This window comes from Lolium perenne, chromosome 2, assembly GCF_019359855.2.
Source record: "Lolium perenne isolate Kyuss_39 chromosome 2, Kyuss_2.0, whole genome shotgun sequence".
NCBI classification, from domain to species: Eukaryota; Viridiplantae; Streptophyta; class Magnoliopsida; order Poales; family Poaceae; genus Lolium; species Lolium perenne.
The window spans coordinates 241698204-241770292 of record NC_067245.2 but is presented as its reverse complement, the minus strand read 5'-3'; the positions used below and the strand labels follow the sequence as shown (position 1 = coordinate 241770292).

The 72089-nt window shown below is 45.0% G+C and overlaps 2 protein-coding genes and 3 long non-coding RNA genes across 5 annotated transcripts; 1 reads left to right on the top strand and 4 right to left on the bottom strand.

The window, feature by feature from the left end:
- Nucleotides 1-5588: 5588 nt before the first annotated feature.
- Nucleotides 5589-7036, bottom strand: LOC127335412 (zinc finger protein CONSTANS-LIKE 5). The gene is made up of 2 exons (XM_051362070.2): nt 6245-7036; nt 5589-6150 (listed from the first exon to the last, which is right to left on the bottom strand). Exons 1-2 carry the CDS (start codon nt 6890-6892, stop codon nt 5815-5817), a joined length of 984 nt encoding a protein of 327 aa, XP_051218030.1. The 5' UTR covers nt 6893-7036; the 3' UTR covers nt 5589-5814.
- Nucleotides 7037-12989: 5953 nt separating this feature from the next.
- Nucleotides 12990-16947, bottom strand: LOC127335411 (uncharacterized). Its single transcript, XR_007872735.1, has 2 exons — nt 16292-16947; nt 12990-16216 (listed from the first exon to the last, which is right to left on the bottom strand). It is a non-coding gene; the product is annotated as an uncharacterized lncRNA (long non-coding RNA).
- A 443-nt stretch (nt 16948-17390) lies between these two features.
- LOC127335410 (uncharacterized) lies at nt 17391-23666 on the bottom strand. The gene is made up of 2 exons (XR_007872734.1): nt 23633-23666; nt 17391-17766 (listed from the first exon to the last, which is right to left on the bottom strand). It is a non-coding gene; the product is annotated as an uncharacterized lncRNA (long non-coding RNA).
- On the bottom strand, nt 21664-22907 carry LOC139835086 (uncharacterized). Its single transcript, XM_071825068.1, has 2 exons — nt 22451-22907; nt 21664-22379 (listed from the first exon to the last, which is right to left on the bottom strand). The coding sequence occupies exon 2, from the start codon at nt 22375-22377 to the stop codon at nt 21664-21666; it is 714 nt and encodes a 237-aa protein (XP_071681169.1). The 5' UTR covers nt 22378-22379; nt 22451-22907.
- A 34303-nt stretch (nt 23667-57969) lies between the features above and the next one.
- Nucleotides 57970-61369, top strand: LOC139836139 (uncharacterized). The gene is made up of 3 exons (XR_011752490.1): nt 57970-58338; nt 59707-59791; nt 61118-61369. It is a non-coding gene; the product is annotated as an uncharacterized lncRNA (long non-coding RNA).
- Nucleotides 61370-72089: the final 10720 nt, after the last annotated feature.

The following is a 72089-nucleotide window of genomic DNA, read 5'->3' as shown; positions in this document are numbered from 1 at the left end:
TCTTTAATGAACTTTGTACGGTTGCATGTCTTTAAAGCAATAGTTCATGAAAACTTCTAGCTTGTCTAACTCTTGCATTATCATCTCTTATGTCAATATAGATACTTGCTTTGAATGATTTGATCTCAGCTCATATGCTTTACAATAGTATGATCAAGGTTATGATGGCATGTCACTCCAGAAATTATCTTTGTTTATCGTTTACACTCGGGACGAGCAGAACTAAGCTTGGGGATGCTGATACGTCTCCGACGTATCGATAATTTCTTATGTTCCATGCCACATTATTGATGTTATCTACATGTTTTATGCACACTTTATGTCATATTCGTGCATTTTCTGGAACTAACCTATTAACAAGATGCCGAAGTGCCGATTCTTTTTTCTGCTGTTTTTGGTTTCAGAAATCCTAGTAAGGAAATATTCTCGGAATTGGACGAAATCAACGCCCAGGGTCCTATTTTGCCACGAAGCTTCCAGAAGACCGAAGAGTCAACGAAGTGGGGCCACGAGGTGGCCAAACCATAGGGCGGCGCGGCCCAAGCCCTGGCCGCGCCGACCTAGGGTGTGGGCCCCTCGTGACGCCCCTTGACCTGCCCTTCCGCCTACAAATAGCCTTCGTCGCGAAACCCCCGCATCTGAGAGCCACGATACGGAAAACCTTCCGGAGACGCCGCCGCCGCCAATCCCATCTCGGGGATTCAGAGATCGCCTCCGGCACCCTGCCGGAGAGGGGAATCATCTCCCGGAGGACTCTACGCCGCCATGGTCGCCTCCGGAGTGATGTGTGAGTAGTCTACCCCTGGACTATGGGTCCATAGCAGTAGCTAGATGGTTGTCTTCTCCCCATTGTGCTTAATTGTCGGGTCTTGTGAGCTGCCGAACATGATCAAGATCATCTATCTGTAATTCTATATGTTGTGTTTGTTGGGATTCGATGAATAGAGATTACTTGTTATGTTGATTATCAATTTATATCTATGTGTTGTTTATGATCTTGCATACTCTCCGTTACTAGTAGATGCTCTGGCCAAGTAGATGCTTGTAACTCCAAGAGGGAGTATTTATGCTCGATAGTGGGTTCATGTCTCCGTGAATCTGGGGAAATGACAGAAATCTCTAAGATTATGGATGTGCTGTTGCCACTAGGGATAAAACATTGGTGCTATGTTCGAGGATGTAGTTACTGATTACATTACGCGCAATATTTAATGCAATTGTCTGTTGTTAGCAACTTAATACTGGAGGGGGTTCGGATGATAACCTGAAGGTGAACTTTTTAGGCATAGATGCATGCTGGATAGCGGTCTATGTACTTTGTCGTAATGCCCAATTAAATCTCACTATACTCATCATAATATGTATGTGCATGGTCATGCCCTCTTTATTTGTCAATTGCCCAACTGTAATTTGTTCACCCAACATGCTGTTTATCTTATGAGAGAGACACCTCTAGTGAACTGTGGACCCCGGTCCAATTCTCTATACTGAAATATAATCTACTGCAATACTATTCTACTGTTTTCTGCAAACAATCATCATCCACACTATACATCTAATCCTTTGTTACAGCAAGCCGGTGAGATTGACAACCTCGCTGTTTCGTTGGGGCAAAGTACTTGGTTTGTGTTGTGCAGGTTCCACGTTGGCGCCGGAATCCCTGGTGTTGCGCCGCACTACATCTCGCCGCCATCAACCTTCAACGTGCTTCTTGGCTCCTACTGGTTCGATAAACCTTGGTTTCATACTGAGGGAAAACTTACCGCTGTACGCATCACACCTTCCTCTTGGGGTTCCCAACGGACGCGTGCTGTACGCGTATCAGCGGCCTCTCCTCGTTGTCGCGCTGGGACGGTGACCGGGATCCCTCGACGCTCGTTGCGGCCGGTCGGGCTTGGTGATGGGCGGCGGCCAGACCTTTGCGTGGTGGCCCCCCACCTTCCGTCGGATCTTCACCGCAGCACGCCGGAGGGGCTGGTGGCGGGCAGCGACCATGCCATGATCTGCGCCTCTTTCCCCCCGCCTCTCGTCGGTGCGTGGAGGCGTTCTCGGGCTTCCCCCGCGACACAAGGTCGCCCGGAGCAGCAGCCTTGGGTTCGACGGTGGAGGTGGCCCTCTTCTTTGCCGGAGAGGGTCGGCATGCGGTTGCTGGTGGTGGATCTTTCGATCTACCACCGAGTTCCGGTGGCGAGATGGAGAGGCGTGGAAGCTGGCGACGGCTGATGTCGCCGGTGGAGGGCTGGCGTTTGGCTGTGGCGGTGCCTAGGGTGTGTGTGATGTCTCCGGACAATGCGATCTGCACTTGGTGTCTCCGGCGGCAGTTGTGGCCAGCCTGGGATGGTCGCCGGCGTGGGGGCCCGGCCTGAATAAAGACGGCGGTCCTAGGGTCTCTCTTCGGCGAAGATGAAGACTTTCCTGAGGTTTGCTCTTCTCGATCTGGCAGGAGTGTTGAGTTCCGGAAGGGCCGGCGGCGAATGTAACCGTGCTTTTTTTTGCCTGGAGTTTGCTGGATCGGTGGTATTTGGTCGTGCGCACCCATGCTTTTATTCCGGCCGACTGGTTCTGGAGGGAGCGGCGCGAAGCTCTGGTCTGTGTTAGCATCAAGAGACATTTGGTCCACGTTGCTGTCAGATAAAGGGCATAACATGAAGGCCGGTGTGGAGGACTAGCTAAGGGAGGTTCAAGTCTCCGCGTTGTTGAGGGACTTGCTTGATGACCCAGGCTCTGCAACAGTCATACGGAAGTGGGGGGCAGCACAGGTGAAGTTCAGAGTCCTACTTTTCAGGGTAAAAACCCAAGGTCTAGCCTTAACTGGTTGTGTCTGGCAATGACCTTGTTGGAGGCATTGTTTTGAGAGCGGGGACTATCTCCAGGGTGAAAACCTAAAATCTTTGGTCGAACGACGACGACGCTGGTGCACCGTTTCCTTCTTGGATGCGTCATTTTTGGAGAACTGTCTTGGTGGTGATTGTATTGCTGTTGCTAAGCCTAAGATGTTGTAGCGGGACTTTTGTTTCTTAGCTTTTTTTTTTTTTGTGTGTGTGTATCAGTACTGCCATTAGGGCATTGCGTTGTTGCAGAGACTGGATGTAATTGGTATCTTTTAATATTATAATATATTCCCTTTATCGAAATTTTTTGTAGAAATGGCAAAGAGAAAGATACTAGCAAAAAATGTATTGGAATGCCACTAGGAGAACACAACCCCAATAGAGATCGGTTATGTCTGACGCCCCAATAGAGCTCCCCAAAAGTTAAATGCTGATATGAGTTGGGGAATCCGATCGGAGATGCCCGAGAGAGAAAGATATAGGGCAAGCACGCACTGGGAAAAGAGGCATATCAGCTGTCGGGCATTTCTCATTCGAGATCCCAGTACCTCTCCAATATCCATCCAGTGGCAGAATGGAGAAAGATATACAGCATTAAACAAAGACCACTTGATCTCACCTTCTTGGTCCAATCACCTCAGATCGCTGCCCCGTCACATCCACAACAAAGTGAGATCATCTCCAGACGCATCCCAAAAGCGTTCTCCAAAGTTATTTGGGGTGTGCCGAACATAAAAACCATTTCAGCCGCGTCCCCTAAACCCGTTTTCTGTCCGACACGTTTCGATACGATGTTCGGCGCCCCGAGTCCATCCCCGCCCCACAGGGGACGCATCGGGGACGCTGGATACAACAAAAAGCAAGGCGAACCAATGCGGGCCCGATGAGTCAGCGGGACAATAAATTTTAACCTAACCGTCGTCTACCTCGCGACGCAAGTTATTGGCGCGCAACGACGGTGCAGTTCCCGCAGAGGCGCAGCGACGCATCTCGTCACGCCTAGCTCTGCGTGCCGGCATTAATGAGCATCACCGCTTCCCCGCCTCCCTCCGGCCTATAAAAAGGACTGCCTCTCACCGTCCCTCTCACACACAAACCTACACAAACCCTAGCGCCTCTCTCCCCAACTCTAGACGCCACCATCTCAACTAGGGATGGCACCCGCAGGGTATGGGTACGGATAGAGCCATCCCCTACCCATACCCATCGCCTTCAATCTTACCCGTCACCCGTACCCATACCCGCGAATGGGTACAAGTTTTTCCCATACCCATCACCCGGCAGGGTAAATGGGTACCCGCGGGTAAAAAATACCCGCGCTTACAACGTATCAAGTTGTTCAAAAAAATATGAAATGACGTAAAGCGATCTTAAATAGTGGTATAATCCTTACTAACCTACTATCGATTGTCAGATCATAAAGCGTGAGGTTCAAAAGCAATGTGAAGGCGTGGTTGGGGGAAAAGTATGTAGTTCAAACATTACGGCTGCCCACTTGTCCAATTTATATGGGTAAATGGGTATGCGGGTATGGGTTGTACAATCCCATACCCGTACCCGTTCTACGCGATGGGTATGATATTTCCCCGTTTACAAACCCATGGGTAATATTTTGTCCCATACCCGTATTCCTATTGGGTTTTTACCCGGCGGGTACGTGGGTCATGGGTACCCATTGCCATCCCTAATCTCAACAAGAGGCGACGCCATGGCTGGGAGAGATGGAGGCTGAGCTCGCGGTCATGGTCGTGGTCGTGGCCACGACAGAGCTGCACGCTCGCTGTCGCCTGCCACGCCGTCGTCTTCATCGTCGGAGATGGACGTGGAGCCGGGCGTGCTGTTCGAGTTCATCCTCGTCCTCAAGGGCGACCCACGCGGCATCCAGAGGCTGCCGGACTCCTTCGCCGAGTACGTCGCCGGCGACGACCGCCCGGGCACGATGCATCTGCGGGAGGCTTCGTGCGGCTACTACCGGTGGATCGTCGACGTGATCTACGACGCGCGCGACAAGATGTACCTCCACATCGGCTGGGAGAAGTTCGCGCGCCACCACAGCCTCGAAGCCGGTTTCATCCTCCTGTTCTCCTACTTTGGCGACAGGGACATGAGCATCAAGGTCTTCGACGAGACGCGCTGCCGCCGGGACTACCACGGTGACAACACCGAGGAGGAGGACGACTGATGAAGAGTGTTGTTTCTTCGCAGCGAATACGTGCACGGAGGTTTCTGGATGTTCGTCATCGATAGAACCAACAAGGGCACCATCTCCCGCTGGATTTTCCAGTTTGGGTGACTGGGTGTGCCCTCGAGTGTTCTTTCTTAGCAGCGAACACAGGAAACCTTCGATGCACGGCCTAGTTAGGTTTAGTTTTTTTGCAAAATTTTATATTTGTGTCCACCATGGTTCAAACTATGTATTAGTTTGTGGAAAACCATGTTCTAAATTGTATCTTCGTGTAAACCACGTTCCCAATTATGTATTAGTTTGTGGAATATTACTTCTCTTTATTGAAATAAAAATGCAAATAAATAAATAAAAGGTTTTTTAATGTTTGGGGGTGACGTTTGGGGGACGCGGCTGGGGAGCGACGTTCCCCAAATACGGCACAAACAAAACACGTCTCTCAAACGTTCAATCCGGCGCGATTTGGAAGACGCGACTGGAGATGCTCTGACGGGCCAGTTAATCGGAATATTACTCCTTACTACTGAAGCAGTAAAGTAGCTGTCAAGGAAGTGGTTAGTACTACAGTATCATAGTTGCAGATCAGCATCTCCCAGTGATAATTTACATGTGAAAAATTACAGGGATCAGACAAAATTAAGAGGAGGCTTTGGATTGGAAGTCCGGATCGCTTCCAAGCAATCATCATACATTACAATTGATTTAAAATGCTACAGGGAAGCTTTGCATGCATGCATGCATCAAAATTACAGCCCAATCAAGGGAAGTACGCGCCCGCGCGCCGGCGATCAGCTCGGATCAGACCAAGGTCGGCACGACGCCGTCGACGCCGTAGTGGTCGTGGTCGTGGCCTCCGGGCGCCATGAGCGCGGCGACGGCGGCCGCGGCCGAGGAGTACATCTCCTCGTGCTCCTCCATCGCGTCGCCGCCGGTGCGCTTGGCGAAGCGGCCCTTGACGCGGGGGCGCGTCTCCGCGTACGCCTTGCGGGACGCGTACCGGATGGTCTTCTCGAACCGCCGGCTCTTGCGCTTCTCCCTGTACCGCATCAGTCGCGCCTCCCGCTCCTGGCCCCTGCACACCACCGGCACGGCCGCCGCCGCGTCCGGAACCACCGCCGCCTCCGACGACGATACCTGCGTTGCGTCACCACGATATCCATCAGAACACTGTCTGAACTGCTAGCAGCTAGCTCCCTAGGAGGAGGATGGAATAGAGTGTCATCTTTACGCTGTGGTTCATGGAGTGGTCGGGGTAGAAAACCTTCTGGCCGCCGGTTAGGTCGGGCTCGGGATCGGGATGGCCGTTGAGCTGTAGGCTGATGGCCTTGATGTCGTCCATTGAACGCGCGAAGTCGAGGTCGAGGTAATGGTCGGAGTCGGCGTAGAACGCGTCGGCGCCGGCAGCACCGACGATGGCGCCATCTTTCTGGTCGGGCTCGGGGAGGAGCCACGACGCCGCCTCGGCGTCGTTGCTCCCGTCGTCGTCTGACACCGCCGCGCCGCCCTGCTGGGCTCCGGACGCCGCCAAGTGCTTGGGCGCGTCGGTGAGCGCGCCGAAGAAGGGCGCGACGGGGAGGCGCTCGTGGCGGCGCGCGAGCGGGTTGGCGGCGTGGATGTCGGTGTCGCAGGAGGTGCACAGCGCGGCGGCGTCCGCCTTGCAGGTGACGGCGGCGGGCGCGTGCTCGCAGACCTCGCAGAGCCAGACCCGGGCGTGGCGGGACCCGGGCCCGTGCGCGCGCGCGTCGCAGCCGGCGCAGAGGAACGCGGCGTCGGCGCGGCAGAAGAGCCTGGCCGCCTCGGAGGCGCACGCGTCGCACGCCCTCGCGCCCACGCCCCAGTACGCCCCGCCCACCGCCGACTTCTCCTCCACCTCCATGGCACGCGCTCACTGCTCACTCACAGTCTCACTCCCACCGGTGCACCACCACCGTGATTGGCTACAGTGAAGAGACGATCCTCAGCCAAGCTTTCTTTCTCGGCGCCCGGCTGCAGCTTTGAGCTCCGGATGAGGGTCGTGGGGTGGAGGGGACTGAGGGCCGGGGTGCGCGGGCATTTGAGGCGAGCGCGCGACGTGGACACGCTCCCGGCCGCGGAAGTTGCTGTCCCGGCGGGCCACCGCGCGCACAGTCAGTCTACTCTTATCGGCGGAGGCCCTGTCGTCTCCGTCGACACGGACGTGCAAGCGGTGAAAGCTCCGGGGAAGAAAAAGGAGACTGTAAACGTGCTCGTCCTTGTCGTCGGAAATATTAGGCCGGCGTCGTTACGCTGGAAGTTGGAGGATGCGACGGCGACGGGGCGGGCGCAGTTGGCGCGCGCTGGTTGGCCGACGTGATCGCGCCCTTATCTCTTGGAGATGCTTGGCTCTCTCGATCCTGGCCAAGTGGCCATGTCGACGATCCCATGGTGGAAACAGTGACTTGATTCTCCCGGCGGGAATAACGATCCAGGTCATAGAAGCACTCCTCGAGAAATACCCTCCAGGAAAGCAAGTTGGATGATGTACATGTTTGTTTTCTTGAAATCTACATAAATACATCTGCAAATCCAAATAGGGAAACAAGTCATCATCAGGGCCCCTTTGAATGGCAAAATTCTCAAAACACATGAATAGACAGGGGCACGGCTAATTCCCAGTCGACTGGAAATTAGCTTAATTCCCGATTAACCTGATTTCATGTGTAATTCACGCTAGTATGCAATTACACATCCATGTGTAATTCTTGTATGCACGAATCACGATGCAAATCTAATGATCGTCGAGTTGATCGGGCTCTAACTTAGTTCCCGGTTAACTCTGAGTTAGCAATCCTCGAATAGAAAAGCGGGGTTAGATTGTCATGTCATGTTGAATTTTACATAATTAAAAAACCGTACATGAATTCACATTAAAAGGTGTTTAACTAGGTCGAAAGTTTTCTCCAAAACATGGTAAAAAAATCCTAGGGATAGAAATCCACGGAAGTTCCGATGAAATCACTATGGATAAGTGTGGCTCTGATTCTAGGCATTAGATACAAACAACCTAGCTGGAAGGTCATTCTTTTATCTACTATACTCAATTTTCAAGGTTTTTGTTGACTCTTGGCTAGCTAAATTCTTAAGTACATTAGTATTGATTAGTATTGTATGAATTGTTGTACGTAAAACTGAAGATGTTGGATACATTAACGTCTTTTTTTGTCTGGTGATGAGTTGTTACTATCACCAAGATATTGTACAAGAAGTTTACTCCCATACTTGGACAATCAAAATACGCATTTCAATCCGAAATGGGAATATTAATTTGCTTTGGTGGATTGAAACTCAAAATTAATTCTTCAAGTAAAACAACTAATCAAATAGATAATTGAAAGTCACTCATGACCACAAACCGTTGAGTCAATCATTATCCAAATGTGAGGTCGAATGAGTGTCCAAAATAGTTCTAGTCAAGGTTCATCAACATTATCTGTATTTCTATTTGCACAATATGTGGTGCAACATCATGTTCATATCTAGAAGATAATTGGGATAAGTCCCATGTTTTTATGTTACTTATCGGTGATGCGACTTATTCGTGTTTCTCTTTTGACTGTATCATTCTTTTCCGACTATGACATAGAAATTATGCGTTATAGCTTTCCATTGGAGAATACATGTGCGCTCAAAGGGTATGCAACAACATGAGCCAACCATTTTTCTGGCCATTTAATCATTGTCCTCGTAAATATATTATATTTTGAACATATCCACAAGCACATGCATTTTTGTTTTGTTACATTTCACATGATTTTAAATGTCAGATTTATGACTTTGATAAGTTTAATGCTCGTTGCATGTGTGCGGATTCTTCAAAATCCACTTACGTAGGAAATTTCTACAGGAAATAATATACAAAAAATATGACAACATGTGAGTTGTACTCCTAGCACACTAAAGACAATTTAGAACCGCATATGCACAACACAATCCATCTTGTAAATTTCACGAATGATCATATATTTTAAGGTTTCTCTGTGTGCCCACATAATATTCATCTTTTGCATCAATCCTACGGATCAAACAATGTAGGTAGGAAAAGTTTCAATGATACAAATCCTCTAAAGTTTATACATAATTCCTTTAGATCAGTGGGGCTCCGATTCTAGGTATAAAAAAGAATAACCTAGTTGGGAGGACATTCTTTTTGCCACTACTCAATAAGCTTTGTGTTGACTCAAAACTAGATTAGTAAGTATGAATTGTTCTACAAAAAAACCAAAGATGTTGGATACATCAAGCTTTTGTTTGTACTATTTTGATTTGTAACTAGCACAAAAAAAATTGCATAAGAAGATTACTCCCATACCTGGACAATCAAAACATGATTTGCGATCTGAAATGAGAATATTGCGTTTGCTTTGACGAAAGAAACTTAAACCTATTCTTCAAGTAAAACAAAGTAAATAAAAAAGAAAGTGCTAGTCATCCATGACCACATGTCTTTAAGTCAATCATTATCCAAATGTGAGGCCGAATGAGTGTCCAAAATAGTTATGGGCGAGGTTCAGAAATGTTTTATGCATTTGTATTTGCACAATTTGCATTGCCACGACGATGTTCTTATCTACAAAAAGGGATAAGTCCCATCCTTTTGAGTTCTTTATTCTTGGTCATGCGACATATTCATGTTCCTCTTTATACTATACTAGGAAGCAAGGCGCGGCGACACGCCGCGCCCGTAAGTGGTTGTGCCTGTATTTTTAGTGTGGGTCTTATTGATAAGTATGCCCTGATTTCAAAAATATAAGCATAGTCTACATGAGTAACACATGAATACGAATCCACAGTGAGCTGATGGGATGATGGGGGATAGTAGTAAGTAGAAATAGATTCCCTCTCCTTTTTTATGTGTTGAACTTAATAATTCATAGCATGGTCGGCATCAACGATGGGCCGCTGGCGACGCTAGTGTTGACGCGACATTCTAAGTTGAATACACATGTTACTTATGATTTAAATTCTGATGAGTGTGGCACATAAAGTTTTCTTTAACTTGCGGACAGCGCCTAATATATATGTACATGGGTTTGAAGTGACTGTAAGAACTATATGCAAAAAACTGAAAGTATATGAACTTTAATATCTGCATGATTCCTGAGAAAAAATGTTGTACTTAACCCTTTCATCAAAATTTGGCAGAACTGCAAGTCACATTTTTTGCGTGATGTTTCCTTCAATGAAAATTCAAGAAAAAATATGTGCGGCTAATATAGTGGATTTCGTGAGAAATAAATTTGTATGCATCTGCAAACCCATGTCTCACCTAGTTGTGGTGGCAGACAAAATGTACTGATTTTTTTTACAAAATTAAAACTTTATAACTTCAACGGCTGGTCTATGCAAATTTTTGGCTATCTAAAATATCGTTTTTTTAATCCAATTTTGTTTTCAATGGATTTTCTTTGTCTCTCTGTAACTTAGCCTTAAGCATGTACCTACCAAATACCATATTGGCATCCTTATCCTCTTGTCTTTCACCTCATACGACCCACTCTGGAGGGCTTATTTTCATTCTTCTCCCAGTCCAGAGCAAACACTATTGCCTTTTCCCTCCAAATCCAATCCAAGAACAAATCATCAAGATTTGCATGTTATACCACCGACTTCACCGTCTCCTGCTCATCCCTTCCATCCAAGAAATTTTAACATGCACAACCTTTTGGTTGTTCTGCTGCTTATGAGATCAACATCATTTTCTTCCTCACCGGCATCCATCTAGTGTGAGTTCATCCTTTCCGGATCATAGTGTACCATTTCAAGTTATGTTCCTAACCTCTCGCATGCGATCGATTTGATTTTCACGCAGCTCTTTAGGGAGATCGGGGTTCTTCTTTCCAGTCTCTGCTAAGGCTGCTTATTGATCATGTAGAACAGCCGCTAGCGATGCAACGTGACCTGGCCACTGTTCTTGTTGCCTTCAGATCAAGCTCAAGATCCAGCATCCCAGCATGCCAAGCCTTGCTCCCCGAGGAACTGCTGCTTGTTTTCTTACTCTCTGGTGATCTCAATGTATCCCAACTTCCTTCACCCATGTTTTTGGTGAGTGCCTCAAATTGAAGATGGAGCCATGAATGCACTTACACGTAGTCAAATTTAACCTCCAGGCGGGATAACTGAAAACACTAAGGCAAACATCAGTTCAAATTTTCTCTCCTCGGAATGCCCCTCCATAGTTGACAGCTACTAAAAATTCAGTGGTCAAAATCTGTTTTGGAGCTTTAGTTTCTGAGTTTTAGTCCCACATCGTTCCAGGATTGTTAGATTTTAAACTAAAAAAGTTGAAGGTAAATGACTTTCGTACCATCAGGTCCCAACTAATAAAAGTGCACAATCTGTTAAACAGCCTTGCAATCTCTACTATATTATTTAACTCATCAAGAATCCTTACTTGGAGGAAGTTGAGGTTTCTAGATAAGAGGGACACACGATAATTATGGCACAACGTTTGTACAAACAAAGTGTGTCATTACAAAAGACTCCAGCACAGAGTACTGCTTGCGCGCAAGGTGAAATATTAATATGAGCGACATGGAAGCCTGTAGTCTTAGCATCGCCATAACAAAAATAAACCTCAGTATGGCACCGCTTTACTGCATCAAAAAGAAAAACTCTTATGAGTCATAAATAACACATGGTAATGGTATTTTCAGCTTTAATCAATCTCCTTCTCATATGAGATAACCGGTCAGGCCCCATAAAGTTTGTTGTGATTTGTAATTTCTCCTTCCCAGCAGCTTGTTTGGATTCTTCGGAACCCCGAATGAATTTGGCGAAGCTCATTTGTGAAGGCAGATATGTCAATATTATCATCTGAAGTGAACTTATGAAAAGGTGAGACAAAAACTAAGGTATATAGTGCAACAATACAAATCAGAATCTCCTTTTCAAGGTAAACTACACGCTTACTTTGGGCAGAACAACTATAAACCCATTCAATAATGTTTTCCAAAAGAGAAGAGGTCCATATTAGTATTTAAGGTAAATTACATACTCACATAAGCAGAAAAAATTAAGGTTAAACAAAAGTTATGGTAAATAGTGCAACAGTACAAATCAGAATGTGCTTTTTAAGGTAAATTACATATCAACATAATCAGTAGGAAATTAAGCAATCATGAGATGGTAGCAATGCTTACTTTGGGCAGGACAACTACAAAACCATTCAATAATATTTTCTCAGAAAGAAGGGGTGCACATCGTGGTGTAAGCCAATGGTGGAGTTATCTCAAAAGCTATCTATTTCAGTATTGAGATCATGTGTCATCCTATTGACATTGTTATGAAAAAATTAACCTATATTTCCTCGTACATGGACTCAAGCACAACTTCTGAAGCTGAAGCCAGGAAGATGTGGCTTAGTTAAGAACAACATGTTATTCCTTAAAAGAAAAATGCGCAAAAAAGTAGCCCAGTAAAAAACTAACAGGTAGATGGTGCAACTAAGGGGTAGTTATCTTAAAACTCTCATCGACCTGACAGTTCCAGTACAACGGTTCCAGCACAATGGTATGCAATCACAAAATAAACCGCCAAAGATCCAACGATAATTGCAAGCAAGGGCTAGCTGTCTCATACTTTTAGGGAAAGTGTTAAATGGTTCACTGACGCAGATAAATATCTTCGTGTATAAGAAACATGTTCAGAGAATTGGCGAAATTTATAGGTGGTCAAGAACAAAAGAACAGTCCGACGGTACAGGAGTCCAAGAACCCCGCCGTTGGAGATACATCGGAATATCCACGCCCATGAGAGGCAAGCCAGGTGAAGAACCATGCTCATCAACAAAAGAGGAAAATTTAAACACGGGAAGGATCTCCATACAAAACTGAGGAAAATACACAAAACCGGATGGGAAAATAAAAAAGAAACATGGAATGACCAAAATAAGAAACCAAATAAACCAAGAAAGAGGTGTAAAACCACTGCCCTGCACAAACAGATAACCTTAGCAGTAAACCGTCCAATGCAGCATCACCTGCACAATAAACAGATGAAGCATGGAAACAAATTACTGTAAGAAAAGACTGAAGACATAAGGCATTAGCAGGACAACATATGGATAAATAACAATGCAGCGGAGAACATCGAACAATAGAAAAATCACCAGTGCTACGATCGACTGCCATCGCAGATCATCCGCCTCAGACAGAACAACTGAAAGCAAAGGAGAACTCGAAACGACAGTGTTTAATTCTTTCTCGGTCTCTTTTGCTCTTGACCTTCAATTGTTTAAACCGAAGGTCCGTAGACCCAGCTTTATAAATAAAGCAAGCGACCAAAGTCAGAGTTTACAACCAACCACACGACTCACGCCACACACGCGCAGCAAAGAACGGGTAAAACCATAACTAACACGTCCTGTGCTAAGCCCAGCACCACAAGAACAAAGCGGTAAGATACAAAGCCCTGAAGCGGGTCGAATGTGCTAAGTCGCCCTAGTCCGCGCATGTAGCCTCCTGACCTCGTCCACCGCCAAGTCCAGCAACGCACGATCCCTCGGTCTGACCAGAACCCTCCAAGACTGCATATAAAGCAACATGTGGAAGAATGCGTCAGCTGCATTGCCGATCAGTTTCCCTTCAATAGTTAGTTTGTTCCTAATATGCCAGAGGGCCCAGCATTGGGCCGCAAAGGTAAACCATACTAATCTACGAAGGGGTCCTAGCAAACCCTGTGCTAAGGCAAGGAAGTCCCCGACCCCCGCCGGGTTCCAAGTACAGTGTAGGAGTTCCCTAACCCCGGCCCACATGTATCCCGCCATGGGGCAGGTGAAGAAAATGTGGTTGCAATCCTCCACCTCACCACAAAGAGCGCAAAGGCCATTGGACGGCCCTCGCCTCTTGGCCACCTGTTCGCAGGAGGGTAGCTTTCCCCGTATCAACTGCCAAAGGAAGACTTTGATCTTGGGTGGGACACGTGTCCGCCACACCTCCTTGAAGTGTGTAACTGCTGCACCCTGCAGGAGTCCACAATACACCGACCGCGTCGAGTATACCCCTGAGGGCTCCAGGGACCAAGAAATCTAATCATTCCCTACTTCGTCCGGGAGCCCTTGTATTTCACGGCATAGATCATCCCATTCGACCTTTTCCGCCAAGCCAAGGTGCCGTCGGAACCGGATGCGCCACTCCCCGGGGCTACCCTCGACCACCCTAGTCGAATGGACCGTGGCGAAGGGGTCGGAGCAGCACCCAAAGAGGAGAGGGTAACGAGTTCTAAGGGCTCCCAGTTTTGGAACTCCATACAGAAACTTAAATGGTATTTCAAACTGGGAGCTCGACATAAGGTTCACAATGGGAAGTGGACCTGACCTTCAATTGTAGGGGAGAAGGCCTTCTGCAGCTCCAACAACAGATGCTAATGGGTGTTCATACGTACAACTACCGATCGGATATTCTCAAATACAACAACTATTCAGCCTCGCCATGCTCTACACCGATGTCCTTCTCCCCTAGCGTTGCAGCAGCCTAGCCGACCAAACTGCGTAATGTCGTCAAGTTGCTCCCCAATTCTGTAGTAGCAGAGAATATAGAGACCAAAAATAAAGTTTAAGAGAATAAAACTAATTGCTAAGAAAAAAGTTTTGAAAGGTGGTTTGAATAAAAGAGGAAAAAAGTATTGGACCATGTCTACTGAAAATGTTCAGCACCTAAGCTGGGTTGCATTTCTATGACCGAGCAGAGGTGATTAGCACTCAAGTACTCACTTTAATGTCTAAATAACATTCTATATAACTTTCCCGTTTCCTGAGCTAGCTAAATTACAATTAAGCATGTTTGCCTGTAGTTGAAAGTTGCAGCTGCACTTGGTACTACATCCGGGGCAAGTCAAAGCTGCTTCCAACCTACATTCAAAATTGGTTACCTCCTCAGGTTAATACCATAGATCCATGTAGTACGGTACTGTTACCTCTGGTCAAGTAGCAAGCTCCCATCTCTGAATCTACAAAGCATGGACCATCAACATTAGCCGTAGCACAATTCCCTAGCAGTGGAACAACCCTGTTTACTGGTGCTCTAGATTCATATAAAGTAATATAAGTAAACATTTTAGAGAAACCAAAAGCAAGGCACACATGTACCAAATAACATGAAAAAAAAAACTATAACTCCATATTTAATTCAATGGGCAAGCTTGGCGTTTTAGTTGTTCAAATTGTGCCCTTTCAAAAGTTAGTTGAAACTTCATTGGTTAAATTCCAGCAATTCACATGAACCGAGATAAGATCTATGCAAAATACTGTGAACAGTGTTAAACTGAACCTTCTCTCCATCTTATCTTTTTAATTTGAGGCAACAACTTTACTCTATCACCCTCTTGTTAAAATGGAGAGCCAAACATTTATCCAGCAAGGTCAAAGAGACCTTAGGCTTCCATTTGCAACTGTGGAGCGAATTTGTAACCGGCTCCAATTGCATCTCTCCTTCTCCTATCTATTATTCTCTGAAAGTTTGTAAAACATGGTGCACTTATTCGGACCAATTGCAAGAGCAACGCTCCATCCATAGTACTAAATTGCAAACAAACTTATTAGAAATTTAGAACCATGAAAACATATCTTCTACTACTAATTATTGCTTGTCTTTTCTACTTCCATGTTGACCATAAGTACAGTAGTAAAAAATGAGTATCAGAAACCATCAGCCCTGAAACGGTCAAGAAATTGCTAAGAATTCAAAAAGGTGCTTGACATGATTGGACGGCTGAAATAAAACAATCATGTTGCATCCCTTTTGTGTCTCCCTTGTGTATCTTGTCAAACCCACATTGAAAATTACTACAGTACTACTGTATGTTGGAAATTAGAATTCAGGCAAGTACCTTAGGTTGCCTCGTATAGTCTGTATAGTCGTACTATATCTCTTCGGCTGCCCTCGTTCCCCAATCTTCACAGGATCTACAGACCCTGCTTGTGGGACTCCTAGCTCCTGCTGAACCTCAACGCCCCCAACAAATCAAAGTGTGTTTCAGTTTTGGGGCTACAGTGCAGCCGTGGCGGCCGTGGGGCTCCCGTGGTGGTCGCTTCCCTGCCCTGCTCCGCCTCGCCTTAGCTGCGGCGCGAGGGATGGCTCCCTCCTGAGGCAACGGCCTCGGGCAGCTCCTCACCATCGGGGCGCTACCCCTACACGCACCCCTTCCACAGATGGCACTGTTTACGGATTGACCATGAGATTGCTGCCTAGACCGCAAGCAACAACAGTAAATCAATCCAGGAGAAAAAAAGCAAACATGAGAAAAAGCACAGGACACGCACGTCCGCCGAGCAGCCGGAAGATTGGAGATTCCGATGCCGCGTTCGTCCATGAGGCTGTCGAGAATACCACGCTGAGGAGGCGTCCCTCGTCGTCCACCATCGTGCAGCTCGACCGGTCCCGCGAAGAACGGCATCCTCTTGCCAAGTTGCCGGTGCACGCGATGCTGAGAACCTCCACTAGTTTGTGGTGTGGTGGCCGGCGACGGCGCGCAGCTGAGCAACGCACGGTCGAGACCCTTTTTGACAACCTTCATGGGCGGTGTTCGACTGGGCCGTCGAGGAGCGGGACGACCTGCTGCCTGGAGGAGGGGGGAAACTGGATGTTGACCGGCGTCTCTGCTTTGGGGCGGCGGATTGTGAGAAAAGAATGTAGTAGAAGGGTAAGCGGTGGAGGGTGGAGCCCACATGCACCGGAAAACCGGATGACATCGGGAGTTACCGGATAAATTGTGAACAAAATAAATTGAACTGAAAAGCAAGATTTCACAGGACACTAACCGACCGACCGTTAAAGGGACAGAGAGACCAATCAGCGATCAGAAAAATAGAGTATCTACAGTGCCCCGATCAACTCAAAAGCGTTAAACCTTCCAACTTTTACTAGGAAGCATTGGCGCGGCGTGCCGCGCCCGTACCGCTGATCTATTGGCATATATATGGCTAACACTATCTTCTCTTCAGTGTTTTTCTAAATGTCGATGTGCGTTCTTTGGCACATATATGGCTAACACTATCTACTCTTCAGTGTTTTCTAATGTCGATGTGAGTTCTTTTTCGATAATAAAAAACGACGATGTAAATTGGTCACTTGAGCTATTGAGAAACAAAATGTCTCTCATTTTTAAGGATGTGGAATCTAATTTTTGTGATCAGAACATTGTATATAAATCAATATTGCCACGGATTTGCCTTTTCATGTTGATAACCTTGTGAATTAACCTTGATGACCTTAGTGCAATCTAGTTCATAATCTGTTCACCTTAGTGCAATCTACTTCATAATCTGTTGGTATTTGTTCTGATGTCTGCTGCATGTCAGCAGCCTTATAAAATAGAAGAAGCAACAGTTTAGTTCATCACATAGGAAAATTACAGTGGTGTATTGCAATAAACAGAGTAGGACAACTAATATTATAGAAGTAGGTAATATTACAGTACCATGATAACAGATTATGTCGGCAAGTCCGGACAGGTGGAGTAGAATAACTGAGATAGCAATATATATGGATAGCCAGGCACTTAGTTTTACAATACTCTGGTAGGACATATAGTTTGCGGTACTACATATATTACTAATTTTACAACACACCGGTAGCAGAATATATTGGTAGTGGTGCCATATATGTTCCTTGTGGTGGCTGAACTCAGTGGATTAAAGTTTCGTGCAAGATGTCTGGTCCGTCTGCCTAGCTTCTCTCGTGTCTTCTTTTCTTAAGCTAGACCGGCCAGGTGATTCAGATAGAAACTTGCCATTTCCTGGGTGGAAAGAAAATAGACTGAAGTTAGCATGCTGCAATAGCAATCCATGAGCTACTTAAGCTCTTTTTTTTGGGTTGGGAATAGTTCCTTGGATTCCTGGCCTTTTTCTCTTGAGTTGCATTGTGTAGAATTTCAGCAAATGGGTGGGTTAGGTCACTCAGACCACCACACTCTGTATTTATATCATCTGATCTAGGGTTACAATACTACTGGACCTGGGCCTCTATGGGCCTCACACTGGACACTTTGCTACTTGCTACTACAGTGCTACTACTACTAGACTCATGGTCCAACACTCCCCCTCAAGATGATCATGGGTAAACAACCATGGTCATCTTGCAACAACTACGTGACCCAAAATACAACTACCACTAATGAACATTAAGCATAACTCCTAGGATACATGACAGTATTGCACTTTCCATCATCTTGTCATCTCGATTCATCTCTTTATCAGCAGCGAAGATATTCAGCTTCAACCATCTGGGATACGCACAACTCCTAACCATACACGTCCTCAACAACCCCGGCTGCCTCACCACACAAGTTCCGCAGAACCATCCACACTCGCTTCAATGTCCTCAGCCTCTCTTCTCCACTCTACCCGGCCACTGACCTCTTCCGTCTCTCCCTCAAACCCGCGGCCAACTCCGGCCTCAACCATCTACTCCTCAGGCACGCATGCCTCTCCCCTCAACCATCTACTCCTCAGGCACGCATGCCTCTCCCCTCTCCTCAGGCACGCATGCCTTTTCCCTGGACATATCCACAACCATCACCATCACCACTCAACCACAGCCTCATCAACTCCATCACCACATATCCTCACAGCCTCCCAACTCCGTTTTCTCCCCCTTTTTGAGGGTCTCCTCCTACTGCCTGCCTCCACCATAGCTCCACACCCCCTTCTCTCTCTCTCCCCCTAAAAGAAAATCAATCATAGATAGCAACAATAGTTCTTCTCCCCCTGAAGCAATGCCCACATAGCTGCAGCAGATTTCCGTCACTTCCTTCCATATCTTCTCCTTGGTCTGCAGCGAACCAATACAAACTAGCTTCTCTCTCCCCCTCTGCTCCTTGCAGCAAGCAGGGAGCAGCAACACCGACTTCCTTCTTCTCCCATCTGCATATCCACATCCTCCTCGCGACTCTCTTCAGTGAGGTCACTTTCACTCTCATCGTCTATTGGATCAACCTGTGGTAACTCATCAGCAGCGACTTTCTTCTCTGTCACATCAGCTAGGATAATCTTGCTATCTGCATCAGCAGACTCAAAGGTGGGACTGGTAGCATCTTCCTTATCTTCACTGGCACTGTTGATCTCATCATCTATCTCCCGCACAGGTGACCAACTTGGAAAGAAGCCGCGGCTTGAACGCCGCCGGGACGCACTTGGGCGTCGCGGGCAGCACCTCCTGGACCAGCTCCAGCAGCGTCCGACCCTTCCCATCAGGGACCTCCGCATCGGGGCCCAGCTCTAGCAGTGCGCGCACACGCGCCCCGGTAACAAACACCAAAGAAGCACCACATCCCTCGTACGGTCGATGCTGCCGGCTGAAGCTCCTTCGACAACGCCGACCGCGTTCGCCCGAGCACCTGCAACAGCGAGACCGTCCGGCTCACCGCCGGCTGCCGCGAGCCGTCTTCCGCCCACGGCGCTCCGTCCCGCGCAGCGCCTTGACGAACCTCCACGGCCTCGTCCGCGCCTCTCCGGCTTCCGCCTGCTGTGGCCATCTCCGGCTCGCCCGCATCCCCCTCCGCGGGTTCTACCTGCCGGCCGCGGTCCGTCGCCACCATCTCCACCCTCCGCCGGCTGCAACCGCCCGCCCACGGCCTCCGCCAGCTGCGCCCCGCCACGGCCGCCTTCGACGGCGCGCGCGCCCAACTCCGGCGGCTGAGCGCCCACGGCTCTACGCTTTCCGCGGCCAGCTGCCCCCTGCGCGACCTCCGCTCGGGCTCGCGCCCACTTGGCCGCTCTCGTACTCCTGCACCACTGCGCGCGCTCGGCGATGCGCTTGGCGAGCTCCGCTGGCTCCACCCTTTGGCCACGCGCGCCCTACGGATCACCGCGCGCACCTCGCCGGCCACGCGGCGGCGGCCGCGGGCTCCGTCGTCTCGACCAGCTTCGCGCGAGCGCCGCCTCCACCGCGGCCTTCCTGTTCGTGCCCGCCTCGCGCCGTCTGCGCGCGGCTGGGCCGCGCGGCCGCGCACAGCGCCCGCGGCCGTGGCTCGTCGGCTCCCGCACCGACCGCTCCGGCCAGGGCGCCGCCATGTCCTCCTTCTGGCTCTCCCAGGCCAGCAGCCTCGTCCCGTTCGCCGCCGCCGCCGTGCCGTCTCCACGGGCGTGCCCGACCGCAGCGCCTGGTTCACCGCCTTGGCCGATTTGAGATCCGCCGCCTTCGGCTTCGCCCGCCGCAGCACCACTGGCTCCCAGTCCTGCGTGATGTTGCCGCTCATCCTGCCCGTCGGCATCTCGTTCTCCTCTCTTCTCGTACCTTTTCTAAACTAAATCGATCCTCGCCTTCTTCTTTCTTCCCGCGCGAGCAGCCGCCGATCTCACACAACTCACATCGCTGTGTGAGATAGCCGCAACCCACGCAGAGCACCTGATGCGGCCTCCCGCCGCCTGGATTTCTACATCTCAATGGTGGTTTTTATGGTCAAAGGAAGAACTTGTTTGGTACTGTTTGTGGCGGCTAGCACTAGCAGGAAGGAAACCTAGGCTCTGATACCATGTAGAATTTCAGCAAATGGGTGGGTTAGGTCACTCGGACCACCACACTCTGTATTTATATCATCTGATCTAGGGTTACAATACTACTGGACCTGGGCCTCCATGGGCCTCACACTGGACACTTTGCTACTTGCTACTACAGTGCTACTACTACTAGACTCATGGTCCAACACATTGTAAAAAGTTGGTAGCTGGTAGATTGAGAGTATAAGTGTGATTAGCTATTTTCATGTGGAATTGCTGTGAGTAGGTAGCTTTTCTTTGTTGGTGTAGTGCCTGAGAGCATCTCCAGCCGCGTCCCCCAAACCGTCCCCCAAACCGCGCCGGATTGAGCGTTTGGGGGACGTGTTTTGTTCGTGCCGCGTTTGGGGGACGTCGCTCCCCAGCCGCGTCCCCCAAACGCCGCCCCCAAACATTTAAAATAATTTTTTTAGCACATAAACCATTTATATCAAATGTAGCATATGAAAAAAAATGTTTTCGAGGATTGTTTTCAAATTAAATTACAACAAACAATAAAACAAGTAATCAAATATAATAAAAAGTGCTAGATGATACATCAAGGTGCCACGGTATTTCCTTTGATCCTCCACAAATGCTCAACGAGATCAGCTTGAAGTTGCTCATGCACATTGCTGTCACGGATCTCTGCGTGCATGGCGAGAAAATCAGCAAAATCTGCAGGCAACTCATGATCAACCTCCGCGAGAGGGCCTTGACACTCATAGGGACCAACATGTGACCTAACATGATTCTTGCGGTCATCCTCGATGATCATGTTGTGCATGATCACACAAGCCTGCATCACCTCCCACATTTGGTCGTGAGACCAGCTTAGAGCAGGGTACCGGACAATGGCAAATTGTGCTTGAAGCACACCAAATGCCCGCTCGACATCCTTCCTGCAAGCCTCCTGTCGTGTAGCAAAGTGAGAATTCTTCAGACCTGATGGATTCGAGATTGTTTTGACAAAAGTGGCCCATTTTGGATATATACCATCGGCTAGATAATAGCCTTTGGTATATTGGTGGCCATTGATCTCATAGTTGCATGATGGAGCATGCCCTTCCACTAGTCTGCTGAACACCGGAGACCGCTGCAACACGTTGATGTCATTGTGTGATCCCGCCATGCCAAAGAAAGAATGCCAAATCCACAGGTCATAATCGCCACATGACTTCAAGCACCACACTGCAATATCCATGATGCCCTTTGTATATACCTTGCCAAGCAAACGGGCAGTTCTTCCATGCCCAGTGCATGCAATCGATGCTTCCAAGCATTCCAGGAAATCCTCTGGCAGCATTTTGTGCCATGATCCTTGCAGTCTCTTCCTCAGTTGGCCCTCTCAAGTAGTATTTGCCAAACTTTCCCACCACAGCTCGGCAATACTTGTACATGCACTCAATGGCAGTAGACTCACTCATGCGAAGGTAGTCGTCCTGTGTATCGGCAGGTGCTCCATATGCAAGCATCCTCATGGCGGCGGTGCACTTCTGAATGGATGAGAACCCGAGAACGCCTACAGCGTCGACCTTGAGCTTGAAGTAGGGGTCGAACTCTCGAACGCCGTGGAGGATATTCATGAACAGGCCCTTGCTCATCCTGTACCGGCGCCGAAAATTGTCGGCATGTGTTGCCCCGTCGGCGAAGTAGTCGTTCTGCAGCATGGCATGCCCCTCCATCCTCTGCCGGGGCTTCGACTTCCTTCTTCCCGGCCTTGATCCTCCGCGGCGCGGCCTCTTCCTCTTCTCCGCCTCAGCGTCAAGCATGCCCTGGAGGGACGCGATGATCAGCAAATGCTCCCGCAGGTCGTCGTCGAACGCTTGCTCGTCCTCCAGCAGCAGGGCAACCATCTCATCGTCGCTGTCCATGGCTAAAGCAAAATCAATGGTTAAAATTGCGCCGAGGCAGACGACGCAACAAACAGCGACCAATCATGCCTACCTGGCAAGTCGTCGAGCACCTTCTGTGCGCGGAGGTGGGGCGGATTTGACGGCGCGTTCTGGGAGGCGCTGGCGACGCGGCGGCGGCACGACCGGCGGGAGCCCCAGCCGCGACAACGGTGCTGACTCGCAGCACAGATCAGACGGCCAAACGGCCGGGAAATCCAGCGGCGGCGGTGGGGTGGGAGGCGCGGGAAGGAAGGAGCGACGAGAAAAGAGGCGCGAACCAACGGTTTATGCAAATAGTCGCCGACATGTGGGAGCCCGCCTCGCTTTTCGTTGTGTCCGGCGTCCCCGGAGCGTCCCCTGTGGGACGGGGACGGGCTCGGGGCGCCGGACACCGTATAGGGGCGCGCCGGACAAAAATGGGCTTTGGGGGACGCGGCTGGAACGCTTTTTTTGTCCGGCGCGCCCCAAATCCCTTTGGGGGACGCTTTGGGGGACGCGACTGGAGATGCTCTGAGTCCTAGTATTTCCTCTTTTTGACCTCTGTTGTGGATCTCGTGTCCTGATGTAGAGAAATTCAGAATGTGTTAGGTCCGGACATTGCTAAGAATACAAAGCCTTTACTGCTCGCTATGCTTGTCCACCTCTTTAAGTCTGAATCAGTTGTTTCAGTGATGTCTATCGTGCATAGCTGTTGTCTGATAATGGATTTTTCACATCTAAGCTTTCCCTTAGGACATTACGTATGGCCAAGTGTTGACATCTAGTTACATCCATATGAACTGCTAGAGAGCAAAATTCCCTAATTAGTACATCAATACATAGTAGGAGCTTACCTAGGATGAATATGAGATCAAGGTAAGAAATTGATGTGAATGTGAATAGGTGCGATGCTACAAACGTGTCTTCCAACCTTGTAAATTAAAGCATGCCCAGCTAAAACGCTTAAACGATGCAAATATGAAATTCTAAAAAACAAACTGCAGTCTATCACCGAAGATGTCGACAAAACAATCTGGCAAGAAAACATATATCCTATCAATACAAATAGACATCGCCAGTTCATGTGACTGTATAGGTCACCTAACGTTGAGGTCAACCAAGGTTTACTGTACGGCTGTACCAACCTAAAAATTAGTGCAGTTAAATATTTCAAACTCCATACTCTGACTCAACTTTGGACATCAACCATACAGACATCGAAAGAAAGATGCAGGGTCAGGGAGGGCATGCTTACCTTACTCGCAGACGTGGATGATCAGGCTTGGGGCTGTTATAAAAGCGACAAGCAAATAACGAAGAACGAAACAAGAACACACGCAGGGGACACAAGATTTAACGTGAAAACCCCTTCCAACACAGAAGGGGGAAAAACCACGGGCGCCAGCCAGCAAAACTTCACTATATCGGGAGGTGTTTACAAACGCCGTGGGTTATCTTATAATCTGATCAACCCTAGCCGGCGGCTTACAAGATGTATATATAGGCGGTGCCAACGATCCGTACCGTAACGCTTCGGCCCAAGCCTCCGGCGATGGGCCTCGCTCCGCTCGTCAGAAGTTAGCCTCCCTTTAGTATATGAATTTGGATCACAATACAACAGGGGCGGCCTATATCGGAGACAGAGAATGCCGTCTGGGAGGATGTTTGAAGCTGAGCGGAGGAACCTGCGGCCAAGGAGAAGACGCTAAGGGCGGACTGGGCAGCTGGACTTGACGATGGCGACCACGGCTTGCAGATTGAACAGAGAGGATTAGCACATAGATATTTCAGCAAACAGGCTGTGTGCACAAACCGCAATGAAGTTAAATCAGAACAAATACATACTTGACGTAGATCAGCCAGGAGAAGAGCTCTAGACTGAGCACCCACCTCGCCGTAGCAGAGTCTTTCGCGCCGTTCCGGAGACAGACATCAAGCGGGTAGTGGCACCAGGCCTACTATCCCAAGCGGCATCCTCACTACACCTTGGCGGGCAACATGTACTTGAGCTCTGCCTGCGCCGCTTGGGGCAACACCTACGGAGCTTTTCCCTGGCCACGGCCAACTCGGCGGGCGGGGTATACCATCCAGCAGGCTCACCTCCGAGAGGATCCGGCTAGGCGCACCAGCTGGGAAGCACGCGCCGAACGTGCCTTGGAACACGAGCATCAGCTCACCTAGCAAGCCGTGCAGCGGCCAGGAAGACTTTGTGGAAAGGGGCTTCGACATGAAAGAACTCATCGGCGGTCGTGGAAAAAGAAGAGAGCACCGATGTTGAGAACAATGAGAAGGGGAGGAAGCTGCAGATGCATCGGTTGGTTGCAGGAGCCGCGGCCTCCGCCCCGCTGGTGGCCGACTACATCCCTGTTGGTGGGCGCCATGGTCTCCATCCCCTCCGGTCCTTCTGCCATTGTCGGACAACTCGAGCTCCATTGAGTCTCCAGACCTGAGAAAAGGAAGGGGAGGATCAGCGGCGTGGGCAAAATCTCTAAACCAAGCCTATAGAAAGCCCAGGAAAAAAGACACGTATGCAAAGAAGGTAAGAACGTGTCATTCGTGGAACTTAACCCACCGCTGTAAATTGTAACACCACAATCATCGGAAGAGATCGAGGGAGAAGGCCTAGAACCGGTAACCGGTAGTCCTACCCGTAAAAAAAATGAAACAAAGAAGAACTGGTAGAGTGAATCGATGGGAGGAAAGAATAAAAAATCTACGTGTCGCACCACAATTGGAGTAATGAGAGGATAAATAGACCATCAACAGTACACCAATAAATATGAGGTGAGGTAAATTGGTTAGCTTTTATATAGGTTATAATATAGTGTATAATTATTCTTTTCTGACTATATCATATATAAAACTACGCGGAGTAGCTTTCTGTGGGATAGGACATGTGTGCTCAACGACATGTGATGTATGTCAAACGGCTTTCTGGCCATTTAACCCTTGTATTCATAAATATATTATATTCTAAACAAAGCCACAAGCATTGTAATTTCTATTCAAATGGAGGTTTCTTTAAAGGCAAACATTAGAGGAGGTGCATACACCGATTTGGATTCTTCAATGAGAGTCAAATTTACTTCAGCGAGGGCTTAAACCAAAGTGGTGGGACTGTATATTCACTCCTCACACAAGTATGGTGTATGCATCGTTCTCAATTGGAAAATCAGCTCCAGATCTAGTTCCATTTATTACGAGAGCATGGGCTTGCGCAAGGAGGGTGTTACAACTAGGGCTGGTTGACCCCCACAAATGGTGGCATGTGGATGAAAAATATGTTGTTCACAACTAGGTGGAGTTGTTTTTCACGGTAAACGACATTATGTCAAGAAGGGGAGATGGTTGCACTGTTGTCCGGAAGAGTGGCGACACTCGGTTTGATGATGGGGTTGTTGGACATGTGCCTAGAGGCAAATAAATAAAGTTTTTTATTGGTATATATGTAATGTTCATAATAAGTTTTATGCCATGCTACAATCTATTAAGCAGATACACTAGTACATGTGGGGTTGTGGTGCATATTTAAAGCTCAATAGAGAAACCTTGAGGTTTATTGATTAACACACAAGATACAAATTCATTTACAATATTCTTATGAATTATACTTATTACAACACATTACAGAAATTAAATAAATGAAAAAGAAAATGAAAATTACAAAGTTATGCAAATGGCTAAACTACTAGCTAAATTCTTCAAGAATTCTTGATCAACACTTGATGAAGAACTTCTTGAGCATTCCTTTGATCCTTGCATATTAACACAACACATAGAAAAGCAAATTATGCCAAGTGGCAAAGCCAATTGGCATGTTAGTGTAAAAATGATCAAATTGAGAGGATAATCTCAACACTGCCGGGGAAGCCAAGCCAAAGGACCAAGTCCCAACCAGTTAAGCACACAGGCAGCTCACAGGGTGTGCTGCATGCACAACATCACACACAGGCCAGGGAAGAGTCACCAAAGTGACCTGGTGGTGCTGTCGACCACAGGAGCAAGGGGGGAACCATATAAAACCTTTTCACAACCCAAACCCTAGTTGTTCATCGACAGCAGCTCCACAGGGTAAGAACACAAGAACAGGAAGAATTCATAGCCAGCAAAATCATCCAGAATCAGTTCGACCAAAGAACTGTTTTCTCTTGAGCATCAAACCATGGAGTAGATCAAGCACATGCCACTAGGAGGAGCATGGCAAGCATAGAAATCATCCAGAAGCAAAACCTCTACACCAACACCATTTTCTAGGAGCCGGAGTGAGGTATAACATAATCATGAACAAACCAGATGGTTTTGTTCACTATTTGCACAGCCATGAATACACAGACACACAAAAGAGGGGAATAACCCAGTATTGATCATCACTTGGTCATAGACCAAGAGTAACCTGGTGGAAATGGCAAAGACCAGGGTTCAATCACAGCCTAAGACCATGGTTATGCCAACCAGGAAAGAGGTAGCATATTTCCAAATGGAAATAGGAAGAAATTAATCCCAGACTTTAACCTATATACACCCAGGTTACTCTAGCCCATTTAAAACCATCAGACATGCAGAGAAACATGTTTCTGCAAGTACTTGTCAACATCAAAAAGCTTATGGCAATCAAACTTGATCAGCCAGTAAGTATTTGTCCATGCACAGCAAGCCACCTGAGGTGGGAGCTACCAAAACAGCAAGAAATTATTTTTGAGGCCACCTCAAGCACAAAATCATGAAGCCAAAAAGCATATCATTACCCAGAAGGGTTCAAAGGGAGCTAGGGTCCCCAACAAATGGTTGGCATCCCTCTAGCTCTACTAAATCCACTTATGTGATCATCACTGCAAGGCAGTTCACATTATTTATCTATTTAATAAATCAGAACTACACAGATAAATGAAACAGATAAGTAAACCATGCACCAGGCCTTGCAGATGATCCAATGGATCATTGCAATCAATAGCAAGGGCCTGAGCAATCACCAGCATGCATCAGCACCAGCTTGAGCATCACATAAACTCTCGAAGAGCAACAGCAATAGATTCACAAGCAACAACAACCACCAGTACATGGTGAAGAGCTATATACACAAGCCATAGCAGCATCCGAATTGAACCAAGCATACACATAAGCCACCAGTAAGCCTGATGATCACAGGATCATCCAAGACCAAAGATAAACAACCAATCTACCATAGATAATCATATCATCACCTTATAATTGTATGCAGAAGCACACTACAACAAGGTGTATAGCTGTATAACTAGCAACCATGCTCCAGAGAGCATCACCATGAGGCATAGGCTCTAGGAGCAACAACCAGGAGCACTGGCACTTGCCATTGGCAAGGATTCTTCACAGAAATCAAGCCAGGGGCAGATAAATGAATACATAGCAAAGGCATAACATCATTAGCAGTAACAGGAGTAGCTGCAGACAAGAAATACAGGCATAAGCAAGCCAGTAGCGTCTAGGATCACACAGAACCATGCACAACATGTAGGGTGGAGCAGCATAAGCTAGGGCATGGAGAGAGCAGCAGCATAAGCAGAGCAGCAACACAAGCATGGTCACAGAAGCAACATCATAGGCTAGGGCATGGAGGTAGAAGCAACAGCACACAGCAGCAGCACGGCACCATGGATGCCAAGGCATCCAGTGGTGGAAGAGGAGGAAGAACAGACGAGAGAGAGAGAGAGTGGAGCACACACCTAGGCGAGAAGGCAGCAGTCGCGGCCATGGCGGCCACGGCGGCACACGCCGGGCGAACAGCGGCGCCAGGCCAAGCCAAGCCAGGCCAAGCCAGGCCACAACAGAGCCGCAGCACCCATCACACCAAGGCGGGGCTCACGGCAGCGCCATAGCGCCACGGACGCCGGTGAGCGACGGATCACCACGAATCCGTGCGGCCCGAGACACAGAGAGGTTGGGGTCGAGCAGAGACGGCGGCGAATCACAGATCGACGCGGACCATGAGGTGCGCCGTCGAACGGTGGTTCGATTGCGACTGATCTCGTCGCTGGAGATGGCCGGAGGCGGCCGGAACAAAGCGGTGACGGCGACGGTGACCATGGTCGCAGGAGTGTGCGGGAGCGCTAGGGTTAGGAGAGGAGGAGACGACGCGAGCGACTGGATCGGTTGGATCGAGCCCAGTGGGCTGGTCCAACCTAACCAGTTCGTCCACCTGACAGGTGGGGCCCCAGGGGCATTTCTGTCTTTTCAAAAATTGCCCAATTAATTAAATCTCTCCAGGAATTTTAGAAAATAAATATAACTCTAAAAAATACAAAAAAATATGAAAACCACTCAGCATAAAATTCTCTACCATAATAAAATATTAAATAGATTGTAGAAAACAATAAAATTAGATCATAATTTAAGGCAAAGAATAAATATTAAAAATAATCATTAAAAATAGCCACCATATTTTTAATGATAAAATAAGTCCATAAATTCTTTTGGACTTAAAAAAAACCTTGGCAACATTCCAAGGTAGTATTTTACTTTAAACAGAGTATCCCTAAATTATTCTTAGTAAACACCTCTTACATGAAATAATAAAGCATCGGGAAACGGGAACCAAACCCTAAAAACTGAAAGCATGCATAATTGCTTGTTTAACCATTGCCCTTATCGGACAATGATGCTTCTTTCAGAAACAGAGGATCAGGGTCAATCCAAAGCATCCAACTGCATTACATCGCAGTTTCCAGGCAAGTTCATCGCTTGCTCATGTCATTTGAGTATTTTTACCAAATTACTTGCAAAGAACTATACTTATCACTCTTGCATGAGAAGCGAAAGTACTATTTTCATAACTATGAATATGACCATGTGGTTGGCAATGGAACCATGGAATGTGTTGACATGGTGGAGGTTCCATTGCAATGGGTTTATATCCATCTAGAATTAAACAACAAATGTCGTCCAGTGATTATTGTGCCATAAAACTCGTGTTAACCATAAGATCTGGAGTGAGACGGAGTAGTCAATTGTATTTCCACCTCTCGTACATCAACGGATGCGCTTACCGTAGACACTTGATCCTGAGAGACAAGCGGTGGGGTGGGGATCCCATTCTAATTCCCCACGGTAATGCGGTCTATGATGGATTGGAAGGGTTGTCCGGGTCGGTCTATCTATGGTGTATAGGGCAGGGCATATAAATTGTTCGGAACGGTCTACCTTATTGGCATAGGGGAGAACAAATTCTTGGGCCGGTCTCTCCATAGATAAAGGGCAGGACAGACTTACAAAAGGGTGGGTGTGCGAGGTAGCGGAGGAATATGATTGGTTAAGACCTTATACCGGGCTTCACACCAAAGGAAGTGTGGACGGGAAAGTTGCCCGGTTGGCACCATGGTTAAGATCTCTTATGGGTAAAGCAACACACCTATGCAGAGTGTAATGAATCGTGACCTGTCACTCCCTGTTCCGTGTTTTGGAATTGCGAACGCTGCCGGAAAGAAACTCCATGAAGTTCTAGTAAACCGGTGAAGGCTGACGGACATAGTTCTTCTTAATAAAAGCAACCTTTTGAAGAAATGGTTATTAAAACATGCATTGGTTTTAGACTTTCTAGTCTAGTATCGTAGCTAGTGCATTAAACACCTCTTTCCTAATATGAACTTGTTGAGTACGCTCGTACTCATACCACTCTTAAATCCCCTGCTTAGATTGCATGAATCGTCTTGATGAGGACATCGACAACCAAGAAGGAGCAGAAGAAATCTGCTATGAAGAGCCAGACCTCTCCGGAGGTGTAGAAGGTGTAGACTATCTCATAGTCTACGGAGCCGGGAACAGTTCTGAAGGAGAACAAGCCTAGGACCGTGGAGTAGTAATAGTAACCGAGCAGTATGAACACTTAGTACTTAGCTGCTCGAGGAGAATAAATGTATAACCTGCTAAAACTTCTATATTGTAAGCTAAGCTGGGTTCACCTCGAACCCAGGAGTATTCCTCTCTGGACCCAGGAGGAACTCCGTGATGATATGTACATATGGTTTGTAATAATAAATGAATGAGTTATGGACCAGCTATGTTCTGTTGTACTACTCTGAGGGATGTAATATTTGTGGATTGGTACTACGTGAATGTTATATCAACGACTGGCATACTACAACATGCAGTGGTATGCAAGGTCACCACAGTCACGTCTCAGACAAACTAGGTATCGTGTGACAAAATGAACATGACTCGGCGTTGAGGTTCAAGCGATAAGATTAATTCATGGAAAGCAAAGGGGTCATCATGGTTTTCCAGAACCCCTAGTTGATCATTGATCGGAGAAGATTCTCGATCATGTCTGCGCATTCTCGGACCCGTAGGGTGGCACACCTAAGGGTATAAGACGACTAGACAATGATTCGCGATCATTGGAGTAATAAGAGAGAACATCGGAATTGATCCGGAAAGGTATCAGAATAATTAAGTTTCGGGGTTTGTGAATTGTTTAGAAACTTAATACATATGTTTTAGTATTTAATTGGTTGAAATAAAAATTAAAAATGGAAAAAAGGATGCCCCTAAATGGGCCACCATAAGGTAGCCCATGAAGCGGGCCGGCCAAACCCTAAAGGGAAAAGGGGGGCGGCGACCAAAGGTGGGATGGCCGCCCCAACCCTAACCCTAAGGGGGGAAAGCGGCTTAAGGGGTGGAGGCCAAGGATGTGGACCCACCTCATATCCTTCCACCCCTATATAAGGAGGAGCCCCTCATCCCTCTCATTCATACCCTTGGCCTTTGCCTCTTTCTCTCTTCGTCTCTCCCTCACGTGTGTGTTCTCGAGTTTGGAACGTGCGCGGGGTGAGATCTCTACACCATACGCACGCTGTCGTGCTGCTCTGGAATCTCGGTACGGATCTTATTCTTCCATTGCTATGCTAGATCGAAGCACGAGGACGTCTATATAGTGTACGTGTGTAGAACAGCAGAGATGTTCAAGATCGAGCACTTCATCGCATGTACTTCCACTCGACCTTGAGGTCGGCGTCGATGTACACCTTCATCAACAACATTCGTTTGGAACGTAACTCTTTTTTTCTTGCGGTCTTCAGATGTATGAACACTGAATCCCTCCGTTACCTTACATCTACATGGAATAGATCTTGGCTATGTTATTCTGTCAGTAGGGATTTTTGTTTTCTGCTACAGAACTGACATAGGCATCCCCAATGGGCCTGCCAGAGAAGGTACCCGGGGTTTACTGAAGGCCCACGACCTGGAGAATATGAAGTTCGGAAGCCCAACTAGTGTTTAGGAAATATAGAGTTGTATTAGGAAATATAGAGATGTGTAACTTTACGGGTTGAACTCAGAGAATTTCTCCCGGAATATGTAATCTTGTGTAACACGAAGTCCTCGGCTCCGCCTCCTATATAAGGGGGAGTCGAGGGACAAAGAGAGCATCGAATCCATTGTCAACATAACCCTAGTTTCTTAATCGTCGAGTACTTTTCGGCTCAAACCTTCGAGATCTACTTGTCCTCTACTTCCAACTAAACCCTAGTTTACAATCTGTAGGCATTGACTAGTTAATACCTTGTCAATTGGCACCGTCTGTGGGAATTAGAGGAGACAAGGAGCTCGATGGCACGTTCAAGATCGTCGACTTCTTTGACAACAAGCAACGCGATGGATAGAGGTAAACAGATCGAAACTGATCTAGTCGCTTTTGTTCCTCACCCGCCCTCCCGTTTGGATGCATATGCGTATCTGGAGGAGCCCATGGAGATGACGTTCGGAAAGTTCAACTTCCGCGTCAAGAAAGAAGGGTCGTATCGTCTCGAGTTTCCGTCTCCATCGGAATTATCGGCGGTCGATTACGATTCTTCGGACTCAGCGACATCAATCGAGACAGACGATGAAGAGATTTCACCGCCACGCTTCATCAACACTTTGGCAAGCGAAAAACTCGCCAAGATCTTCAGCGACATGTCCTTCGAGTCGTCTACGGACTCCAATATAAGCAGCGCTTCTAACAGCGTCGACAGCTTCAGTTTCATCGACAAATCCACTGCTGTTGGAAAGGTCTTCACCGATCTACATGACGGTGTCACCAATCTCGACAAAATACAAAAAAAAGTACCATCAGATCTACGCAATCGGAGATTCAAGCCGACCTCAGGAGGAAACATCCGAGCACTTCGACGACTTGGGAAATCCGTACGTCGACCCCGCTGATCTTACGCGAGGTTCAGGAAGCAAATATGTTGGGCCTGGAACGCGAGATATGGTGCAATTTCCGCAAGCAGTATGGGATAGAGTCGCTAGAGCCATTGACGGTACATAGCCAATGACTGTAACCGCGACAGTTGAAGAGTTACAAGCATATCAATATGGACTCGCCCGTGCCAGGCGGCAACTCAAAAAATAGAAGATCGAGCTGGATAGGAGACAAGCCGCAGTTTCTGAGTCAAGCAGGCGAAGAGCATATTTGAGTCGACAATCAGGCACTTCGGGAAGCAGCCATAGAGAAGCTCAAAACAGGGCAAGATCTCGACTGCAAAATATACCTGAGGCTGAGAGAGAGAACCTAGTCCAAAACCTCGACATGTCCTTTATGTCGATAGATACAAGGGGAAACATTATTCCCAAAACACCAGAGGCTGGATATATGGCAACGCAGGCCTTCATCCTGGCGTCCAGACCACCTCCCGGAGATCCAAGAGAAGCACTGTATAACATGGCCATGGCAGGAGTTGGAACCATGGGAACAACATTTGCAAGTACACCTCCCGAAGGTTCGGCAAGACAAAATGGTCCATGACCCACCGCAGCGGTGCAAGATCCCGCAAGATCGAGTGGGGCAAGAGACGCAGCAACCCAGGCAAGGGTAGATAGAGCGCGACAGGAACGAAGAGAACGTCGGCGTTCACCAGAAGATGATGAGGATATGTGTGGACTCCCGTGCTTTACGAGGTGAGTACGCAAAACTCGAGTTCCGTCAGGATTTAAACTACCCGATAATTACAAAAAATTCGATGGCCTGCAAGATCCTGAGGATTGGTTAGTTGATTATCTCGAGACGGTGAAGCTGATGGGTGGAACTAGGGCAACAGCCATGCAGAGTATTCAAGTACACTTGAGCAGTGTTGCACGGTCATGGATCAAGAAGCTATCCCCTGGGTCTGTCGAATCTGGGAAAGTTTCGAGGATATCTTCGTGAAGAATTTCCGATCCACGTGCAAAAAACCGGCTTCACTGGAGCAGTTGCGGGCGTGCAGGCAGAAACACGATGAATCAATGATGACGTACATCCAGAGGTGGAACATCATCAAAAACTCGGTAGAGAACATATCTGACGAGAGGGCTGATACGTCTCCAACGTATCTATAATTTCTGATGTTCCATGCTAGTTTTATGACAATACCTACATGTTTTGCTCACACTTTATAATGATTTTATGCATTTTTCGGAACTAACCTATTAACAAGATGCCGAAGCGCCAGTTCCTATTTTCTGCTGTTTTTGGTTTCAGAAATCTTACACAGGAAATATTCTCGGAATTGGACGAAACAAAAGCCCACGATCTTATATTTCACGGAAGGTTCCAGAAGTCCGAAGGGGAGACGAAGATGGGCCAGGGGGCCCCCACACCACACCTGGGCGCGGGCCCACTCCTGGCCGCGCCACCAGGTGGTGAGGGCACCCTGGTGCCCCTCCGACGCCGCCCTTTCGCCTATATATGCTCCCAGACGCGAAAACCCTATGACAACAGACGATATTCCACGAAGAGTTCCGTAGCCGCCGCCATCGCGAAGACAAGTTTCGGGGGACAGAAGTCTCTGTTCCGGCACACCGTCGGGACGGGGAATTGCCCCCAGAATCCATCTCCATCGACACCACCGCCATCTTCATCGCCATTGATGTCTCCCATGATGAGGAGGGAGTAGTTCTCCCCCGAGGCTGAGGGCTCCACCGGTAGCTATGTGGTTCATCTCTCTCTCCCATGGTGTGATCTTTATGTGATCATGAGCTTTGTATCACTATTAATCTATGTGTTACTCTAGTGATGTTATTAAAGTAGTCTATTCCTCCTCCATGATGTAATGTTGACAGTGTGTGCATCATGAAGTACTTGGCGTAGGTTATGATTGTAATCTCTTGTAGATTATGAAGTTAGCTATTACTATGATAGTATTGATGTGATCTATTCCCCCTTTCATAGCTATTGTTGACAGTGTGTATGCTATGTTAGTACTCGGTCTAAATTGCAACGGTCTATTATGCACTCTAGAGGTTACTTTAATATGAACTCCGGATGTTGTGGAGCTTGTTTACTCCGGCTTGAGGTGTGCTTTTATAGCCCTACACAATGAATGGTGTTTTTTATCCAACAAGAGAGTGTTTGAAGTAGCACAAGTGAAGAGAAGTTATTTATTTATGTGATCATTGTTGAGAGTGACCACTAGTGAAAGTATGATCCCTAGGCCTTGTTTCTAAGCATTGAAACACCGTTTCCAACAAGTTCTGTTACATGTTTGCTTGCTGCCATTTTTATTTCAGATTGTTATTACCACTCATATTCATCCATATCACTTGCATTTACTATCTCTTCGCCGAACTAGTGTGCCTATACATCTGACAAGTGTATTAGGTGTGTTGGGGACACAAGAGACTCCTTGTATCGTAATTGCAGGATTGCTTGAGAGGGATATCTTTGACCTCTACCTCCCTGAGTTCGATAAACCTTGGGTGATTCACTTAAGGGAAACTTGCTGCTGTTCTACAAACCTCTCCTCTTGGAGGCCCAACACTGTCTACAGGAATAGAAGCGTGCGTAGACATCAAGTTAATTTCTGGCGCCGTTGTCGGGGAGGTAAGGTAAAAGGTATCCACATCCTCCGACTACTAAGCTATTTCCTAGCACTGTTGCCGGTGTGTGAGTGCTCGAAGCTATTTCCTTTAGATCCTGCAATTATATCTTTTTGTTTCTTGTTTTTATTTCACTAGTTAGGCTTAATGGAAAACAACAACAAAATTAGAGATCTTTATGAACTTTATATTGAATTAGGACATGATGTGTTTGAAGAGAGAATTAAAAAACCCATGGAACTTTGTTTGCAAAATAGTTGTAGCAATGTTATTAGCATGAACTCTTTGAACAATATTATTGCTAATGCTATGGAAGAATTTAAGCTTGGGGAAGCTGGTTGTGATATTTTTAGTCCCCCAAGTTTTGAGGAGAAAATTTTCTTTGATGATACTTTACATCCCATTTATGATGATTATAATGATAGTGGTATTTTGGTGCCACCTACTATGGAGGATAAAGTTTATTATGAATATACCATGCCTACAATTTATGATAATTACAATGATGGTTGTGATAGTTTTACTCCCACTATTACTAATAAAATTGATTATGCTTATGTGGAGAGTAATGATACTTTTATGCATATGAACCATGATAAGAATGTTTTATGTGATAGTTATATTGTTGAGTTTGTTCATGATGCTACTGAAAGTTATTATGAGAGAGGGAAACATGGTTATATGCATCTTAATAATATTAAGTTTCCCCTCTTTATGTTGAGAATTTTGAAGGTGCGCTTGTGTTGCCTTTCTATGCTTGTTGCATTATGCTTACATGACTTGTTTATTTACAAGATTTCTTTTCATAGGAAGCGGGTTAGGCTTAAATTTGTTTAATACTTGCTTTTTGATGCTCTCTTTGCTTCAACTCTCATCCTTATGTGAGCATCATTAAAATTACTGAGCCCATCTTAATGGCTATAAAGAAAGCACTTCTTGGGAGATAACCCATGTTTTTATTTTGCTACTATTTTGTTATGTCTTAGAAGTTGTTACTACTGTAGCAACCTCTCCTTATCTTTATTTTATTGCATAGTTGTGCCAAGTAAAGTCTTTGATAGTAAGGTTGATACTAGATTTGGATTACTGCGCAGAAACAGATTTCTTGCTGTCACTAATTTGAGTACATCTCTCTGTAGGTAACTTGGAAAAATCTGCGAAAAATCATGATTAATCCTCAGATATGTACGCAACTTTCATTCAATTTGAGATTCTTCATCTGAGCCTGTTAAGTGCCTCGAAAAAATTCGTCTTTACGGACTGTTCTGTTTTGACAGATTCTGCCTTTTTATTTCACATTGCCTCTTTTGCTATGTTGAATGAATTTCTTTGTTCCATTAACTTTCAGTAGCTTTGGGCAATGTCCATAAGTGTTAAGAATGGTTGTGTTACCTCTGAACATGTGAATTTTTGATTATGCACTAACCCTCTAATGAGTTTGTTTTGAGTTTGGTGTGGAGGAAGTTTTCAAGGATCAAGAGATGAGGATGATACAATATGATCAAGAAGAGTGAAAAGTCTAAGCTTGGGGATGCCCCCGTGGTTCATCCCTGCATATTTCAAGAAGACTCAAGCATCAAAGCTTGGGGATGCCCAAGGCATCCCCTTCTTCATCGACAACTTATCAGGTCACCTCTAGTGAAACTATATTTTTATTCTGTCACATCTTATGTGTTTTACTTGGAGCGTCTGTATGTTTTTATTTTTGTTTTTTGTTTGAATAAACTCGGATCCTAGCCTTCATTGTGTGGGAGAAAGACACGCTCCTCTTGTTCATATGAACACTGGTGTTCTTAGCTTTACTTTTAAATGTTCATGGCGAAAGTTAAAAGTTGCTTCATTTATTGCTATTTGGTTGGAAACACAAAATGCTTCATGTTGTAATTGGTATATTGTCTTGAATAATTTGATACTTGGCAATTGTTTTAAGCTCTCAAGTAGATCATGTTTAAGCTCATGCACCATGTAGTTTAAACCTATTAGTGGAGAACTACCGTAGAGCTTGTTGAAATTTGGTTTGCATGATTGGTCTCTCTAAGGTCTAGATATTTTCTGGTAAAAGTGTTTGAGCAACAAGGAAGACAGTGTAGAGTCTTATAATGCTTGCAATATGTTCTTATGTAAGTTTTGCTGTACCGGTTCATACTTGTGTTTGCTTCAAACAACCTTGCTAGCCAAAGCCTTGTACTGAGAGGGGATGCTTCTCGTGCATCGAAATCCTTGAGCCAAAACTTATGCCATTTGTGTCCACCATAACTACCTACTATGTGGTATTTCTCTACCATTCCAAAGTAAATTGCTTGCGTGCTACCTTTAAAATTTCATTCCTTGTCTTTGCAATATATAGCTCATGGGAAAAATAGCCTTAAAAACTATTGTGGTAAAGAATATGTCGCTTATGTATCTTATTTCTTATAAGTTGCTTGTTGAGCGGTAACCATGTTTCAGGGGACGCCATCAACTGTTACACTTTTGTTGAATATCATGTGAGTTGCTATGCATGTTCGTCTTGTCTGAAGTAAGGGTGATTTATCATGATTAAACGGTTTGAGTATGCATATTGTTAGAGAAGAACATTGGGTCGCCAACCAAAGCCATGAATCATGGTGGAAGTTTCAGTTTGGACATTAATCCTCAATCTCTTATGAGAATATTATCTGTTGTTGAATGCTTAAGCATTAAAGAGGAGTCCATTATCTGTTTTCTATGTTGTCCCGGTATGGATGTCCTCAAGTTGAGATCTATCAAAAATGAGAAATCAAATGCGATCTATCTCCTTGGACCTTTGTACAGGCGGCATAGAGGTACCCCTTTGTGACACTTGGTTGAAACATATGTAATGCAATGATAATCCATGGAAATCCAAGCTAATTAGGACAAGGTGCGAGCACTATTAGTATTCGATGCATGAGGCTTGCAACTTATAGGAGGTTTTATGCATAACACATATGAATTATTACTACCGTTGACAAAATTGTTTCTATGTTTTCAAAATAAAAGCTCTAGCACAAAAATAGTAATCCATGCTTCCCTCTGCGAAGGGCCTTTCTTTTACTTTATGTTGAGTCAGTTCACCTACTTATTTCTATCTTAGAATCAAACACTTGTGTCAACTGTGCATTGATTCCTACATACTTGCTTATTTGCATTCATCATATTACTTTGTGTTGACAATTATCCATGAGATATACATGTTGAAGTTGAAAGCAACTGCTGAAAATTATATCTTCCTTTGTATTGCTTCAAAACCTTCTATTAAGAATTTATTGCTTTATGAGTTAACTCCTATGCAAGTCTTATTGATGCTTGTCTTGAAAGTACTATTCATGAAAAGTCTTTGCTATATGATTCAGTTGTTTAGTCATTGTCTTTACCATTGCTTCGAATCACTTCATTCATCTCATATGCTTTACAATAGTATTGATCAAGATTATGATAGTAGCATGTCACTTCAGAAATTATTCTTTTTATCGTTTACCTACTCGAGGGCAAGTAGGAACTAAGCTTGGGGATGCTTGATACGTCTCCAACGTATCTATAATTTCTGATGTTCCATGCTAGTTTTATGACAATACCTACATGTTTTGCTCACACTTTATAATGATTTTATGCATTTTCCGGAACTAACCTATTAACAAGATGCCGAAGCGTCAGTTCCCGTTTTCTGCTGTTTTTGGTTTCAGAAATCTTACACAGGAAATATTCTCGGAATTGGACGAAACAAAAGCCCACGATCTTATATTTCACGGAAGGTTCCAGAAGTCCGAAGGGGAGACGAAGATGGGCCAGGGGGCCCCCACACCACACCTGGGCGCGGGCCCACTCCTGGCCGCGCCACCAGGTGGTGAGGGCACCCTGGTGCCCCTCCGACGCCGCCCTTTCGCCTATATATGCTCCCAGACGCGAAAACCCTATGACAACAGACGATATTCCACGAAGAGTTCCGTAGCCACCGCCATCGCGAAGACAAGTTTTGGGGGACAGAAGTCTCTGTTCCGGCACGCCGCCGGGACGGGGAATTGCCCCCGGAATCCATCTCCATCGACACCACCGCCATCTTCATCGCCATTGCTGTCTCCCATGATGAGGAGGGAGTAGTTCTCCCCCGAGGCTGAGGGCTCTACCGGTAGCTATGTGGTTCATCTCTCTCTCCCATGGTGTGATCTTTATGTGATCATGATCTTTGTATCACTATTAATCTATGTGTTACTCTAGTGATGTTATTAAAGTAGTCTATTCCTCCTCCATGATGTAATGTTGACAGTGTGCATCATGAAGTACTTGGCGTAGGTTATGATTGTAATCTCTTGTAGATTATGAAGTTAACTATTACTATGATAGTATTGATGTGATCTATTCCCCCTTTCATAGCTATTGTTGACAGTGTGTATGCTACGTTAGTACTCGGTCTAAATTGAAACGGTCTATTATGCACTCTAGAAGTTACTTTAATATGAACTCTGGATGTTGTGGAGCTTGTTTACTTCGGCTTGAGGTGTGCTTTTATAGCCCTACACAATGAATGGTGTTTTTTATCCAACAAGAGAGTGTTTGAAGTAGCACAAGTGAAGAGAAGTTATTTATTTATGTGATCATTGTTGAGAGTGTCCACTAGTGAAAGTATGATCCCTAGGCCTTGTTTCTAAGCATTGAAACACCGTTTCCAACAAGTTCTGTTACATGTTTGCTTGCTGCCATTTTTATTTCAGATTGTTATTACCACTCATATTCATCCATATCACTTGCATTTTACTATCTCTTCGCCGAACTAGTGCGCCTATACATCTGACAAGTGTATTAGGTGTGTTGGGGACACAAGAGACTCCTTGTATCGTAATTGCAGGATTGCTTGAGAGGGATATCTTTGACCTCTACCTCCCTGAGTTCGATAAACCTTGGGTGATTCACTTAAGGGAAATTTGTTGCTGTTCTACAAACCTCTGCTCTTGGAGGCCCAACACTGTCTACAGGAATAGAAGCGTGCGTAGACATCAAGGGCAATAGATGCATTTGTCGCTGGTATTAGGAGGAGAGACTTTGTCGAGGATTTGGGTAGAACCAACCCAAAAACAATATCAGCACTCATGGAAATTGCGAATCGGTGGGCAGATGGAGAAGATGTTGTTCATAACAAGCGACATAGGTCGCCAGAGGAGGACCGCAGTCGAAACTTTCAAAATAGACGACGGTTCCCTCGACAGTTCTCGAGCTATGATTCTCCTGGCCAAATATCGGCTGGATTACGAGGAAACACTGGAGGAAACAATCGAGATGATTATCAAAGGAGTAGCGAGCAGCGAGGCGACAATAGAGATGATTCCCGTAACAACAGACAAAATAGTGGACCAGGGTTCCAGAGACCATATATATCTCCCGAGGATATAATGAACGGACCGTGTCAGATGCATTTTTATCTCGATAATAATGGAAAGAGGCAGTCAGGACATTTGCAGAAGGACTGTCGAAATTTTCAAGCAATGCTAAGATTTGCAGGGCAAGCCAATACGCAAGCAATGAATAGAAACCCCCAGGGGGCAAGGAGTGAGATTCACCTTCCACCTCCTCCTGCAATTCAGATGAAAATCGACATCAACTACAAATAGCGGCAGCTCCAAACCCACCCCCTTACATCAACACCAATGGTGCGGTCTCGATGATCTAGAAAGCTAGGCCATCTAACAGGGCTCAGAAAGTAATCTCACGTCAAGTGTTCATGGCAGAGAAGATGCCTCCACCAACAATTGAGTACCTGAATTGGTCAGGACAGGACATCGTCTTCACCATAGCGGATCACCCGCAGCAAGTTCCTCGACCAGGGCAATCAACACTTATTTTACCAGCGGTGATAGCAGGATTCGACGTTTCTCGAGTATTCATAGATGGAGGCAGCAGTCTAAACCTTATGTACGCAGATACACTAAGGAAGATGAATATATCCCTGGCAAACCTAAATCCAACTGACACACGTTTCCATGGTATCACGCTAGACAAGCCAAGTTATCCGCTGGGGAAGATCAACCTCGACGTTCAGTTTGGAACCCGAGAAAACTACAGAATAGAGAGGTTGGAGTTTGAGGTCGTGGATTTCCCGTCGCAGTATCATGCTTTGTTGGGACGACCAGCTTATGCAAGGTTTATGGCGGTACCACATTACACATATTTACTATGGAGGTTGCCTGGGCCCAAGGGACCAATCACAGTAAAAGGAAGTTTTGCGATGGCTGATAAGTGCGACAAGGATTTTCATCGATTGTCAGAAACTTTCGGGATGCAAGCAGAGTATATGGCGTCAAGGTTAACAACAGACTACGATGTATTGCCAGACGCAGGGAGGCCGCTCAAGGAGCCAACCTTTGACGCCACTAAGGATTCCAAGGAGGTACAGATTCACCCGACAGATCCCAAGAAAACGACATCCATTGCGACAAACATGGACCTCGCATAGGAAAGCGCGCTCGTCAAGTTCCTCCGTGAGCGCTGGGAAATCTTCGCATGGTGTCCAGCTGACATGCCAGGAGTACCCAGGTAACTTGCCGAGCACCACCTCAACTTGGATTCACTAGCAAGGCCAATTAAACAACCTTTGCGGCGTTTTTCGGAACCAAACCGCAAGGCTATGCTGTCAGAAATTGATCAACTCAGAGAAGCTGGTTTTATCAAGGAGCTACATACAGAGGCTACATGGGTAGCTAACCCAGTGTTGGTGCCGAAGAAAAACACAAAAGTCCTTCGCATGTGCGTCGACTTCACGTGTCTCAATAAACATTGTCCAAAGGATCACTTTCCCCTCCCAAGTATCGATCAAATTATCGACTCCACGGCAGGTTGCGAACGTCTTTCCTTCCTGGATGCGTACTCTGGTTACAACCAGATCAGATTAAAAGAAGAAGATGAAGTCAAAATAGCTTTTATAACACCATATGGCGTGTTCTGCTATAGAACAATGCCCTTTGGGCTGAAAAACGCGGGAGCAACATACCAGCGGATAATGCAGAAGTGTCTAGCCACGCAGATCGGAAAAAACGTCCAAGTATATATCGACAATGTCGTCATAACAACAAAGAAAGGATCCACCTTGATCGAGGATCTGAAGGAAACTTTCGACAACCTCGACAAGTTCTGCCTCAAACTGAACCCGACAAAGTGCTCGTTTGGCGTTCCTGCAGGGGAACTCCTCGGGTTCCTAGTCTCAGCAAGAGGAATTGAGGCCAATCCCGAAAAGATCCAAGCTATCGTAACAATGAGGAAGCCAACAAAGATAAAGGAAATACAACAACTGACGGGGCGAGTCGCAGCTTTGAGCAGATTCGTCGCCAGACTAGGAGAAAAAGCACTACCGTTCTACGCTTTGATCAAACAAGGAGAGAAATTCTAGTGGAATGAGGAGGCAGATAGAGCTTTCGAAGAACTTAAGCGCACAATCTCGACATCACCAATCTTGGTGGCACCCAAGGAAAAGGAACCTCTCCTGCTATACATTGCAGCCACGCCTCAGGTGGTCAGCACAGTCCTCGTGGTTGAAAGGGAAGAAGAAGGCAAACACCATGGAGTGCAGCGGCCGGTATACTTCGTCAGCGAAGTTTTATCACCTTCAAAACAGCGGTACCCGCAGTACCAGAAGTTAGCATATGGCGTGTTCACAACCGCAAGAAAACTGCGACACTATTTTTCGGTGCATCCGATAATAGTGGTCAATGAGGCTCCTTTATCCAATATACTGAACAATCCAGAAGCTACGGGTCGTGTCTCCCTTTGGGGAATAGAGCTTTCCCCTCGGGACATCACATATGAAAAAAGAAAAGAAATAAAGTCGCAGATCTTACCAGATTTCATCGCAGAGTGGGTGGAGCTACAAAATACGGGACCTCCGGATTTATCGAGAACCTGGACTATGAACTTCGACGGGTCTAATAGATTAGAGGGAGCTGGAGCTGGCGTGATACTAATATCACCTCAAGGCGACAAGTTGAAGTATGTCTTACGGATGATGTTTCCAAACGCGCACAACAATGAGGCAGAATATGAAGCACTTATACATGGGATGAAGATGGCGAAGGCTTGTGGCGCAACTCGATTAAAAATCTTCGGCGACTCACAATTGGTAGCTCAGCAAGTCATGAATCAATGCGACGCAGTCAATGATAGTATGATAGCATACAAAGAAGTGTATAACAAGCTCGAGAAGTTGTTCGACGGGTGCGAGGTAAATCACATCAGCAGGCTAAGCAATGACGAAGCCGATGTTCTTGCAAACATTGGGTCGCAATGTCTCGCAATACCACCTGGTGTGTTCTGGGAAGAGATAGCTGAAAGATCAACCAAGGCACAAAAATAGCAGAGGAAAGAAAAGGGAGAAAAATCCTCGGGGGCTAAAGAAGTATCATCGGGAGAAGAGGAGGAACCTAAGGAAATAATGATGATACAAATTCCATGGATGCAGCCTTACATAGCATATATTTCGAGACAAGAAATACCCGACGATCCAGTTGAAGCAAGGTGAGTTATCAGACGATCTGAAGCCTTTACTGTGGTCAAAGGAGAGCTGTATAAACGAAGTATCTCAGGAGTACTGCAACGATGTGTCTCACCCGAGGAAGGAAGGCTAATACTGAAGGACGTACACGAAGGAGTGTGCGGACACCACGCAAGCAGTCGAGCTATAGCAGCCAAGGTTTTCAGAGCAGGGCTCTATTGGTTAACAGCAATTGAGGATGCAAAAGACATAGTTCGCACCTGTGATGCATGTCAAAGGTTTGCTGCAAAACCTCATTCTCCGGCAGCAGAGTTAAGGCCAATACCGCTGTCATGGCATTTTGCCCAATGGGGTCTTGATATGGTGGGTAAATTGCACAAGACTTGGCCAGGAGGATACGAGTATATGCTCGCAGCTATCGATAAGTTCACAAAGTGGATAGAAGCAAAGCCGATAAATTCACCAGATGGAGCGTCCGCAGTCAAGTTCGTCAAGAGCATAGTCTTTCGGTTTGGAGTCCCTCACAGCATTGTCACGGACAATGGAAGCAACTTCACATCCAAAGAATTTAAAGCATACTGCGAAGGAGTAGGCATCAAACTACAGTTCGCGTTAGTTGCGCATCCACAAACCAATGGACAGGTTGAGAAAGCAAACGGCGTCATCTGCAACGGTATCAAGAAGCGTATATTAAAACCATTGGAACAAGCCCTACACACGTGGCCAGAAGAGTTACCCAGCGTGTTATGGAGTATTCGAACAACACCAAATACAGCGACACGGGAAACTCCGTTTTTCATGGTCCATGGAGCTGAGGCAGTATTGCCGATAGAGATAGAACACAATTCCCCGAGAGTGGTGGAATACAATGAAGAAACCTCGACAAAAGCACTAGAAGACGATGTCGATGCACTGGACGAAGCTCGAGACGAGGCACTATCAAGAGTCACCAAGTACCAGCAAGATATGAAAAATTACCACAGTCGACGTTTGCAACCAAGATCTTTTCAAGTAGGAGATTTGGTTCTTCGGCTCACACAAACCAGCCATGAGAAACTAGAATCACCATGGGTTGGCCCATACATCGTCACAGAAGTAATCGAAGGAGGAGTGTACAGGATAAAGGACAAGAAGACAGGGGTCGCCGAACCAGACCCTTGGAACGTGGCGCAGCTCAGGCGGTTCTACGCTTAGAGTCGAAATATAGTCCTCCTTTGTAAAAATATAATTTACTGAAACGCCCACGAGTTTTCAGACGCACTCTTTTCCTTTTCAGGGCACCGAGTGGGGCTGAAAAGGTTTTTAATGAGGCGGGCTCGCGGTGCTGCAATATAGTAAAGATATTGGTGACATACATTTTCTTTATCGATACTCTCGGGGGCTCGCGCCCAGCAGTTACAATATATATATACATTGCCGAAAAATATAACTTGCCAAAATATTTCGCCTTGGTGCAAAGCACCTCGCAAATCAATAAAGATACAAAATAGTGGTCAACAAAAAAGCTCGGGGGCTTATCGACAGAAAGATAGCTCGAGATATTTGACAATATACATATTATTTACAATATACAGGTGATCATCGACAGGGAAAAACAACAAAGAAATTCTTCAGATAGCACCTAGTATATCATCTATATTGATCCTCTCGTTATTTGGACCACCAAGGCTATGTTCAGCATAGCTCCCTCTCACAAAGAATTCAGAATCTAGACGAAGCAATTCATCCATCATCTCTTCGGCTACTGGAGTTACAGCTTCATTGATCTTGTCGATATTTCTCCTCCTTCTAGTCAGTTTGGCTTGGCATTTTGCGACAATCTTTGTCATTTCTAACTTCGGGTAGCTGACTTGCAGCATAATCATGGCAAACCTTGCTCCGGTCGTCAGCTGAGCCTTCACAAACCCGTGGATTCGGGGAGCATCCCGAAATTTGTCCATCAGATCAGGAAGAGTTTCTGGTGGAGGGTTGCGAGGAAACAAGCGTTGAAAACCAAGGCCATCGTCTTGGTACAAAAGTCGAGAAAATCACGAACTTGGGAAGCGCGATCTTGGAACCTGACAATTTGTCGGGTGCGTTCAGGCGTAGCCCAGAAATTTGAACCATGCTCCAAGGCGAGTTTTATAAGAACATTGGATCTAGCTTCCACACGTTGATCTTCTGCAGCAGTGTCCAGAAAAGAACCTACCCAATGGAAACATCAGCAAGAGGCGGAAAACAGGCAAGACGAAAAAATGAGAGAAATTGAACTCAGGATGAATACCTGCCATCTCCAAGCTAGCATCGTTCATCAGCTGCAGCATATGCTCTTCTCGCGAAAAAGCCTGTGCAGCCTCAGCAATTGCGGTATCCTTCAAAGTTAGGGCTTCTTGGGCCTGTTGAAGAGCAAGTTTCTCCCTTTCGGAAGATTTTTGAGATTGTTCCATTATTACGAGAGCTTGTTTTTTCATCGACTGAAGTTGTTGTCGAAGTTCGTGCATATCTTCCGTTTGATCGGTACTCGAGGAAGTCTCGATACACTCGGTAGCAGCAGCTTTTCTCGAGAAAGATACGGCCGACAACGCATCAGATGGACGAGGCATCACGGTATAGTTGTCAAAAACCAACTGGAGAAGAAATTTTTTGATATCAATAACTTGGCAACATAGATTTCCATTGATTCATTTGGATATTTACACAAGCATTACAAAAGAGGGTTCCTAGTGAACCAAGGATCATATGTCACCAAAGCTACTACGGCAACAACATCAAAAGAGAAACAAAACAAAAAACAAAGACATGATGGTCTACTTGACCTCCGGCTTCGATGAACTAGGGGCAGGAGTCGGTTTGCATCCGAGGAAGGAGAGGATATTCTTTGACTTCATCTTGGCAGCCTTAATCAAAGATTGCCATTTCTTCGTCTCCATCTTCTTTGCATCACCAACCTTCGCCCAGTCGACGGCTATCTGCAACCAATGCAATGGTGCCTTCAATACCAATCTTCAAGCCTTCTTGATGAAGACCCGGCCCAAGATCTTCCTGGGAGTTGAAGCACTTGGCTAGAGCAGCAAAAGTATCGGGTTCTTCTTTCTTCGCGAAGAAGTAAGGGAAAAGCTTCGACAAACCCGATTTAGCGTCAGCAAGGCCCTGGCGTGCCTCATCTCCATGAATTTCAAGAAGGGAGAGCGCGTCGAGAAGACGATCCCCTTCAGGATGCTCGAGATCATAATCTTGTTGCGTTCTCCCTGATGAGGAAAAATACATCTTGTCAACAAATAAGCAAAGAACAGTATGGTTATCCGAAGAAATTACAATGGTCAGAATACTTACTAATAAAACGTCGACTCTGCGACTCCAAACGCGTGATGATTTCCCTCTCACGAGCAGACTGCTGAGCTATGTTTTCACTTAATGAATTCTCCGCGTCCTGAAGTCTTTTTCGAAGATCTTCGACAGCGGTGGCATCTGATTCAGCTTTCTTGCGAGCTTTTTCGCTTTGCTCTAACTCAAGAGAAAGAGTATCAGCACGCTTGTTAGCTTCAGCAAGGTTATCTAGCAAAATAAAGGATAAAAAATGTCACGACAAGATAGAAGGAGGAGAATATACTCAATGGAAAGAGGCAAGAAAAGAATACCTTCAAGCCTCTTAGCATGATCATGGTACCCGATGAATTGGGTACCAAGACGAATAAATTCCTTCATCAAAGGCTGAAAGGGAAAATGAAGGAGGATAAATCAACATAGGAAGCAAAAGTTTGACAACGAAAAATAAAAACCAAGGGAGAATCTAAAGTGCTAAAAAGGTTGAAATATAAATGAAAGGAGGACTTACATCATCCATCAAAGGAGTCGTAGAACTACTGGCCAAAAGAGTGGATTCTTTGCATGGCTCAATCCTTGCTCTTTTTGGCGATGAGGCTCGGGGGCTCCCAACAGGAGATGGATGCCCTACATCTTGTTGAGGAGGCGAGGTTTCGTCGGGGCGAGTCTCCGACAGAATTTAAGTACGTGACGTGCTCGTTTGAGCAGTCACGTTAACAGGAGGATCTTCTTCCTCGCCACTATTCACCAAGCAAAACTATAAGAAACAAGACAGGCAAAATGATGGGAGCAAAAATAGAAAGGCGACAGAAACTTACGAGCTGACAAGGGCATCGTCGTAAGGGTTAAAAGTTGTCCCTTCTTCTTCGGGAACAGCTTCTTCGGCAGGAGGTTCGCCGGCTTTGGAGGTGCCAGAGTCGACAACTTCATCCCTTTTTCTTTTGTTCCCTGGAGAAACAGCAGACGGAAGAGAGTATGTTGACTCGGTGGCTTCAGAATCAACTTCTCTTTCAGAGGAAGCCGCAGATTTGTGAGAACCCGCGACTTCGCTCTCAGGGCGAGAAGTACCCTGGTTATCGTCGGTGACAACAGCCCGTTCTTCCACTTCCCTGCCTTCGGGAAGAGGAGGAAGAGAAGCTAGAACTTGATGATTCTACAAGAACAAGATATGTCGACAAAGAAGTTATATAAGGGGTGTCAGCAAAATAGTAGTCGATAAATGTTAAAACATTTGACAGGGCAAAATAGTAGTCGACAAACTTTACCTCGGGGAGGGCGTTGGCGCCACTATATGGCTCCACGCGGCAAGAGGATGGAATGGCATCTTTCTTGCTGAGCGATGAAATTCTTCGGATAAGCTTCTCCAAGTCCTTTACTGTGAGATCCTTGGAGAGCCGGTCGACATCTTCCTCGCGAGCGTACATCCAGAGGGGGTTTTTGCGAGCCTGCAGAGGATGCACCCTAATCCTAAGGAAATACGCTGTGATTTGGATACCCGACATTTCTTTGCCGCGGGTATTTTGAAGCTCGTGGATACGAGACATCAGCGCCTCTGTCGCCGTTTTCTCCTCCTCGGTGGCTGATACGTCCATTTTGCATCACTATTTTATATCATAATTTACTGTTATTCATTGATATATTTCTTATTTAGAGGTGATACTTAAGTTATTTCACCTATTTTGCATGTTTCATGATTATTGGAGAATCGCTCACCGGAGTCAGGATTCTGCCGGAAAAAGCACCGTCAGAATGCAATATTTCTGAAGATCAGCAATTGACGGAAATTACACCAAAGTTCTTATTTCTCCCGAAGAAGAAGCCAGCCAAAAGGAGGGACCGAGGAGGGCCGCCATGGCCCCCCCATAGGCCGGCGTGGGCCCCATCCTGGCCGCGCCGCCTTGTGGGGAGGGGGCCCACAGCCCCCTTTGGCCGCCTCTCCTTCGCGTACTTCTTCTACCCGAAAACCTAAGGTGCTGGGAATAATCGCGAAGAGTCATAGCCGCCTCTGCGGGCCGGAAAACACCAGAAAGAAAAGAGCTCTCCGGCAGGCTGAAATCCGCCGGGGAAATTCCCTCCCGGAGGGGGAAATCGACGCCATCGTCACCGTCATCGAGCTGGACTTCATTGGGATCATCATCACCATCATCTCCACCACCGTCACCGTCATCTCCACCGCTGCACCTCGTCACCGCTATAACATCTAGGGTTGAATCTTGATTATTTCATAGGGGAAACTCTCCCGGTATTGATTACTACTTGTTATTGATGCTATTGAGTGAAACCATTGAACCAAGGTTTATGTTCAGATTGTTATTCATCATCATATCACCTCTGATCATGTTCCATATGATGTCTCGTGAGTAGTTCGTTTAGTTCTTGAGGACATGGGTGAAGTCTAAATGTTAGTAGTGAACTATGTTGAGTAATATTTAATGGTTTGGTATTTAAGTTGTGGTGTTATTCTTCTAGTGGTGTCATGTGAACGTCGACTACATGATACTTCACCTTTATGGGCCTAGGGGAATACATCTTGTATTCGTTTGCCAATTGTGGGGTTACCGGAGTGACAGCAACCTGAACCCCCGTTGGTATATCGATGCAGGAGGGATAGCAGGATCTCAGAGTTTAAGGCTGTGATTAGATTTATCTTAATTACTTTCTTGTATTTGCGGATGCTTGCAAGGGGTATAATCACAAGTATGTATTAGTCCTAGGAAGGGCGGTGCATTAGCATAGGTTCACCCACACAACACTTATCAAAACAATGAAGATTAATCAACTATATGAAGCGAAAGCACTAGACTAAATTCCCGTGTGTCCTCAAGAACGTTTGGTCATTATAAGTAAACAAACCGGCTTGTCCTTTGTGCTAAAAAGGATTGGGCCACTCGCTGCAATTATTACTCTCGCATTTTACTTACTTGTACTTTATTTATCTGCTATATCAAAACCCCCTGAATACTTGTCTGTGAGCATTTACAGTGAATCCTTCATCGAAACTACTTGTCAACACCTTCTGCTCCTCGTTGGGTTCGACACTCTTATTTATCGAAAGTACTACGATACACCCCCTATACTTGTGGTTCATCAAGACTATTTTCCGGCGCCGTTGCCGGGGAGTGAAGCGCTATTGGTAAGTGGAATTGGTAAGGGAAACTTTTTTTGTACGTGCTGATTTTATTTCTGCCTGCTGCTATAATTCATTATGGAGAGATCTTCTCTGGAATTTCTATTTGGGAAATCTACTACTACTGCAAAGGTAGTGGATGAGGCGCCAGGTGAGAAAGAGGTTCCATACAAAATACCTATGAAAATTATTGAACGTGTTGTGGATAACCGCTATGAAGGGGATGGAATTGTCCATCCTGGAGAACATTTACTGTTTTTACATGAATTATGCGGGTTATTCAAGTGTGCAGGTATTGCTATGGATGAAGTTAGGAAGAAACTATTCTCTATATCGCTGTCTGGTAAAGCGGCGCATTGGTATAAATTGTTGAAGAATGGGGATTCTCTTGATTGGAAGGATATTGTGCCTCTATTTTATTCTAAATTCTATCCTTCAAGTGAAATTCACAAAGACTGGAACCGCATATATAATTTTTGGCCTCATGATGAAGAGAGTATTGCCCAAGCATGGGGGAGATTGAAGTCTTTAATGCTCAAATGCCCCATTCATGAGCTTCCTGGTAATATCATCATTGATAATTTCTATGCAAGATTTTCTTTTCAAGATAAAACCTTGCTGGATACTACTTGTTCTGGATCATTTACACGCAACAAAGAAGAGTTTAAAAGGGACCTTCTTGATCGGATTCAGGAGAATACTGAAGGATGGGAGAACGACAAAGATAGAGAGTCGTGTATAAATTATGATTATGAATGCATTGAAACTTTTATGGATACTGATAAATTTCGTAATATGAGTGCTACTTATGGTCTTGACTCTCAAGTTGTTGCAAATTTTTATAAAGCTTTTGCTTCTCATTTTGAATTGCCTACGAAGAATTTTGATAAGTATCATGAACCTTACAAAGATAAAACTGATTCACCTATAGATAAATGTGTTGAAATTAAAATTGTTGATCATATTCTTCCTGAAGCTTATATTGAAAAAACTCCTTTTCCTGCTAAAATGAAGGAGTATTCTGTTATAACTAGTGCGGTTAATAAAAGTGCAAAGAAACCTATAGAACCTGAAGAGCAAATAAAGGTTGAACCTGCCATTGCAATAATTAAAGATCTTGTGACTAAAAATGTAGAAGATGGTCATATTATTTTATGTGAAGATGCTTCTAATATTGTTTCACATCCTAATAAGTCTAGGAAAACCAGTGTTCCTATGCTCTCTGTTAGAATTGGTGATCATTGTTATTATGGTTTATGCGACATTGGTGCAAGTATTAGTGCCATTCCTTATGAGCTTTACACGGAAATCATGCATGAAATTGGTTCTTGTGAACTTGAAGATATTGATGTGGTTATTCGACTAGCTAATATAGAAACTATCTCTCCTATTGGTATTGTTCGAGATGTGGAAGTTCTATGTGGTAAGATTAAATATCCTGCTGACTTTTTGGTACTTGGTTCTGCTGCTAGTAGGTCTTCTCCTATTATTTTTGGTAGACCTTTTCTAAATACTTGTGGAGTTGTTATAGATTGCAAGAAGGAGAAAATTGTAACTAAATTTGCTGGTGAATCTTATGAGTTTAATTTCTCTAAATTTGCCAAAGCTCCTTCTAAAGCTGATTTGCCTAATAATGATTTTAGAGTTGAACAGTGTGCATCTATTGCTCTTGCTCCTAATAATCCTTTGCATCAACATTTGGAGGATAGTGAGAGTGGAGTCTTTAGGGAAGAAAGGAATGAGCTTGATGAAATTTTCTTTCGTCAACCTATTCTTAAACATGACTTGCCGGTTGAAGATCTAGATTTTGAGGAAGAAAGGTTGTTGGAAATATTGAAGAAACACCGAGGAGCTATTGGCTACACTCTTGATGACTTGAAGGGGATTTCTCCCTCTATTTGCCAACATGCCATTAACATGGTAGATGATGCAAAGCCTGTTGTTGAGCATCAGCGTCGTCTAATTCCTAAGATGAAGGATGTGGTAAGGAATGAGGTATTAAAACTTCTTGAAGCTGGTATTATATATCATATTGCTGATAGTAGATGGGTTAGTCTTGTGCATTGTGTTCCTAAGAAAGGAGGAATAACTGTTGTGCCTTATGATAATGATGAGATCATCCCTCAAAGAGTAGTTGTAGGGTATAGAATGTGCATTGATTATCGAAAAGTTAATAAAGTTACTAAGAAAGATCATTACCCTTTACCTTTTATTGATCAAATGTTAGAAAGGTTGTCTAAAAATACTCATTTTTGCTTTCTTGATGGTTATTCTGGGTTTTCACAAATTGCTGTTAAGACTAAAGATCAAGAGAAAACCACTTTCACTTGTCCCTATGGAACTTATGCTTATAGGCGTATGCCTTTTGGTTTATGTAATGCTCCTGCTACTTTTCAAAGATGCATGTCTGCTATTTTTCATGGCTTTTGTGAGAAGATTGTAGAGGTATTCATGGATGATTTTTCTGACTATGGGAATTCTTTCGATAATTGCTTGCGAAACCTTGATAAAGTTTTGCAGAGATGTGAAGAAACTAACCTTGTTCTTAATTGGGAGAAATGCCACTTTATGGTTAATGAAGGAATTGTATTGGGACATAAAATTTATGAGAGAGGTATTGAAGTTGATAGAGCTAAAGTTGAAGCAATTGAGAAGATGCCCTATCCTAGGGATGTTAACGGTATTCGTAGTGTTCTTGGTCATGCTGGGTTTTATAGGAGATTTATTAAAGGTTTCTCTAAGATTTCAAAGCCTCTTACTAATCTTCTTCAAAAAGATGTACCTTTTGTTTTTGATGATGATTGTAAGGAAGCTTTTGAAACTCTAAAGAAAGCCTTGACAACTGCTCCTGTAGTTGAACCTCCTGATTGGAATTTACCTTTTGAAATCATGTGTGATGCTAGTGATTTTGCTGTAGGCGCTGTTCTTGGACAGCGAATAGATAAAAAATTGAATGTTATTCATTATGCTAGTAAAACTCTTGATGCTGCTCAAAGAAATTATGCTACAACTGAAAAAGAATTATTAGCTGTAGTCTTTGCTTGTGACAAGTTTAGACCTTATATTGTTGATTCGAAAGTTACAATTCATACTGATCATGCTGCAATTAGGTACCTTATGGAAAAGAAAGATGCTAAGCCAAGGCTTATTAGATGGGTGCTTCTTTTGCAAAAATTTGATTTACATATTATAGATAGGAAAGGTGCTGATAATCCTGTTGCTAATAATTTATCTAGATTGGAAAAATTGCTTATGATCCTGTTCCTGTTAATGATTGTTTTCCAAATGAACAATTGGCTGTAATAAAGGTGAGCTTGCGAGATAGTCCTTGGTATGCTGATTATGCTAACTTTATTGTTTCCAAGTACTTGCCTCCAACCTTTTCAGCTCAGTAAAGGAGGAAATTCTTTTATAACTTGAGGCATTATTTTTGGGATGACCCACACTTATATAAAGAAGGAGTGGATGGTATTATGCGAAGATGTGTTCCCGAATATGAACAACAAGAGATATTGAGTAAGTGTCATGGTAGTGTTTATGGAGGACATCACGCCGGAGATAGAACCGCGCAAAAGGTTCTACAATCAGGTTTCTATTGGCCAACTCTCTTTAAAGATGCAAGAAAGTTTATTTTATCTTGTGATGAATGTCAAAGGGTTGGTAATATCTCCAGACGCAATGAAATGCCTATGAATTATACTCTTGTTATTGAACCATTCGATTGTTGGGGATTTGACTTCATGGGTCCTTTCCTTTCTTCAGAAGGTAACACTCATATACTCGTCGCTGTTGATTATGTTACTAAATGGGTGGAAGCCATACCCACAAAAAGTGTTGATGGTGAGACCTCTTTAAGAATGCTTTTAGATATTATTTTTCCTAGATTTGGAGTTCCTAGATATCTTATGACTGATGGAGGTTCTCATTTTATTCATGGTGGTTTTAGAAAAACTCTTGCTAAATATGGTATTAATCATAGGATTGCTTCCGCTTATCATCCTCAAACTAGTGGGCAAGTAGAATTATCAAATAGAGAGATTAAATCTATCTTGCAAAAGACTGTTAATAAATCTAGAAAGAATTTGGCTAGTAAATTGAAGGAAGCACTATGGGCTTATAGAACTGCTTATAAAAATCCTATGGGTATGTCTCCTTATAAAATGGTTTATGGAAAAGCTTGTCATTTACCTTTAGAACTAGAGCACAAAGCTTATTGGGCTGTAAGAGAACTAAACAAAGATCCTAAACTTGCCGGTAAGAAGAGATTGCTACAATTGAGTTCTTTAGATGAATGGAGAAGTGAAGCTTATGAAAATGCTAAACTTTTTAAGGAGAAAGTTAAGAAATGGCTGATACGTCCAAAACGTATCTACTTTCCCGAACACTTTTGCTATTGTTTTGCCTCTAATTTGTGTATTTTGGATGCAACTAACACGGACTAACGCTGTTTTCAGCAGAACTGTTCTGGTGTCTCGTTTTTGTGCAGAAATCCAACTTTCGGGAAAATCCTCGGAATTTATGCAGAAGGCCCTATTTTCCCAGAAAACTGACGGAGCCAGAAGGACAAGTCAGGTGGAGGCCCGAGGGCCCCACACCATAGGGCGGCGCGGCCCAGGGGGGGCCCGCGCGGCCCTATGGTGTGGCCCCCTCGGCCAGCCTCCGACGCCCTCCTTCGGACTATTTATCGGCCTCGACCTAAAAACGCACGGGGAAAAGTCGAAGTCGCCAGAAACCCTCCAGAACGCCGCCACATCGCGAAACTCCGTCGCAGGAGCCAGAAGTCTCCGTTCTGGCACTCCGCCGGGACGGGGAATTGGAGGAGATCATCGCCGTCATCACCGCCAACGCCTCTACATCAACCAGCCATGTTTCCCCCATCCATGTGTGAGTAATTCCCCCGCTGTAGGCCGAAGGGGATGGTAGGGATTGGATGAGATTGGTCATGTAATAGCATAAGATTATTAGGGAATAGTGCCTAGTGTCCGTAATTGGTACTTTGATGATATTGTTGCAACTTGTTATGCTTAATGCTTGTCACTAGGGCCCGAGTGCCATGATCTCATATCTGAACATGTTATTGATTCATGAAGATATTCATTGTTTATTGATCTTACCTGCAAGTTGTATACACATGTCGCTGTCCGGAACCGATGGCCCCGAAGTGACAGAAATCGGGACAACCGGAGGGAATGGTAGTGATGTGAGGATCACATGTGTTCACGGAGTGTTAATGCTTTGCTCCGGTACTCTATTAAAAGGAGTACCTTAATATCCAGTAGTTTCCCTTGAGGCCCGGCTGCCACCGGCTGGTAGGACAAAAGATGTTGTGCAAGTTTCTCATTGCGAGCACGCACGACTATATATGGAACACATGCCTATTGATTGCTTTGTACTTGGACACCGTTTTATTATTATCTGCAAATGCCCTGTTATGATTGTTACATGAGTTTCTCTCATCCATGCAACGCCCGTCATCCGTCCCCGTGCCTACAGTATTTTAATCCTGCTGTTTACTATAATCACTACTGCTGTCTTTGTTACTCTGCTGCTGTTATTTCACTACTGCTACTTCTATAAAACTGTTACTACTGATAAACTCTTGCGAGCAAGTCTGTTTCCAGGTGCAGCTGAATTGACAACTCATCTGTTAAGGCTTCCAAGTGTTCTTTGTCTCCCCTTGTGTCGAATCAATAAATTGGGTTTTACTTCCCTCGAAGACTGTTGCGATCCCCTATACTTGTGGGTCATCAAGACTATTTTCTGGCGCCGTTGCCGGGGAGCATAGCTTTATTTGGAAGTTCACTTGGATTAATATTGTTCGCTGCAAATTCTCCATCATGGGTAAACCTCGCGATACTAAGATCGCCATATTACCATCCACTACAAGAAAAGGTACAACTCTGAGTACCTCTGCTGCTCTTGATTCACCATCTGTGATTGATAAACTTGTTTCACCGCCGCATGCTTCACATGCGGGTACTTCTGCTGAATCTGAAAACTCTCATAATATTGATAATATTTCTGCTGTGCTTGATGATAGTGGTTCATTGGGATCCTTTCTAGATGCTACGATTGCTAGGTCTAGACAAATTGAAAATACTGAAACTCCTAATGCTACTACACCTGTTAATTCACCTGAACTTGATTATTCTAGTGATGATCCTGATGAAGATTATGTGGAGCTTAATGATGATTTTATTGAAAAATGCAATGCTACTACTGATGCAAGAAAAATTAAAAAGTTGCTTGCAGAACATGCTGTTAGATATAAACTGTCTCCTGATCCTAAATTTGCCACATCTCCTATAAACATTAAGGATAAAGATTATGATTTTTCTCTTGATCTATCTCATATAGCTATTGTTGAGAAAACGCCCTTTTGTGGTACTGAAAAAGAGAGTGCTGTTGAACACATGACTGAGTTATCTACTCTAAGTAGCTTGTTTTCTGATGATGTCAAGATGCGTACTTACTTTGTTGCTAAAATCTTTCCATTCTCATTAAAGGATGACGCTAAAACTTGGTATAATAGTTTGCCACCTAATTCTATTAAAAGTCCAAAAGAATTGCTTGATGTTTTCTTCCACAAATACTTTCCTGCTAGTGCTCAACATATTGCTTTGCAGAGAATTTATAATTTTGACCAGGGAGATGAAGAGAAATTGCCTGAGGCTTGGGCGAGATTTTGCTCTCTTATTAGAGCTCGGCCTGACCATGATTTGGAAAAGAATGATTTACTTGATATATTTTATAGTGGACTAACCATTGAGTCTAGAGCATACCTAGATAGTTGTGCTGGATGTGTTTTCAGGAAAAGAACTCCAGACGACGCTGAAGAATTATTGGCTAAAATAGGCCGGAATCATGATGATTGGACTACGCCTGAACCAACTCCAACGCCAATATTAAAGAAGAGGGGTATGATTAAATTAAATGATGAAGATATGAGGGAAGCCAAGAAGTCTCTCAAAGAGAAAGGTATTAAATCTGAAGATGTGAAGAATCTTCCTCCCATAGAAGATATATGTGAGATAATTCCCCCTTCATCCATGATTGAGGTAAACTCCCTTCAACGCTTTACTAGGGAGGATATTCCGTATTCGAAACCCCCTGCACAATGCTTAGATGAGTTTGATAATTATATTGTTAAGCAAGAAAATTTTAATATGAGAGTAGAGAATCATTTAATGGAAAATTCTCGAGCTATTAGTGAATTGCATGGTATTGTGGAGAGAACCTCCAATGATGTTAAGATGCTTGTTAAACATTTCATATGATTCAAACTCAAATTGATCAACTCACTAAATTGCAAAATGACTTGTTAGGGAATAGTTCTAAAGAAAAACATGCTTATGAAGTAACAACCAGAGGTGGTGTCTCTACCCAGGATCCTCTATATCCTGAAGGGCATCTGTAACGGCCCCGGGTTATACCCCAAATAGAATTGCTTGTTTTTTTTTTCTTTTCTGCATCATCATGTCATCATGCATCATATCATCCACAATATTTTATCAAATACAAATTATTTCTAAATAAAAACTATTTTCTTTTCCCTGTCATATGGTTTCTATATAAACCCCTTGTCTTTTCTTTTAACAAAAACCCAAATAAACAAAACTATTTTATTTTTGGTATCAAAGTTTTTGGCAATGGTTGTAATTGCTACTCTCTCACCTCTGTCCAAATTCAAAACAGTTTAAATCTGTTTTATTTCAAAACAAGAATTAAGCAAAAGAAGAAGAAAAGTGCTAACAGAATCCTATCCTAAACTGAACCTAACCCAGCCCAAACCAAACCTGAGCGTGAGTGTTAGCCTCGTCCTGTCGCTGTCCTTCGTGAGGTGGAGCACGAGGAGAGCCTGGGAATCTTCCTCGTCCACTCTTCCCCTCCAAATCAATCCCCCAACCCTAGCTGCCTGCTTCCTCTTGCCCGCCGCCATCGCTGACTCTTCCATCCCCTCCTCCATGAAACGCTGCTTCAGAGAAAAACACCAGGGAGATTTCATATTAAGTTACAGAGTTTCGCCTGAGAAAGATCGCCGCCGCGCCGTCGTTCCTCGTCGTCGTTCGCCGTACTGAGCGCGGGGATGGAGCCCACGTGGCCTCATCTTCCTCCTCGCGGAGTTCACGAAGCCGGAGCAGCTCCAGGACGCCTTCTTCGACCTCGTCTCTTTCCTGGAGCCAGCACGTCTGCTTCCTCTTCTTCATCTCCGTCGTCCCCGAGCTTGAGCGCCTCGCCATCTTCGTCCTGGGTGAGAACCTCCTCACCTCCACCCTCTTCCTGTTCATTCCGTAGCAGTAGTCGTCGCCATGGCCGTTGTCCTGACCTGGGCACGCCCCTTTAACAAGCGCACGCCCATGGTGATGTCGCTGTTGCTGTGAGTTTCAGTTTTTAGTGTCAATATTCAGTTATCTGCACATGCGGTTTACCTGTCTGCTCCCTGTAAATAAACCCGTAGCTGCAGCACAGTTGTTGTTTCCTTGCACCTCTTCATGACAGTCCAGGATCATATTTCAGGAAAAACGATGGCAAGCCTTTTCTCCTTTGTTTTTGTTTCAGTTCAGACACCTGTTGTTGTTCAGGACTTTTCAAAACTACATGCACCCAGATCATATCACTAACACGTTCTAGTTCCACTGGCTGGAACTAAAAGTTTTTGGTGTTTGCTTCTAAAAACGTCCATACGTACAAATCTGTTTTCAACAAACGCAAGGCACCACTTTTTGTTTTGCAACCTTTGTCAACTCTTGTTGCTAGCTAATCTTTCACGTCCCAGCTAGCTAACGATCGACCTGCTTGTGTGCTTGGTTCAGCTAGCTGTACATCAACAACCAATTGATCCAGCTGCCTGCATGTGTGCTTAGCTGCTTGCCATCCATCCGCCACCGGCCTGTCTCTGTCTCTTCTTTCAGTTTCGTCAGTAAACTGTGCACCTTCCATCTTCGCTTCAAAAACAGTCACGACCCTGGTTGCTTCAATTTGCTTTCAGCAAGAAGCTATTTAATCAGCAACGGCTCAGTCTTGTGGCTTGTTTCTTGTTTCTTGTTTCTTGTTCCTTGTCTCCCGGACAGTTGATCCCAGGATCCAACCCAATCATTTAAATTAGCCCTGTGCTAGCCTTTTGCTCCCAGATATTCGGCCATTTCATCTATATCTGTTACAGTCTTCCTAATTCCTAAATGCAATCTATTTTATTTTATAACTTGTAATCAGTAGCTCTATTTGCAAAGTGTTTTATATGAAATTTGATCATAAAATTATGAGGAATCTAAATATGCTATCCACATACATGTTTGCATCTGGCATCATGTAGTGTCATGTTAGGTTGCATCGCACCCAATAAATAAACGCGGAGTATTTTGGAATTACCGGATAAGAATTCCCCGCTCCGTTTAATATTGAAGTAGCTCACCCCTGCCATGTTATGCCATGCTAATGAACACTTAACTTTGACGGTAGAAGATGCAACTCCAACCTAATTTGCTTGTCCGGGGTTCCGACTCCGATTAATTTGGTTAAGTTGCATCGCCGCATCATATTTGCCATGTCATGCATATCATTTTGATCATGCTGGTTCTTCTTCCGTAGTTGTAAGACTTGCATCTGTTGCTTGTTCCAGCATTTGCTTCTTCTCGGATAGGATCGCGAAGTGGTGTTGTGAGATACGTCAAGTTCTCCGGATGTTCCTCGGCAACCTTTAACAGGCAAGCATTTTCCTTATACTCCTGCCCCTGCAGAAGTCGCTCACCTATTTTATTTTGCCTTCTCCCTCATGCTATCCTTGAGTTGCGTTCTTGTCACGTGTCCCTTCCACTTGTTACCTCAAGCAGCCTATATTGCCTCCACCAACCACCTACAGCTATTGTTTGGTTATCGGGTCTGCCTTGCGAGTCGTAGTGCATGCTAGTGTTGTTTATATCTCGTTACCGATACTGCTATCTTATCGGGTTATCTGTTGGGGAACATGACACATGGTTTATGGATATATCTGTTGTGGATATCATGGTTACTTGTTAATAGTTGTTAGCGGAGACATCGGTGGGTCAGTTGCTCGTTTTATGACGGCTCACTTGTGTTTCCTAAATATCTTAGGACCCCGAGTTCTTGTTATCTGTTCCGAGACTGAGCGCTCTAACCACACGTGGGTATGTTTCTGGGTCTCCCCTCGACCACTGCCGGAATCTACAGCTTTGTCCAGTGGCCACAACTAGTTTGCAATGTTTTACCTTTTGTTGTTCGCGTGCATGCCAGCCTGTTACTTATTTACTTTGGGAAGCCCCTGGGTGCCTTGTATCCCTTGTTTCTGGTATGCACGTATAGGTCGCGGAGCCGCTGCAAAGTGGTTTATCGCCCCAGTGTGTGTTTAAACCACCTAGTACGCTGTCGCAAACAGCTAGGTCCGCTTCGGAGATACGGCCGGACTTCGATTCGGGTTCAACTTGGTTAGGTGGCTTCCTGGACATTGTTGTCGTGAAGGAGAGTGCGAGTCGTGATATCCACCTGTCGCAAGTGGGTTGATCGTGCGTGTGGGCACATTTGGGCACCCCTGCAGGGTAAAATCTTATCGATAAGCCGCGTCCGCGGTTATGGACGACTTGGAGCTGTATGACTCGACCATAGACAACTTATACCCGTCGTTTCAATACTAATAACTTGCGTAGTAAGTTAGTACAACTTCAATAATAAATGGTTAAAACTTGACAACCGTGTGAGTGCCTTTTGTAAGTACTTCCTTGCGAGGGGGGAACGCATCGCCTGTGTTATGTTTGCAGAGTATAGAACTGTTAGTTTATGCGTTCTCTCACCTTCTCTGATAGACGACTGTTGTAGAGTGTCTCTATAGGTTTTTAGTGCTTGCGCGCTGCCGCTTAACCCCACCATATTGCCTATGACGTTCCTCTTGCGTCCTCTAAGTCCCCTGCGTGCCTCAAGTACAAAGGACGACTGGTTGACGAATGCTTATACGTCTTGAAGTCTTGTTAAGTACGAACCCGTACTTATTGCTGCTTCTACGGGATATAACCGGGCAGGTATGAAGATATGTTCGATGAAGACGACGCTAGCAAGGTTACCCTTCCGGCTTGGCCTGGGCAGGGTTATGGACGCCACTGGTTATCTTCAGGACTCTTAGTCCAAATTTGTATCTTGTCCGTACTCGGATGTATTTGATCTTCTGTATGATTTGGATCTTTGTATTGTATATTTGTATCTTGACTCGTTGGAGTCGTTGTTGTAATATATCTGTATCTTGTGGGCTCTATTGTAATCCTGTTGTAATGTTACCTCTCGTGATTGATTCCACCCGCATCGCGTGCATGCTTCGGCGTGTACGGGGCGCTTGGTGGTGCGTCTCCTAAAATCGATATCGTGCGGATTTTCGGCGGGTTCGCTGGGATCCTCATGGTACCGGTTTTGGGGCGCCACAAGTTGGTATCAGAGCATCAGGTTGACGATACCCCATAGTCCAGCCTTTAGGATAACCTTGCCAATGGTCGTTGAGTTTAGAGAGTCAAAACTATTTTCTAAACCTTCGTTGGATAGATCTGATTAGCTCTGATTTTTCTCCTTGCCTCTTTTCTTTCTCCTCTTACCTTTGCGAGTTTTGAGTCTTCTCTCTTATCCAAGTTTCTCCGAGTCTTAGGTTTCGACGTGGGTTGGACGTTCTATGCCTTTTGCCTAATAGGACCGATCTCTGAAGACCTTCCGCCAGAAGAACATCAACGATGGCTAACCTTTTTCTTCTCCGTTGACATCATCTTTGCTTCTGTGATCTCCCTACAATTCTTTGTGCCTTGGTCCCGTCGAATCTTCGCTGACAACGCTTATCAAGATCGCCAATCTGAATTCCGGGAGTGGATTGCATGATTCTCCTATTTGTGTACCGAGTAATGCTTTGGGTGCGGGATGGAGTAGCTACCATACCGACTACTCTTATCATTGCTTTGCTATATTGAAATTGGTGGATCCATGTGACTGTTACTCCTTCCTCTCTTTCTCCGGAGTTGTCATCGTCGACGTGAGCAACAACCCTTGTTGGTGGTGTCGACCGTCCTACCGGAGCAACAATTCTTGTTAGTGGTGTCGAGGAGATCGACACGTCGCGAGAAGATCCGATAGTTCACCTCTCTTCCCCCGTACCTGGACGTGGGATCTCGGGGCGCGATCCCTTGTTAGTGGTGTCGATTGTAACGGCCCCGGGTTATACCCCAAATAGAATTGCTTGTTTTTTTTTTCTTTTCTGCATCATCATGTCATCATGCATCATATCATCCACAATATTTTATCAAATACAAATTATTTCTAAATAAAAACTATTTTCTTTTCCCTGTCATATGGTTTCTATATAAACCCCTTGTCTTTTCTTTTAACAAAAACCCAAATAAACAAAACTATTTTATTTTTGGTATCAAAGTTTTTGGCAATGGTTGTAATTGCTACTCTCTCACCTCTGTCCAAATTCAAAACAGTTTAAATCTGTTTTATTTCAAAACAAGAATTAAGCAAAAGAAGAAGAAAAGTGCTAACAGAATCCTATCCTAAACTGAACCTAACCCAGCCCAAACCAAACCTGAGCGTGAGTGTTAGCCTCGTCCTGTCGCTGTCCTTCGTGAGGTGGAGCACGAGGAGAGCCTGGGAATCTTCCTCGTCCACTCTTCCCCTCCAAATCAATCCCCCAACCCTAGCTGCCTGCTTCCTCTTGCCCGCCGCCATCGCTGACTCTTCCATCCCCTCCTCCATGAAACGCTGCTTCAGAGAAAAACACCAGGGAGATTTCATATTAAGTTACAGAGTTTCGCCTGAGAAAGATCGCCGCCGCGCCGTCGTTCCTCGTCGTCGTTCGCCGTACTGAGCGCGGGGATGGAGCCCACGTGGCCTCATCTTCCTCCTCGCGGAGTTCACGAAGCCGGAGCAGCTCCAGGACGCCTTCTTCGACCTCGTCTCTTTCCTGGAGCCAGCACGTCTGCTTCCTCTTCTTCATCTCCGTCGTCCCCGAGCTTGAGCGCCTCGCCATCTTCGTCCTGGGTGAGAACCTCCTCACCTCCACCCTCTTCCTGTTCGTTCCGTAGCAGTAGTCGTCGCCATGGCCGTTGTCCTGACCTGGGCACGCCCCTTTAACAAGCGCACGCCCATGGTGATGTCGCTGTTGCTGTGAGTTTCAGTTTTTAGTGTCAATATTCAGTTATCTGCACATGCGGTTTACCTGTCTGCTCCCTGTAAATAAACCCGTAGCTGCAGCACAGTTGTTGTTTCCTTGCACCTCTTCATGACAGTCCAGGATCATATTTCAGGAAAAACGATGGCAAGCCTTTTCTCCTTTGTTTTTGTTTCAGTTCAGACACCTGTTGTTGTTCAGGACTTTTCAAAACTACATGCACCCAGATCATATCACTAACACGTTCTAGTTCCACTGGCTGGAACTAAAAGTTTTTGGTGTTTGCTTCTAAAAACGTCCATACAAATCTGTTTTCAACAAACGCAAGGCACCACTTTTTGTTTTGCAACCTTTGTCAACTCTTGTTGCTAGCTAATCTTTCACGTCCCAGCTAGCTAACGATCGACCTGCTTGTGTGCTTGGTTCAGCTAGCTGTACATCAACAACCAATTGATCCAGCTGCCTGCATGTGTGCTTAGCTGCTTGCCATCCATCCGCCACCGGCCTGTCTCTGTCTCTTCTTTCAGTTTCGTCAGTAAACTGTGCACCTTCCATCTTCGCTTCAAAAACAGTCACGACCCTGGTTGCTTCAATTTGCTTTCAGCAAGAAGCTATTTAATCAGCAACGGCTCAGTCTTGTGGCTTGTTTCTTGTTTCTTGTTTCTTGTTCCTTGTCTCCCGGACAGTTGATCCCAGGATCCAACCCAATCATTTAAATTAGCCCTGTGCTAGCCTTTTGCTCCCAGATATTCGGCCATTTCATCTATATCTGTTACAGTCTTCCTAATTCCTAAATGCAATCTATTTTATTTTATAACTTGTAATCAGTAGCTCTATTTGCAAAGTGTTTTATATGAAATTTGATCATAAAATTATGAGGAATCTAAATATGCTATCCACATACATGTTTGCATCTGGCATCATGTAGTGTCATGTTAGGTTGCATCGCACCCAATAAATAAACGCGGAGTATTTTGGAATTACCGGATAAGAATTCCCCGCTCCGTTTAATATTGAAGTAGCTCACCCCTGCCATGTTATGCCATGCTAATGAACACTTAACTTTGACGGTAGAAGATGCAACTCCAACCTAATTTGCTTGTCCGGGGTTCCGACTCCGATTAATTTGGTTAAGTTGCATCGCCGCATCATATTTGCCATGTCATGCATATCATTTTGATCATGCTGGTTCTTCTTCCGTAGTTGTAAGACTTGCATCTGTTGCTTGTTCCAGCATTTGCTTCTTCTCGGATAGGATCGCGAAGTGGTGTTGTGAGATACGTCAAGTTCTCCGGATGTTCCTCGGCAACCTTTAACAGACAAGCATTTTCCTTATACTCCTGCCCCTGCAGAAGTCGCTCACCTATTTTATTTTGCCTTCTCCCTCATGCTATCCTTGAGTTGCGTTCTTGTCACGTGTCCCTTCCACTTGTTACCTCAAGCAGCCTATATTGCCTCCACCAACCACCTACAGCTATTGTTTGGTTATCGGGTCTGCCTTGCGAGTCGTAGTGCATGCTAGTGTTGTTTATATCTCGTTACCGATACTGCTATCTTATCGGGTTATCTGTTGGGGAACATGACACATGGTTTATGGATATATCTGTTGTGGATATCATGGTTACTTGTTAATAGTTGTTAGCGGAGACATCGGTGGGTCAGTTGCTCGTTTTATGACGGCTCACTTGTGTTTCCTAAATATCTTAGGACCCCGAGTTCTTGTTATCTGTTCCGAGACTGAGCGCTCTAACCACACGTGGGTATGTTTCTCGGGTCTCCCTCGACCACTGCCGGAATCTACAGCTTTGTCCGGTGGCCACAACTAGTTTGCAATGTTTTACCTTTTGTTGTTCGCGTGCATGCCAGCCTGTTACTTATTTACTTTGGGAAGCCCCTGGGTGCCTTGTATCCCTTGTTTACGGTATGCACGTATAGGTCGCGGAGCCGCTGCAAAGTGGTTTATCGCCCCGGTGTGTTTAAACCACCTAGTACGCTGTCGCAAACAGCTAGGTCCGCTTCGGAGATACGGCCGGACTTCGATTCGGGTTCAACTTGGTTAGGTGGCTTCCTGGACATTGTTGTCGTGAAGGAGAGTGCGAGTCGTGATATCCACCTGTCGCAAGTGGGTTGATCGTGCGTGTGGGCACATTTGGGCACCCCTGCAGGGTAAAATCTTATCGATAAGCCGCGTCCGCGGTTATGGACGACTTGGAGCTGTATGACTCGACCATAGACAACTTATACCCGTCGTTTCAATACTAATAACTTGCGTAGTAAGTTAGTACAACTTCAATAATAAATGGTTAAAACTTGACAACCGTGTGAGTGCCTTTTGTAAGTACTTCCTTGCGAGGGGGGAACGCATCGCCTGTGTTATGTTTGCAGAGTATAGAACTGTTAGTTTATGCGTTCTCTCACCTTCTCTGATAGACGACTGTTGTAGAGTGTCTCTATAGGTTTTTAGTGCTTGCGCGCTGCCGCTTAACCCCACCATATTGCCTATGACGTTCCTCTTGCGTCCTCTAAGTCCCCTGCGTGCCTCAAGTACAAAGGACGACTGGTTGACGAATGCTTATACGTCTTGAAGTCTTGTTAAGTACGAACCCGTACTTATTGCTGCTTCTACGGGATATAACCGGGCAGGTATGAAGATATGTTCGATGAAGACGACGCTAGCAAGGTTACCCTTCCGGCTTGGCCTGGGCAGGGTTATGGACGCCACTGGTTATCTTCAGGACTCTTAGTCCAAATTTGTATCTTGTCCGTACTCGGATGTATTTGATCTTCTGTATGATTTGGATCTTTGTATTGTATATTTGTATCTTGACTCGTTGGAGTCGTTGTTGTAATATATCTGTATCTTGTGGGCTCTATTGTAATCCTGTTGTAATGTTACCTCTCGTGATTGATTCCACCCGCATCGCGTGCATGCTTCGGCGTGTACGGGGCGCTTGGTGGTGCGTCTCCTAAAATCGATATCGTGCGGATTTTCGGCGGGTTCGCTGGGATCCTCATGGTACCGGTTTTGGGGCGCCACAGCATCCCAAAAGAATTGAACAAGATTCTCAACGTATTGAACCTAGTGCTCATTCTAAGAAGAAAAAGAAGAAGAAGCATAAAAATGTTGTAGAATCCTCTGAACCTGTTAATGATCCTAATAGTATTTCTATTTCTGGTGCTGAAACTGAAAGTGGTAATGAACATGATAAAGATAATGATAAGAATGATACTCCTGATAAAGAAGAGGTTGAAGAAGAACCTGAAAAGCATGCTAAAAATAAAAAGTACACTAAAGAAGATTTTATTGCTGAGAAACATGGTAATGAAAGAGAACCTTGGGTGCAAAAGCAAATGCCTTTTCCTGCTAAGAAACTAAAATCAAAGGAAGAAGAACACTATAATAAATTTTGTGATTGGATGAAACCTTTATTCTTGCAAATCCCTTTGACTGATGCTATTAAATTGCCACCTTATTCGAAGTATATGAAAGATATTGTTACTAACAAGAGGAAAATACCCAATGAGGAAATTTCCACTATGCTTGCTAATTACTCTTTCAATGGCAAAGTTCCAAAGAAGTTGGGCGACCCAGGTATACCTACTATTCCTTGTTCTATTAAGAATAATTATGTTAAAACTGCTCTATGTGACTTGGGAGCCGGTGTTAGTGTTATGCCTTTTTCTCTTTATAAGAGACTTTATCTAGATAAGTTGATACCTACTGATATATCTTTGCAAATGGCTGATAAATCTACTGCTATTCCTGTTGGTATATGTGAGGATGTTCCTGTTCAAGTTACTACTAACTGCTTGATATTAACTGATTTTGTTGTGTTGGAAATGCCTGAAGATGATAATATGTCTATTATTCTTGGGAGACCTTTTCTTAACACCGCAGGGGCTGTTATTGATTGCAATAAAGGAAAGGTTACTTTCAATGTTGATGATAGGGAGCATACCGTTTATTTCCCCAAGAAGTTTGATAAAGTATGTGGAGTCAATACTATTTCTAATGTGAGAACTATCAAAGTGGGAACTATTGATTGTCCTATATATGAGCCTAAAGAAGAATATCAAACTCTCGTGATTGGATCCATATCAATACAATTCAAGGTAACATGATTGATTTGAGGTTTATTTCTTCATATGCTATGTAAAATTTATTTGGTGGCAAGACTTGATCAACCTTGTTAACAAATACTTTTTATATGCATAGAGGAGGTAAACAACATCTCTTTCTTCCTCCACTTGCTCTAGTTGCTGTAGCACTTTTAATTTGCAAAGTTCCTTAGTTAATTGGAGATTTCAAAAATTTTCCTGGCCAGTAATAATAAACTTAATACCCAGAAATTTGCATTTTTCAAAGTTTTCGAAAATTCACAAAAATTATACCGTTGGTCCTATTTTTCGAAGAGGCACCTGGGAGCACCAGAGGATGACCTGTGGGGCACCAGAGGGTGCCACACCACAGGCCGGCGCGGCCAAGGAGGTGGGCGCGCCACCCTGTGGTGTGGGCCCCTCCTTGCCCCACTTTGCCATCTCTTTCTCCCAGCACCTTCTCTCTCCCGAAAAAACTCGTACCAGGTTCCTCTCACTCGCGTTTTTGCTCCAGAGCTCCAGATTTCTCGATCTCTTTGCTCAGCCCAGATTTCTTGCTGAAATTTGGCACATTTGCTCCTTGGTATGTGACTCCTCCACCCATCCAAGTAGAATTTTGTTTGGTTGAGTATATCTTGAATATTTTGCTGCTGTAGGTAACATGTTTAGTGAGCTTGCATGCTTGTTCTAAGTGGTAGAAACTAGTTTTGATGCATGATCAGTACTCTAGCAAGTTCCTATGGTAGTTTCCCTCAATTATATGTCACCAAATCAAATTTTTATATTGTTTGTTGAAATTTCAGAAAATGGAGTGGAATAGATATCACTTGAACCAACAAGAATTGGAAGTCCAACAAGTTATGCGAGTCAATCGTGAAGAGGGAGTATACCCCTCTTACTACCCATGCGTGGACTTTATGAGAAGTGCGGGGATTTTACAAGATGTTCAAACTCTAATCTCTCGTGCAGGGCTGAGTGATTTTGTTGAAGGAGAGCCAAGACAATATGCAAAATTAACTATGTCTGTTGTGCAGGACTTTAAATTCAATTGGTCGCGATCTAACCCCACGGTTCAGTATAAGATTTATAATAAAGCTGTCAACTTGCCATTTAGTGATTTTTGTACAGCAATTAGAGTACCACAATGGGGATCGTGCGAGAAGATAAGGGGATCGCCTCAAGAACTCTTAAACCTCTTCAAGATGATTTGCTATGGAAGGAGTTTCTCAGAGGATAGTGGTAAAATCACTAGCATTCAGCTCCCGGCTATCCGCTACTTTGCCTATTTTATTACTAAATGCGTTCTTGCTAAAAAGATTGGAGGTAAACTATCTATCCCGGATTTAGCTTTTCTAGCTGCGGCACTGCAAGGTAGTAGGACTTATAATTTGGGGGCATTGATAGCTTATAGGCTTACTACTAACCGCGAGAAAGGTGGAATTTGTGGAGGTCTCATCGCCTCTCGTTTATTAGCTATGCATGGGGTAGAACCTCACCATTTTGATATTCCATTCCCCATAGAAAAACTTGACATAGCCTCTATGATTAAACATGAATTCGTTTCTGATTCCTCCAACTTGGGTAACCTGTTTTACAAGATGACATTTTATAAGAAAGTCTGGAAAATAACTAAGAAAACTGAGAAATTAGTAAGATTGCCTGCGCCTGTTCTGTCTAACCTTGATTCCAGGGGAGATTGGTCGGTCACAGAAGGTGCACTGGATGCACACATAGAGGGAGGAGGCCATCATGCAAGAGACGACACGGAGGTCGAGGAACACCTCGACTCATCATCCGATGCAGCAAGTTCCTCGCATCAACATGTTGGGCATATGGAGCCTCCACGCTTTTCTTCTGCATCGGTACCTTATTATGACTACTCCATGTACGATTCATCGGCATGGAACCCAGACCCTCGATGGGGTTGATCTCCAATTAGGCCAAAAGCCTAAGTTTGGGGGGAGGTATACCGGCATCACTCATTCTTTGCATATTATGATTGCTGGATACTTGTACATATTTGTTTAGTTTGTTTGAGTGGTTTTCTAATGAGAGGAAGATGATATTTGGGGAAGTGCTGCCTGAAAACAGATTCTGGACTGTTACTAGAAAAATTCGTGCGCACAGCCAGAGCGTTATTTTGAGCTGCCAATTTTTGTGCAGGTTCCCCAGGTTGTTATCTAACTTTCATTAGTTTAACACTTTTCGATCTGGGCAACGTAAGATTTTTGTAAAAATCGATTTCTGTACTGCTGTCAGGTTTTGGCAGATTTCTGCCATCTCGCTTTTCTGTGTTTCTTTTAGTTTTCATTTTCTTGTTCTTGCTTTGTTTCCTTCCCAAAACACAAAAAGACCAAAAATATTTCTGTTATTTCTCTTCACCATTTGTTTGCCTTGGTTTCTTGCATTTGTTTCGCTTTATTTGCTATTGCTAGTTTGCTATAAGAAAACCCAAAAAGATTTTGCTTTGTTTGTTTGTTTCCTCTTGTTCTTGTTCTCAAATTCGAAAACACCAAAAATATTTGCTGTTCTTCTTTGGTTTTGTAAAGTTCTTTATGAGTTCAATGGTCTTCGGTGGCTGGAGCGTGGTTTTCATTTCATATTATCCAAGCTACACAAGTGAAAGGCAATAATGACGATCTACGACAATCTGATTGTGGTGAGAGGCTGGTATGAACTCTATTTGTTTTGATTTTTGTACATATACTCATCCATGTGAGCATGCTTAGTTGGTTCATGTGAGGTATATGTTATTTGAGAAAGTCTAGTAGTTTATGATCTCTCATGTTTAGCTCCAATCTATTAATATGAGTAGCATGTCATGGATGTTTGCTTGCATTGTTTTATTCATAAGTAAGTATGGCATTGTGGTATCCTCCTCTGAATAATTCATTTATATCGACTTGGCACATGCTCACGCATGCATATGACTGAACAAAAAGTCAATTAAGCCTTGATGATCTATATTGCTTCAGAGTTCTTGTATCACTTTTATGCCTCCGTTAATTTATTTTGCCGCAAGCATGATTATGACGGTTACTGCTCTCTTGATTTGTCGCTCCCTAGTCTATTGCTAGCCTCCACCTGTACTGAGCGGGAACGCTGCTCGTGCTTCCAAATACCTGAAAACCAAGTTGTTCCAAAAGTGTCCACCATAAATACCTATGCATGGCATTTTCAAACCATTCCAAGTAAATTCTCATGCGCTACCTTTAAAACCTTCAAAATGCTTCTCAATTTGTGTTTATGTTTCATAGCTCATGAGGAAGTATGTGGTGTTTAGCTTTCAACCTTGTCATTTACTTTTGACGGACTCTCATATGGACTAGTGGCACATCCGCTTATCCAATAACTTTGCAAAAAGAGCTGGCAATGGGATTCCCAGTCCCAAATTAATTAACTTAAATAGACACTCCTCCATGGTTTGTGATTGTTGGACGGCACCCGAAGGATTCGGTTAGCCATGGCTTATGTAAGCAAAGGTTGGGGGGAGTGTCATCATCATAATAAAAATAAAATAAAAAGGCACTCCTTCATGGTATGAGATTGTTGGCAGGCACCCGAGGATTCGGTTAGCCATGGTTTGTGAAAGAAAGGTTGGAAGGAGTGCCACCCAAAAATAAAAATTCATGGGAGCCGCTCTTGAAAGTCCGGTTGGCGAGGTAGTCAGTGTACCCATTACCATTCGTTGACAACAACAAACACCTCTCAAAATGATTCTACTCCTGATTTCAAAAATGAAAAGCTCTAGCGCATGTTAATCCCTGCTTCCCTCTGCGAAGGGTCAATCTTTTACTTTTATGTTGTGTCTCCATTATTTCTTTGAGCACTATCTTGAGAGCACAACTGTCATTCTTAGTATAATATGCTTGTCTCAAAATATGATTGATTGTGGTATAACTTTGATGCTTTTATCTTTGACAATCACTACTTCTAGTCTTTCTATGAACTCCAGAGGTGCCCGGGCATTTATGTTTTGCCAATCAAATACAGGCAAGCGAGATACCACTTTATCATACTCTCTTATGAACATTGCAATCCTGCTTATATACATGATTCATGATGCTTATTATTAATTGTTGGTACCTCTCCATGATTGACATAGCTGTTAGATAATCTTATTTGCATGTATCTCATTATGAACTGCTTAAGTATTAGCCATAGCATGAGGATATATACATCATATGAGCAAATGTGTTCGTGAAAGTTCTTTTATCGCTCAGTTGTTAACTGAATTGCTTGAGGACAAGCAATAAGCTAAGCTTGGGGGGAGTTGATACATCCAAAACGTATCTACTTTCCCGAACACTTTTGCTATTGTTTTGCCTCTAATTTGTGTATTTTGGATGCAACTAACACGGACTAACGCTGTTTTCAGCAGAACTGTTCCGGTGTCTCGTTTTTGTGCAGAAATCCAACTTTCGGGAAAATCCTCGGAATTTATGCAGAAGGCCCTATTTTCCCAGAAAACTGACGGAGCCAGAAGGGCAAGTCAGGTGGAGGCCCGAGGGCCCCACACCATAGGGCGGCGCGGCCCAGGGGGGGCCCGCGCGGCCCTATGGTGTGCCCCCCTCGGCCGGCCTCCGACGCCCTCCTTCGGACTATTTATCGGCCTCGACCTAAAAATGCACGGGGAGAAGTCGAAGTCGCCAGAAACCCTCCAGAACGCCGCCACATCGCGAAACTCCGTCGCAGGAGCCAGAAGTCTCCGTTCTAGCACTCCGCCGGGACGGGGAATTGGAGGAGATCAT

What these genes read in the sequence shown, in the direction of transcription:
- LOC127335412 (XM_051362070.2), bottom strand. Translation starts at nt 6,892, where the DNA reads ATGGAGGTGGAGGAGAAGTCGGCGGTGGGCGGGGCGTACTGGGGCGTG. An exon ending in ACCACTCCATGAACCACAGC is followed by an intron (nt 6,151 to 6,244) that starts GTAAAGATGACA and finishes GACGCAACGCAG; the next exon opens with GTATCGTCGTCGGAGGCGGC.
- LOC139835086 (XM_071825068.1), bottom strand. Translation starts at nt 22,377, where the DNA reads ATGGACAGCGACGATGAGATGGTTGCCCTGCTGCTGGAGGACGAGCAA.